This window comes from Oreochromis niloticus, unplaced genomic scaffold (genome assembly GCF_001858045.2).
Source record: "Oreochromis niloticus isolate F11D_XX unplaced genomic scaffold, O_niloticus_UMD_NMBU tig00007310_pilon, whole genome shotgun sequence".
NCBI lineage: Eukaryota > Metazoa > Chordata > Actinopteri > Cichliformes > Cichlidae > Oreochromis > Oreochromis niloticus.
In genome coordinates, this window is record NW_020328478.1 from 60,844 (window position 1) to 132,932 (window position 72,089).

The following is a 72,089-nucleotide window of genomic DNA, read 5'->3' on the forward strand; positions in this document are numbered from 1 at the left end:
ATAGCATACGATCTTCAGATATAATCCAATCAACCTTGCATTTAACCCGATTGAACATCCAGTTACCTCTGACTACTTCTAAGTTGCACATGTTAACGGTCTCATCATCACTCTGTGCTGCAGCGAACTGGATCTGTGGCACAGAATAGTTGATGGTTATGTTGTTCTCCTGCTTTGCAGCTTTCAGTCTGAATTGCGGCTTAAACGTGCAAAACTAAGCAGATCAATATTTTCTTCTTGTTGTTATTTAATGGTGGTTGGCAACCAGCGAAAGGAGCATTAACCACTCGAGCAATATTTTCTATCCCCATTGTTGTTTTGAAAGTGAATACCCGACGTGTGCGTCATACGTCACGTTGTACGTCAGGTGAAGGTGTGGTGTCGGCTATCGCACCTGTCGCATTAAAAAGCTTTAAAAACGTAACAATTGCTTTAAAAACACAACCCAACGCGCTAAACTGTGATAATGTGCAGAGCATATTATTAGGTTAGTTCACTGTAGTTAGGCAGAGGTGTCTTAAAAAGTACTGTGGTGGACCACTAGAGGGCTCCACTCACACCCAGTGTTGAGGAAGTGTGTTCTTCTGTTTTGTGGCGCGATATGTCCAGTTGATGTTGGAGACAAATAAAGAAGGAGTGTGAACTGAGAGCTCTGTGTCGTAATGCTTACCTCCACATTGGTGACCCCTGACTCGAGCATGCAACGGGCCGCAGATAACGCAGACTCCGCTTTGGAGGCATCGGCGGCCGCCGGACCTCCGCCTCCTGTTGCAGCTACGTTCGCTGTGGCGCTGAAACTGCCGGACTTTTGGCTCCATGACCCCCGTCATGGTTCGTGCACGTGGAGGCTCAGTTCGCCCTTCGCGGCATCTCGGCTGACGACACGAAGTATCACCATGTGGTGGCCTCACTCGACCCGCTGGCCACCCGCCGCGCGATGCCGCTCCTCCGGGACCCACCCGCCCAAGGGAAATACGCCGCCCTTAAAGAGCTGCTTCTTCGGCGCTATGCCCTCTCCGACGCTGAACGAGCCGAAAAGCTCCTCAACCTGTCAGGCTTGGGTGGCGGTACCGCGCTCGAGCTCATGGAGAACATGCTGTCGTTGCTCGGGCCGGATGACGGGGGATTCCTCTTCGCCCACCTCTTCCTCCGCCAGCTACCGGCCGCCGTGAGAGCCGTCCTCGCAAACTCCCCGCTTCTGCCTGCGAAGGATTATCGCTCCCTGGCTGAAGAAGCGGATCGCATTCTCCTGGCTAGCCGCACTTTCAACGTTCACGCCGTGGCTACGGACTCGCCGGCGACGCCTTCCACGCCGCCACCTGCCTCCCCCAGAGCATCCGCCCCTTGCTGACGGCAGGGATTGCTACACGCCGGCACGGCGGCAAGAACATCTGTTTCTACCATCAGCGATTTGGCGACAGAGCGCGTCGCTGCCTGCCGCCTTGCGCTTTCTCGGCCCAGGGAAATGGACCCGCCAGCGCGCCGTAGCAGCCGCGACCGCTGGCAATACAGAGAGGCTGCTCTTCATAGAGGACTCGCGCTCCGGGAGACGTTTTCTCGTGGACTCCGGCTCCCAGAAGAGCCTCCTTCCCCTACCGCTGCCGACGGACTAGCAGCGAACTGTGGGCCGCAGCTCATGGCAGCTAATGGCTCTCCCATCAAAACGTTTGGGGAAAGGTTGGTGACTGTTTGTTTTCATGGCCGGGATTTCCAGTGGAACTTTGTTGTTGCCGCTAGCTCTGTACCTATTTTAGGTGCTGATTTTCTGTGCGCTCACGGACTGCTTGTCGATGTTGCTAACAGATGTTTAATTGATGCTCTTTCGTTTTCTTCGCTGCCATGTTTTACACGGGCCGCCGAACCCCTACTTCGGGCTAATGTAGTGACCTCCGGGGATGCTTTTCAGCGTTTGCTTTCGGAGTTTCCATCGCTGTCTGTCCCTGATTTCTCTGGCGCGGTAACGAAGCATGGGGTTGAGCATTATATTCCCACGGTCGGGCCCCCGGTGTTCGCGCGCGCGCGCCGCCTCGACCCCGCGAAACTGTCCGTCGCTCGGGAAGAGTTTGCAGCCATGGAGCGCCTTGGCATTGTACAGCGTTCGAACAGTGCATGGGCCTCTCCGCTTCACATGGTGCCCAAATCAGACGGTCGGTGGCGGCCGTGCGGAGATTTTAAATTTCCGCCGTTTAAATAATGCCACGGAGAATGACCGTTACCCCATCCCCCACATTCAGGATTTTTCTGCCAACCTCGCCGGAATGTCGATTTTCTCTAAAATTGACTTGGTGCGGGGGTATCACCAGGTTCCCGTGCGCGCCGAAGACGTCCCTAAGACCGCTGTCATTACCCCCTTCGGCTTGTTCGAGTTTTTGCGCATGCCGTTTGGCCTGAAAGGTGCCGCCCAGACCTTTCAGCGGCTGATGGACTCAGTTTTGCGTGGGCTGCCGTTCGTTTTTGTTTATCTGGACGATATATTGGTGGCCAGCTGCTCAGCGAGCCAGCACGAGTCCCATCTGCGCCAGGTTTTCCAGCGTTTGGCAGCGCACGGCCTGATCATCAACCCTTCCAAGTGCCAGTTTGGGTTGCCTGTTCTGGATTTCCTCGGGCACCGCATTTCCGCTGAAGGTGTGGTTCCGTTGCCCGACAGAGTCCAGGCCGTTTCAGCTTTTCCACGCCCCACGTCGGTTAAAGCGTTGCAGGAGTTCTTGGGGATGATAAATTTTTACAACCGCTTTCTCCCCAGAGCTGCCCACCTGCTGCAGCCACTCTATGCTGCCTTAAAAGGTAAAACAGCCAAAGATCCGGTTGACTGGCTGCCGGAACGCATCCATGCGTTTTCCGCAGCCAAGTCTGCGCTGGCTGACGCCGCCCTGCTGGCACACCCGCTCCCGTCGGCGGAGATCGCGTTGACCACCGACGCGTCCGACGTGGCAGTGGGTGGGGTGTTGGAACAGCGGGTTTCAGGTCTCTGGCAACCGCTCGCCTTTTTCAGTCGTACGCTCCGGGATGCCGAACGCAAGTACAGTGTTTTTGACAGGGAGTTGCTAGCCCTGCACCTCGCGACACGGCATTTTCGTTTTTTCCTCGAGGGTCGCAACTTTACTGCGTACGTTGACCACAAACCTTTGACGTTTGCGATGTCCAAGGTCTCTGACCCATGGAGCGCACGCCAGCAGCGCCAGTTGGCGGCCATTTCGGAGTTTACCACAGACATTCAGCACGTGGCTGGTAAGTCCAATCACGTCGCTGACTGTCTGTCACGTGTGTTGGTTTCTCCAGTGTATGTCGGCGTCGACTACGCTGCCATGGCCGCCGAGCAGCATGCTGACCCGGACATCCTGGCGCTTCAGTCAATGAAAACGGGCCTCGTGCTGGAGGACACCCCGGTGTGGGACGGCGGTCCGCGCCTTCTTTGCGACGTTTCTACCGGCCGCCCCGCCCGGTGGTTCCCCTTTCGTGGCGTCGTCGTGTTTTTGACTCGGTGCATGCCCTCTCTCATCCCGGCGTCCGGGCCTCGGTCAAGCTGGTCAGCGCCAGGTTCGTTTGGCCGGGCCTTCGCAAGACGGTGAAAGAATGGGCGGCGGTTTGTGTCCCATGCCAACGCTCAAAAATCCACCGGCACACGCAGGCACCCCTCGAACCTTTCCGTATCCCCGGTCGGCGTTTCGATCACGTTCATGTGGACCTGGTTGGTCCCTTGCCGCAGTCACAGGGTTTCACGCACCTTTTGACTGTGGTGGACCGCACAACCAGGTGGCCGGAGGTGGTGCCACTGGCGTCCACGACAGCGGCGACGGTGGCCAGAGCGTTTTTGTCGACGTGGGTTTCCCGTTTCGGTCCCCCTGCTGACATTACCTCGGACAGGGGCCCACAGTTTGTTTCTGAGCTTTGGTCTGCTATGGCTGACGGCTTGGGGGTCAAGGTCCACCGCACCACAGCATACCACCCGCAAGCTAACGGGATGTGCGAAAGGTTTCACCGGTCTCTTAAGGCCACGCTCCGGGCTTCCTTAACAGGTGGCGACTGGGTCGACCGTCTTCCGTGGGTTTTGCTGGGATTACGTAGCGCGGTTAAAGAAGACCTCGGGGTTTCCCCGGCTGAACTGGTCCTCGGCCAGCCCCTCCGGGTCCCCGGGGAATTCTTGCCTGAGAGCCCTCCCCCATGTTTTGATCCCTCTTTGTTGCCTTTTCGCCCCCCGAAAGGCTCGTTTCCTGTTCCTGGTCCCGTGCACCACTGCCTGCCTGACACTTTTGTTCCGAGTTCGTTGGACTCTGCTCGTTTCGTTTTCGTCAGGCACGATGCCCATAGGACTCCGCTGCGTCCCCCATATGACGGGCCGTACAGGGTTCTTAAACCAGGCAACAAACATTTCATTTTGGACTTTGGCGGTCGGCAGGAGGTTGTCTCTGTTGACAGACTTAAGCCTGCACATGTTATGCAAGAGGATCAGGTGGTCCCGGCCCAGGCCCCTCGTCGCGGCCGCCCACCTGCCACCGGGCTGCTGGATTCTGTTTTTTCCCCAGGAGTGATCCACAATCACCGGAGTCCAAGTCGTCTGCAGCTTTTTCTGACCGCCAGTGCCAGCCTCGCTTCCGGGCTGGGTTGCCCTCTGTCAGTTCCCCACCCCCCGGTTCAGCCGTTCCGGCCGTTTGCTTAGGCCTCGGGTCCTGGACTAGTTCTGCTGGGTGTTCGGGGGGGCATGTGTGGTGGACCACTAGAGGGCTCCACTCACACCCAGTGTTGAGGAAGTGTGTTCTTCTGTTTTGTGGCGCGATATGTCCAGTTGATGTTGGAGACAAATAAAGAAGGAGTGTGAACTGAGAGCTCTGTGTCGTAATGCTTACCTCCACAGTACCACCTTATACAAAACAAATGAAGGTCCAGAAAGAATAAGAAGAGAAAAAAGGAACACCCTGCTAAATTAAGTCATTTTTAAACATTACTCTAAATGTAGCCATTAGTATTTGTTGCTGGCCATACAAAAAATAAGTATACTTCAATTATATTTCCCAAGTATACCTTACCTACGTATACTAATAATGCTTCTTGGGACTATATTGGCCCCGGTTTTAGTACATAACAGTATTCTTGAAATTAACTTTTAGATGTACTTTTTGTTCACCATAATTGTACTAGCATAATGTCATAATGTCTACAAGAGTATAATTAAAATATACGCGACTCTATCACAATACTAACCTTACAAGTATACTATTAATTAATAGTATTACTAATGTTTCACATTGTTTGACTTAACAAATACATTTATTAATATATGAGGTTCCATTCAGTTCAAGGAATTAAATTTTAATGTGGCTGCAACTTATTCCTTAAGTTAAAAATTATGCTGTAGTTTATATGTTATACTACTTTCACAGTGAATCACATTTTATGGTAATACACTCTGAATGAGGATTTAAGTAATTACTCTTAGATCTACAGTAGAAAACAACAGAAATCCGGATGGTGTAATAGTATAATCTCAGTAACATCACCAATTGTTACATTTGCTGTATTTTACAGCTGTTTCCATGAGTACGGTGAGTTACCGTAAAAATAATGTAATCTCATGGAATTTTCCCACAATTACATGCAAATTACAGTACTAAACTGCTAACATCCTTTAGAGTTTTTTACTGTTGATTTGGCACTACTAAGCTATGGAAATTACTGCAAAGGCTAACAGTGCACCATTTCCTATTGGTCGAAAAAAGTACCGTGTCGACCAATCAAAAAATGTTATGGCAACGTGGCATCTAGTTGTTAAGAAACGGGGGGAAGTTTTAGGAGTGACGGCGGTGTTCTGAGATGTGAGAGATTTGAGACGTTTAGCGCAAATCTTGTGTAGTTAGTGTGTAGTTAGTGTGTAGTTAGTGTGTAGTTAGTGTGTAGTTAGTGTGTAGTGTAGTCAATAGTTTTGTTGGTGTGTCAGAACATTGAGGCGGCTGCTGAATGTTACAGGTGTTACAGGAGTGATACATCTCCTGTTGTCAGGCCTGCAGGTATCAGGCTGTTGTTCTCCTTTATCTCATAGTGGACAGAAATTATTTTTTGGAGTGGCACAAATAATTTGTGTGGCATCAGATTTGATGCAGAACAGCTGATTGTTCTGTAAATAGTTTGAAATGTTTATTTAAAAAACGCCTTGGCTGTATTAAAAAAAATAAATAGCTGCAAAAAACTTTGTTGTTTGCCAAACTGAGTTACTTTTTGAAGTAGTAACTATATAATTAATTGCCCAGCATTGGTCAATACTGTATTTTGCAGACAGAGAGTTATAGGACTCTCCCAGACCACAGACTCAGACTCATAATACAAGTCAGAGCTTTATGAAGAAAGAAAAAGAAAAAGTTGTGTTTTCAAAATTGGAGTTCAAGTTATTTTTACTTCCAATAGTGTTAACATACTACACAGGTCATGAACAAGATTTTTTAAATTTTCATTGTAAGTGGGCTAAAGCAGTTAATTAAAAGTAGTCTAACATAAATGTAAATGCTGTAATTTGATTATTGTAATAAACCATGTAACTTGGATGGATTAGATGCTGGCGTGACCACAGTGCTCACGTCTGATGTCGCTCACAGTGGTCCAAGGGATCGCTCAGGGAGTTTGTGTGTTCGCTCAGACACATGAAAAATTAGAGGGAACATTGGTCTTCATATTTAATTTTCCCCTCAATTCATCCTCTGTACATTTCCTGGTACTGTGTCTGGCTTTGTACATAATTTTTGCAGTTTTATATTTTATAAAATCCATAAACTTCAGAATTGTTAATTTCAAGAACAATTCAAGAAAAGTTAGGAAGCAAAGAAAGACAGTCATCGTCTCCATTGTAAGTGGGCGGGGGAGGATGCTACAGTTTGTACAAGAAGCATCAGCTCTGATTTATTTTAACTTTAGGGCTTGACGAAGAAGCGCAAGAGAAAATCTTCACATGATACAGTTACATACAAATTACATACACATGTATAATGTTTAAAAATATAATCGAACATTAATGAATTATTGGGCAATTTCAGAAAAGCAAAAGACATTCTCTGTTTACCACAACATGTACCAAATTAATTTAATAAAGTTACATATGAATAACTTAATGGGGATATAAGTCAAACTTACTTCTACAGTCAGACTGAGTTGCAGTTCTCTTAGTGTGCACTGATATGACTCATACGCATTTGTTGTTTCCTACATGACCAAATTTGACTGATAACATGCAATAGAGATGAAACTGACTGACCCGCCTTCCTTCTGGCTGCTTTTGCTTTTTCTGATTTCCTAAGTTGTTCTAAGAAACTTGTCAGAATGTTTTTAAATTTACAAAAACAGGATGCGTCCGTTTAAACTCTGATATGCTTATAATGAGTTACATAGTGACTGTAGTTTTACATTTGCAAATAAATGTTTCATAGAAGTACCTTCAGCAACAGTTAATTCAGCAGTGACTTTGTTCTTACTTTCATCAGTGAATTTGTGACATAAACCAGGGACAGCAGAAAGATGAGGATTAAAACGTTGGTGTTTCTGACACCAGCCAGTCCTCTGCTCCTGAACGCTGCTGCTGCCATCACTGTGGAAATAAAAACAGCCTTTGAGCTTAAATGAAAGAAAATAAAAGAAATGAATAAATAAAGAATCTATTTTTAAATAGTGATGACAGGGACGGAGACTGGGAGGAAGAAGCAGCTGTTCCTGTGTGACTGATGCTGGAACATCAGAACGAAAATAAAACTAACCTATAGTGAATGAAATCCAGTGTGCGTGTCGGGTCCTTACCACAATCTACTTTACAGGAACAGAGGCCCACTTTAAACTGTCCAAGATCATCCCACATATTTAAGTTTTATCAAGAGCCATCGCAGCAGGTGGCAGAAAAAGCAGGTGAATGCCTTTAAGGACTGCAACATTAACGACGTTTAAAGACAAAGAACTCTTTTTTTAGGACACTGGAATAGAATATAGAAATGAAGCAGAAGCCAATCCAATGTTAGAGCCAGCAGCAAGTTTGTTAAACATGACACCAGTCCATAGTGCAGTTTTGTAATAATTCAAATTTTAGATTTTTCATTTAATATTCAGTTCAACTTTCTCAGATAATCAGTAGCATATCTTAACATAAAAATGGACATTACAGAGGACTGAGCAATATACGCATATAACTAATGTACTAATGGTAGCTAACTATGGAGATACAAGTGTTTATAATTTGATGCAAACACTGAAAACTAAAAGTATAAGAGGCCCTGGTCAGACCCTCTGAGACCTTAATTTACAGTCTTTTTTTTTGCATCAATTTTTTTTTGTTACTTAAACATGTGATCATTAAATAATGATTGTATGTTTGTGACGTACTCTACAATCCTTAAAATGCAAAGTTTTTTTTAATTTAATGTATCTACTGTAACTCTACAGTTTCGAGAACCTAACTGTTTGTAATAGTTTACAATTTACTTTGCTATTAGTACAAAAATGTAGAACATTGTGTTCCAACAGTGTCTCATTTGTTTATTAATACTTATCATCATTCATGTTTGCACATGGCCAATTCAGTAATGAGCCACAGCTGTCCTCTTTCTTTGTGAGTTTCACAATTTGTAAAACTAGGCAATTATAATAATTTGAATGTGTTTTGCTAATGCTACTTAACAAACAACACAGACATGTGCTTTAAGTTTACATAAAAATCACAGATTCAGACAAGAATAACCCTCTGCTTTTAGTCCAGCAGCACTGAAGGGAACTTAACTAGATAGCTCATTATCCTCATCACCTGGTATTGAGGTAAAACCAGAAAAAATAACCTGGCCCTTTTATTTAAAAAAAAAAATATCCAGCAGTTCAGGAGGCCGACCGCATGGCCAGCAATGCTCCACTGGGGAACGACGGAGGTGATGGGACACCTTGGGCGGCTTGGCAGGTGCCTGCTTAGCGCAGACTTCTGGCTCAGGTGGAGCAGGACTAGCAGTCTGCTCTGGATGCTGGTATTGGCGCTCATGTTGACGGCTGGCCATTCTCTCCCTCGCAGCAGGTATGGGTGCTGGGACTGACCAAATGCGAGGACTCGCAGGCTGGCTTGGAATATGAACAGTTTTATTATAGGAGCTAAGAGACCTGAACACAAATGGCTAAATTAAACAGGCGCACACACGAGGAGTTGACAGCAACGTGACCAGGAGCAGAGATAGAAAGGATAATGAGTGTAGAAAGGCCCCAAAGTTTATAGGACAAGTCTATTCTGTTCTTATACAGGTGTTTATAAGTTTCAGAACAAACCTCAAGCTTCTTCTTCTACACTCTGAGACAGTTTGGCTTTAATTGGTGTTGTGGCCGACACACCGGGGTGACCGCAGTGCTGAAGACTGAATCACATCAACAACCGTGTGATTAAAAATATTTCTCAGTCACCTTACAATCATGGGATCTCAGGCAATGGGCACTACCATTATATAAGTACCACTTCTATTCTCCAGAAAATATTCATGACATTCATGAAGGTAAAAAAAAAAGATCCATTCAACTATTTGGATTTATCTTTTTAAGTTAAATATTTCTGTTCTAATAGTTTTGTGGATACAAAATAATACGACAGGAGTTGAAGGAAAGTAACACATTTATTCTCATTTGGGGCGACTGAGGATGGATCAGATGAGTTTGCCACCTACCTTGTGTCCTCATACCTGGTGGTAATGGACAGCATGTTGCCTTATCAGCACTGGGGTCTTTTGTTTGATGGTTCCACAGTGCCTCCCTCTGGCCGTGATGAAGTACTACACCCCTCTGCTCTTTCTATTACAGGGAATGTCTAGAAAGCACAAACCTTTAATAATCACAGCTGAGATCATAAACTGTAGTTATCCTTCCTTCCTTTCCTTCTTCCTTCCTCTTAAGGACTTAAGGGTTGAAGGAGATGGTTTGAAGACTATCCCAGCTTTCACAAGGAAAAACTCAGGGTACACACTTTACAGTTCACCACTCATGATCACATTCCCAATAGATGATTGTAATTGCCAAAAGAATCACCAATTAAATGGCCTGTATTTGTATAGCGCTTTACTAGTCCCTAAGGACCCCAAAGCACTTTACACATCCAGTCATCCACCCATTGACACACTGATAATAGCAAGCTACATTGTAGCCACATGCAGCCACCCTGGGGCGCACTGAAAGAGGCGAGGCTGCCGGACACTGGCCACCACCAGTAGGCAACGGGTGAAGTGTCTTGCCCAAGGACACAACAACTGTCCGAGCCGCCGCTCGAACCGGCAACCTTCCCATTACAAGGCAAACTCCCAAGTCTTGAGCCACGATCGCCTTAACCTAAAGAGCGAGTTGTTGGAGTGTGAGAGGGAGCCGGAGCACCCTCAAACAACACAACATGCAAACAGCAGCCAGCAGATTCACATGCACGACCTTCTTGCTGTGAGGCAACAGTACCAACCACTGCACCACCGTGCTGACCTTAGAGTGCAGTTGTATGGTGGAAAATGTTACTGTGGATGCTTTAGATTATATTACATACAGAAAAAAGGACTGGTTTATTATTTTAGTGGGCAAAAGAGTCAAGATTGGATCTAAAGGATGTAAATGGACAAGCACAGTGCATTTCTACTCAGTCTGAACACTCGACACAGCCTCATTCACCCAACTGCACACACATGATTAGGGGAAACTCAACATTCAGTATCTTCATTTTTTCATCAAAAGACTTTCTCTGTATCTCTGCTCTGTTTGTTTTTGACTTGAAACACTAAATAAAAGTTTTACTCCACATCTGTCTCTATTATTTAATCAGCAGCTGTAATACTAAACTGTCCAAAATTTAAAAGTCTACATTTAGTAGATTTAGAGATATTTATTTCACCACTTTTAGTTAATGATACTTTATAAACCTATTCTGCTGTTTAACAAAGACAGTATCATCATGTTTAAAGCACTTTTCAATCTGACAGCAGCACTCAGTTCTCCTGCACATGTGTGATCTTGGAGTGAACTGAAGGTTCAGATGCATCTCTCAGGTCCTGTGTGGAGACTTTGCTGGACTTTGTCTGTCTGTTAAAGATGTGATTTTCAGATGCTATTCAGCTGGTGTAGATAGTGGGGGTTTAGGTCTAAAACATCTTCTTTTGTCCTCCATTCATCCAGTTTCATGAGATAAAGTTTTGGTACAAGGACTGGACTGAAAAAGACTGAAAAGAGAAACTTTGAAAGAGTTTTAGAAAGCCTGGAGGAAAAGCAGTGCTTGTTTAATCAAATGTAATAATACACATTGTTTAAATGTCCCAAAGTAAAGAGATCTCTCTGTGAACCTTTAATTCGTCACCCTCTTGTGGCAGCAGCTGGCTACTGTTACTTGCACATGTGCATTGTGGTTTTTTATTACGTTATAATTTAATACAAAACCCTTTAATTAAATTAGTGAGTTGAAGTAATATATGAAATATTAGTGTTAAGTAAGTCCCAGAGTTCAGTTTTTTATAAATACAGTGTATTGTATTTATTCTTATTCTTATTTTATTTTATTCTAATTTTTGCTTCATAACTTTTGCACTGTCCACTTCCTGCTGTGACAAAACAAATTTCCCACGTGTGGGACTAATAAAGGTTATCTTATCTTATCTTATTGGACATTAACTACATTTAATAAGAAGATATGAGATCCAAATATATGCTTATGTCAACACATGTTCATTTTGATGAAGTTTACTGAACAAATTTGAATCATCACAACAACCAAAATGTTAGCAACACATCATAAAGTTTATTATTCTAACTATGGTAACCATGTTGTCCAGAATCGTGACATCGCACCCATTTAGAATCTTACCACCACTTTGAGCCTTTGATCCTTAAACCCATAAATAGGGGTGAGAAGCAACAACTTTTAGTCTGTTATTTTCAGCATTTATGTTCGCAGCCTTCGACTGTTCGTGACACAGATTTAGAGTCTTACCACCAACGTGATCATTTGATCCTAAAACCGACAAATAATGGTGAAAAACAACGACATTTAGTCCATTACTGGCAGCATTTCTGTTTGCAGCCCTCAACTATTAGCCATTTAGAAACATTTGGATCCTGACTCCAGACTCCAACATGTCTCAAGGAGAAGAACCAAAAAGGCAAGAAGTTGACCCCGGCGCTCTTCCCTGGGATGAACCAGAAGACCCTTACCTCTCCTCTCTTCCCTGGGCTGAGCAAGTTGAATTAGAGGAGAAGCACTTGGCAGAAATGGAGAATGAAAATCTTCTTAACAGAGAGAAGATTGTCTTATTGATGGAGGAAAATGAGAGACAGAGCGCTCAATTAAAAAAAATGTCCTACCTGCTCCAAGAAAAGGAGAGTATTATTGATGTAAAACAGTGGGATATCAAAGACATGGAGGAAAGGAACCAAGAGCTCCAAGGAAAGCTGGATGAAGCTCAAGAAAAAGTTAAAGAAATCCTCCAGGAGAAGAAACAACAGGACATGAGAGAAAGACAGATGCATGATCAGCTTGAAAAGATGGAGATAAAATACAGAGTGGTAAAAGCAAGGGATGATAAAAATCAGGAAACAAATAAAGAGGTTCTTCAAGAGAAAAGGCAGCAGCAGATCAAACAAAAGCGAATGGGCCGCGAGCTTAAAGACATCAAGAAAGAAAATGACGAGCTGCAAATAAAGCTTGATGAAGCTCTGCAAATAAATGAAGCGATCCTCGAAGAGAAGAACCAAGAGGACATAAAGAAGCGAGACATGGAGAGCCAACTCCAACACATGGAGGGAAAAGACAGGATGCTGCAGGCAAGGCTTAAAGAAACAATGCACAAATATGACGAGTTGCTGCAAGAGAAAAAGCAACAGGAGATGAAACAAAAAGAATTAGATTGCAAGATTCAGAACATGGAGAAAAACAATGAATGCTTGCAAGTAAAGCTCGATGAAGCTTTGCTAAACAATACAAAAATCCTTGAAGTGAAACAACAACTGGTCATAAACCAGGGAGAAATGCAATGCCAGCTCCAAGGCATGGAAGGAAAATACAGAGCACTGCAGGCAATGCATTATGAAACACGGAACAAATATGAAGAGCTGTGTCAAGAAAAAGAACAACAGGACATAAAGCAGAACGAAGAAAAACTTCTTCTTGTCCAAGACTTTGAGAAGACAAAGCAAAAACTGCAAGAACTTGGCAACAAAATTAAGCACACAACAGCTGAACTGGAAGGAGAAAAGGAGAAAGTGCAAAAACAGGAGGCAACAGCTAAAGAACTCAAAGAAAGGCTCAAAGAAGAACAAGCCAAATCAGAAGAAGTGGAAAAAATATGCAACAAACTTAAGAAGCAAAATACAGAAACAGTGGACGAGTTGAGATCCCTCATACTAGAGAAGAAAGTGCTTGTGGAAAAGCAACTCAAGAAGAAGAAAAAGTGCTTCCGCTTCTTCCTCCGCAGGGCCACTCCTGCCTCATCTTCCTCCACCTCTGTTCCAGCTTAATTTTCCCTTCTCCTCTCCCTCCCGTCTCTCCCCAATAATTTCATAATAAACACAATTGGCTGCATTTTAAATGTGTCTGATCAGTGTCTTCATTCAAGAATGAATTGTCTTTGTCACAGAGTCATGTGTATTTTGTCTTTTCCTCGGGCTGGTGATCCTCGCGGTCGTTCAGCCCTGGAGTCCAGATTATTAGTGTTTTAATCACATTTAGTGTTACATTTTAGATCACCACAATAGGATATCCACAATTTAGGATTCAGGCATTTGTTTTAGTTTGATATCGTAATCATTCTATGATTGAGTCGTTAACAGAACCAGCAGTTAGCAGCAATAACTTCAAATCAATGACATTTGCAAGCATTCCTTTATACACAGCATTTCAGTCAGGTTGAGGTCTGGACTTCCATGATGTAGATTTGCTGCTGTGCTTGGGGTCATTATCCTGTTGCATGGCCTAATTTAGAAGAAGCTTTATCTGTCGGACAGACAGCCTCACATTTGACTCTAAAACACTTTGGCATACAGAGGAGTTCGTTGACTGCAAGGTGCTTTATTGCTTGTGTCTGCAGAAGAAGCTCAAATCACCACACTTGAACCAGCATATTTGACAGTGGGTTTGAGATGTTTAAGGGTTTGAGTGTCTGAAATACTGACATGTGAACGCCAGAATATAATGGTGAGATTTTAGTGCTGGTTAGATTGCATACACACTGCACATTATAAGGTTTTACAATTTTGCATCTGTGACCATTCAAACACCAGACAGTACTGAATGTTTCTTCTTTCTTTGTGCAACTTTACAATCATAATGTCCATTTTTGGGTTTTCGGGGTTTTTTAGGGAAAGAAGGGAAGTTTTATTTTTAATGATCAGTATCAGTGATTAATCACTACAGTGGGATAAATACATTTGTCATGTTTTCACAGATTTATTTTGATATTACATCATATTTGTAAGAGGAACATTCATTAGGTTTAAACAAAATCATACAAAAGAATTGTAACGCTTGCATATTGTTAACCTAGAAACACTTTTAGTCTTTGTTAAGTTTATCTAAAAAGAATTTGGCAAACACCCTTTTTTGAATGTCATGCTCTTGCAGGCTGCAGTAACATTTGAGTTTTGTAAGTGCAAAGGTCCATTCAAACAGGTGGTGACATTACAATCCTTGGTTTATGTACATTTTGGAGCTTGACAACATTCAGCATTTCCAAAAACAGAATAAAAATGTGAAAGCTTGAAGATATATTTACATGTACATTTATTTTCCTTCCTTTTGGTCATACAAATTCTGCCTCTGATGCTTCTGACTTCAGATGTTAGTAAAAAAAATATTGTTAATTGGGCAAAACTGTTTCTTTTAAACATATCAGGAGGTTTATTTTCCCTGACATCATCTAAACACAGCTCCTTTGCAATACTGATAAAGTTTCTCTGTACTTTGCCACATTATAACAATGACAAACCCTGGTTTACTCCTAAACTCAAAAAGCTGTGGCTGGAAAAGAGAAAGGCGTTCAGAAGCGGCGACAGGGACTGCTACAGAGAGGCCAAGTACAGGTTCACTAAAGAAGTGGACATTGCTAAACATCAGCACTCTGAGAAGATGCAGCAGCAGATCTCAGAGAATGACTCGGCCTCTGTGTGGAAAAGTTTTAGGAATATTACCAACTACAAGCCTCAAACCCCCCACTCCACTGATGACTTGCTCTTGGCCAACAGCCTTAACGACTTTTACTGCCGTTTTGACGAGCCATCAAGCAGCCTTCACACCTCCAACGGCCCCAACAATAGAGACACTTTGGACACTCATTCCCCACCTCTCCCCCTCCATAGAGCCATCACCACCATCAAACACTTCACCTACAACACCTCCCTCCACACCCCTCACCAAGGAGGATTTCACACCACCTTCTCCCACCACAACTCTTCATATTCATGAAGCAGATGTGAGGAAGCAGTTTAACACTAGAATTACTGAGCCTTTTTTCCCTGGTGCAAGTCCCTACTACTAGATTTACTGGCCTGCGCAGATTTGCGTAAATTCCCCCCGACCTTAACACCTCTTGGCACCCCGCTGAGATTTTCACAGGTCGTCAGCTCCATTGTTCTCCTGCTTTTGTTGTGCAAACACACCCTCCCCCAACCCCTAACCATGAGAGATTCAAGTTTTTCCTTCCCTGCAAGGCTACTTTCCTTCCTTACCTGCCTGCATGCCTGTCCATAAACATATATACACAGAGTTGTACATATATTTATATATTTATATAGCCACACCTTATATAATATGCATAAAGTCTAGTTATACACACAGACACATCTATATCATATATACACACACACACACATATATATATATATATATATATGTGTGTGTGTGTGTATATATGATATAGATGTGTCTGTGTGTATAACTATGCATGTGTGTGTATAACTATGTATATATATATATATATATATATATATATACACACACACACACACACACACACACACACACACACGTAGATAGATAGAAATGTGTGTGTGTGTATACATACACCAATATTTTTGAATACACGTGTCCATATTTATGTTTCCAGATTGTTTGTATAGTGCACTTTCTATACTGTGCTCTGTCCACTTTTTTGCAATGACAATGCAGATTTTCCACTTGTGGGACAAATAAATGCAGATTTGCTGTGTGTGTGTGTGTGTGTGTGTGTGTGTGTGTGTGTGTGTGTGTGTGTGTGTGTTTGTGCAACATTGGCATTTGTTTACTTAGATCCAAGGCAGGCCAAACCTCTGTGTTACAACCTACATACAAAAGACAGACATTCACAATATATGGGTACACAAGTCTGTTTTATTTCAAAGTCTTTCAAACTTTGAAACGAACCTTGGTAGGGAACAGCTGTTCACTACCAAGCATTTCTTGCAGCTGGCAACAACAGTCGTGCATTCAGTATAGTTGTGACTTCCGCAAAAAATGTGGTCAAAATCTCATGAGTAAGTTGAAGCATTTCTGTCAGGCATTTCTGAAAGTTGTAACACAGAGGTTTGGCCTGCCTTAGATCTGAGCAACTCTGAGTGAGCAAATGCAAATGTGCCAGGCCTCAAGGATAATGGGTGGTTTGCACAACAAAAGCTGTAGGAGAAACAAGCTGACGACCTGTGAAAATCTCAGCTGGGGTGCTTAACACCTCGGGACTTGCACCAGAAAATAAAAAAGCCAGTAATTCTAGGGGGTATTGGTTTTAGGGAAGTTACGCAAATTTGCGCAGGATAGTAAACCTAGTGTTAAGAGTCTGAATGCTCGAAAAGCTCCTGGCCCAGACGGTGTGTCTCCTGCCACCCTCAGACACTGTGCAAATGAGCTGGCCCCAGTGTTTTCTGGCATTTTCAACTCCTCACTGCAGGCATGTCATGTGCCTGCCTGCTTCAAGTCCTCTACCATAATCCCTGTCCCCAAGAAACCAAGGATCACTGGACTAAATGACTACAGACCTGTGGCTCTGACATCTGTGGTCATGAAGTCATTTGAGCGCCTGGTTCTCTCCTACCTCAAGACACTCACGGCCCCCCTCCTGGACCCCCTGCAGTTTGCATACAGAGCCAACAGGTCTGTAGACAATGCTATCAACATGGCTCTACACTTCATCCTGCAGCATCTGGACTCCCCAGGAACCTACGCCAGGATCCTGTTTGTGGACTTCAGCTCTGCCTTTAACACCATCCTTCCAGACCATCTCCAAGGCAAGCTTTCCCAGATGAATGTGCCTGATCCCATCTGCCGGTGGATCACTGACTTCCTGACGGACAGGAAGCAGCATGTGAGGCTGGGAAAGAATGTCTCGGACTCCCGGACCATCAGCACCGGCTCCCCTCAGGGCTGTGTTCTTTCTCCTCTGCTCTTCTCCCTGTACACCAACTGCTGCACCTCCACCCACCAGTCTGTCAAGCTAATCAAGTTTGCAGATGACACCACTGTTATTGGACTCACCTTGGATGGGGACGAGTCTGCCTACAGGAGGGAGGTTGAACGTCTGGTGTCCTGGTGCAGCCACAACAACCTGGTGCTGAATGCCCAGAAGACAGTGGAGATTATTGTGGACTTCAGGAAGCACACAGCCCCACTCCCCCCCATCATCAGCAATTCTACACTGCAATCATCGAGTCCATCCTCACCTCCTCCATCACTGTGTGGTACGCTGGAGCCACTATCAAGGACATGCAGAGACTGCAGCGTGTTGTGCGCTCTGCTGAGAAGGTGATTGGCTGCAGACTCCCATCTCTGCAGGACCTGTACACCTCAAGGACACTGGGGCGTGCAGCTCGGATCACAGCTGACCCTTCTCACCCTGGACACAGTCTGTTTGACCTGCTCCCCTCAGGCAGGAGGCTCCGGTCCATTCGCACCAGAACCTCTCGCCACAAGAACAGTTTCTTCCCCTCTGCTGTTGGACTCATGAACAATAACCATATGACTGTTCCCACCACTAACACATGACCCTACACTGTGTTCACTGCATCATTCCGTGTTTGGCACTGATCACCACCTGCACCCATGTATATATCTATCTACTTAGCACTTTTAATTCTTTAATTCTTATTTTTATGTCTATTGAAGCGTTATATGACAGTATGATTGCACTAAGTACCGCAGCAATTTCCTAATGTTGTAAACCTGCTCAACATTTGGCAATAAAACCCTTTCTGATTCTTCTGATTCTGATTCTGATTCTTCTGATTCTGATTATATTACAGCAGATCTAGAAGTTGTATCTAAATGGCGATTCTCCATTAATGAATTTGTATAAGGTCAAGTCCTGGATATTTTACTAACTGTAACAACAAACCACTGCTTCCTACTCTATGCATTATAATCTACAACATCTACAAAGACACCTTCCAACAAACGGCTACACTCTATGATCTCAGCTATGATAATTAAAGGTTTGTGCTTTCTAGACATTCCCTGTAATGGAAAGAGCCGAGGGGTGTGGTACTTCATCACGGCCAGAAAGAGGCACTGTGTAACCATCAAACAAAGACCCCAGTGTTGATAAGGCAAGGTACTGTACGTTACCACAGGGTATGAGGATACAGGTAGGTGGCAAAATCATTCAATCCATCATCAGTCACCGCAAATCAGAATAAATTTGTTACGTTCATTCAGGTCCTGATGTATTTTTATAGCTGCATAAAACTACTGAGAGAAAGATATTAAACAATAAAAGATAAATCCAGATAGATTCAATTAAATGTCTCTTTTTTAACCCATCATGAACTTCAGTGGTATTTTTAAGAGAATAGAAGTAGTTATGAAAGGGTAGTACTTCAGAAAGTCTGAGGATCCATGAGTGCAAGGCCATTCAGAAATAGTCACGATACATCTTGACCCAGCTCTAATTTGTGAGTGAAAACTATGAAGGTGTGGATATTTAACAGTTTATAAGGTCCTTTCTCTTTGAACCTGCTTTGGTCGTCATCAAACTTGTAAATGTGGGAACCACCAAACAGCTGAGCCACAATGACAAACACCTCATTTTCCATGATAACAGATTTGCACCCCACAATAGACTGACCTAAAGGGCAGAGAAACACATGAATCGCTTGAGAATAAAACTCAGCTCAAGCATTCTGGGAGTGTTTGTTAGCCTAATGTGTGATTTAGACTTCCTAACTTACAGTGTCACTGGAAACTCCCTTTAACCCTTCACCCAACCTTCCACGTAACCTGACATGCACCTCCTGAGAGATGTAACTACACGTTGGGTCGACACAGCCTGCGAGGACTTAAATGGTTAGAAGGTTGCGCTGCAGGATCAAGAGGGGTTTCCAGTTATGTAGTAAGTTAGGACACATTTCCTGCAGAAGTCGAAATCAAACTTTACCTGTGATGTTATCATAAGTCCTGAAGTTCATTTCTATGTGGTCCCACTGGAAAATCATACAGCTCTCTGTGCTGGGAGCAGAAATGGCCACGTAGACATCATTCTTATAGCTGAATGTGTCAACAAATGCAGTTGATTATGAAAAAGAGACATCATTAAATCATGTATAACAGATAACAGTTGTATTTTCAGTCACTGGAACATACAACTGAGTCAGGTCCCTGAGTCCTCTGAAGGCATATTTGGATGTAGTCTCTAGTTTGTTACTCTCAATGAATCTGTGGATCAACAAGAAGAAAAAGAAAAGTATATTTTTTGATCAATTTCAACATTTTGCCAGCTAGTAAACCAAATGGTAAATGGACTGGTTCTTGTACAGCACTTTTCTATTTTGCCTGAGCACTCGAAATCCTTGAAACCTGTCTAATTCAGATCAGGACCTCAAAGCACCAGCAGCCCAGATCAGCTGATCACAGCCTGTACACAAAGAAAATTTACTGAAGCTTTGAATAGAAATTGCGATTCTTAACCTCTTGTTGAGCCACTACAACCAATTTTAGAGTTCCCCCACCTGCTGAATCCCACTTTAACCCGTTCCTTACTCATTTTCTGTTTAGAGTCGCTCTCTACAATGTAGAGATATTTTAAAATCTTTCGTCTTTTTCTCTGCTCATGTTCTACCAAACTGATTCAAGCTGCGTATATTTATGAGAATTAAAATTTAAAGAAGTAAAGGTCATTTTCTTATGTATTAATGTTACTTTAATGATACATTAATATAGCACAAGGTTTAATTAGCTTTGCACAAAAATAGCTGGTAGAAAAATCCTCCAAAGAGCTACTTTTACTGGAGTGGTTTTGCCACTAATATCTGTACTTCTGATTAAGTACAGAATGTCTTTGCTTTTGCCATCTCACACTCTTCATGTTTAAATCCATCTTTAATGGGACCACAGAGGAAATATTTGCTGGAGCACACCTCGTGTCCCCCAGAATCCTTACTTTGTCCATGTGAATTTTAAACAATCAAATCTTGTGAAAATGGCCACAACTTGTATATTTAACACAGACATAATACTTCTCCCACAGGAGAAAGACTGTGTGCATCTTTGCTGTTGTAGATTAGATTTAAGTTCACTTCTTTGCAACAGTCAAAACTGGCACAAGGCAGACACTGAGAGGGGAAGCAGGTTCACAAGTTTTATTACACGAGAGAAGAGGTTTGAGCCAAAAGCAGACAGGTGAGGATCCACCAGTGAGTTCTTTCCTCACAGACAATTATTGTTTTCTTTGGTAAAACAAACAAACAAACAAACAGTGGTGGTGCTGCACTTGAAATGAAGTAATAACAGAAATTTAGTTTGAAATTACACTTGCATATGTACAAAACTATTTATTTATGTAAAAGGTGAATTAAAACTGTAAATAGCAGGTGGTTAGTTTGTAATATTACTCATTACTACGACCTTATTTCACTGCTTTTTTATTCGAGTTTGTGTCCCAGTGCCAGGTGAGTCACAATAATATTTCCAAATGTGCAGCACCTGTAGGTTCCTTTGCTTTCACTCTTGTGTCCAGTTCATCCCAAACCAGCTCGATGGGTTCAAGTCTGCAGACTGTGCTGGCTACTCCATGTTTTCAAGCTTACCATCTTGTTCTTTGTTCCTGAGGTAGTTTTGTCTTGCTTCAAAAACAGCACTTAGTTCTCCTGCAAACTGAATGTAAATTGATGATTTTGAAGGGAAGTCCTCTTTCTTTCTGTTATTTAAACCAGTTTACAGAAGGATGACAGGATCACATCATATATGCAGTAGCCACCCTTGCAGTGAGATCATTTCCGATTCAGTGAAAGTAGATGAATCAGCTGATGGTTCAGATGCATCTCTCAGGTCCTGTGTGGGGACTTTGCTGGACTTTTTCCTGTTTCTTAAAGACATGACTTTCAGATGCTATTGTATTGCTGGTGTAGATGGTGGGGGGTTTTTTTTTAGGCCTGAAACATCTTCTTTTGTCCTCCACTCAAACAGTTTCATGAACTTCTTTTACAGACACACTGCACCCCAGTCTGAGATATGCTGTCCTCCTATACTATAAATCAGAGCGAGAAGGTACGACCTCTCTCATGACCTTAGGATGTATGTGTATGCCAGACTGCTCTGGAATGCACACAGAGTCTCTGCAGATTACTAAGGATCAGAGATCTTATCAATATGCAATCGATTATATAACTCTAAGCACATATGAGTATATGTTTCTTAGCATAAACGACAATCCAACAATATAAACCTGACAGTGGTCTTCTACCTTTTGCATCAATAGTTTTACGGGATGTTTTGCAAATTAGCACATTTTGTTTGACATCCTCCTTGTGAAATCCAAACAACAGTGAGTCTCACTCCCCCGCTCATCTGAAACTCCCGCTGGGACCATATTTTCCCTATCTGGTAGTATATGAACACGCATGATCAGCACAGCGTACCAGTTAGAATTCAGTTTTCAGGGCCCTCTTCTGTGGAGTAAGCTTACAGTTTGGATTCAGGAGACAGTGTCACGGTCTGCGGTGGGCGGATCGTGTGTGGGAGTGTGAGGTTCCAGGTGCAGACATAGACGAGGAGACAGTACTGCACTTGAAACGAAAAGCGAGCCTTTATTTGGGCTGATTAACGTGGCAAACAACAGAACGCACAGAGCAAAACTAAACTAGAAGCTGAACTGGGAAAACTAAGAACTGACACTTACAGCAGGGAAAGCGAAGGCAGGGTGACGATGATGCATATGACGGAGACAACTATGAACAGGACTCTGTGCTGGAACAACAAAGAACTATGAAACGTATACACGTAAGCAACATGGACATGACCAGCACAGAGTCCTGAAACCTGGCATAACACGGGGGAAACTGAACAAACGACGCGGCGACGACCACAGGAAGCCTGAGGACTTAAATACACACATGAGGTGATCAGGGGAAGTGGAGACACATGAGAACACAGCTGACTAGAATGAAACATAATGACAATACAGGGGAGAGTAACACTAACTACAATGAACAAAGAACACCAGACTCTTCCAAAATAAAACAGGAAACACAAAGACATAGACATGGCACGAACTTGACAACAAGAGCCATACAGACATGAAACATGACAGGTAGACGCACGGACCAGGGAGAGATGACAAAAGGGACTAAGAAACCAAGGACTAAACTGCAAACTAGAAAACAACTAGATGCGTTACACTACAACATGGGGATACAAAAATATGCATTAGAACTCAAACACTGGGCCTAATGGCCCAGTACCGTGACAGACAGACACTATTGCTACTTTTAAGATTAGGCTTAAAACCTTCCCTTTTGGTAAAGCATATAGTTAGGGCTGGATCAGGTGACCCTGAATCCTCCCCTAGTTATGCTGCAATAGGTGTAGGCTGATGGGGGATTCCCATGGCAGGTATTTCATCTTCAGTCACCTTTCTCACTCACTATGTGTTAATAGACCTCTCTGCACTGAATCATACTTGTTATTAATCTCTCGTTCTCTTCCACAGCATGCCTTTTGTCCTCTCTTCCTTCTCTCACCCAACCGATCGCGGCAGATGGCCGCCTCTCTCTGACCCTAGTTCTGCTGGAGGTTTCTTCCCGTTAAAAGGGAGTTTTTCCTTCCCATAGTGGCCAGAGTGCTTGCTAATAGGGGGTCATATAATTGTTGGGTTCTTCTCTGTATGTATAATTGTAGGGTCTACCTTACAATACAAAGTGCCTTGAGGCGACTGTTGTTGTGATTTGGTGCAGCAGAATCCTTCTTCCAGAAAAGAGAAAAATACTTTTTCTTCTTTTTCAGGCTCAGTTCTGCAGCTGTTTGTTTTGTACTATGAGGTTTGTCATCTCACTGAAACATTCTTTCTGCTGAATCTCCATTTTCTGGCAGCCTTTCTCCGGTTCTTCTAATGCTTCTTGCTTCTCTAGGTCCTTTTCTTTCAGGTGTTTATATTTCTCTTGCGGCACTTTCTTTGTCTCAGCATGTTCTCATTTCTTAGTTGTAAGTTGTCTTGCATGGCTTCTAATTCCTGATGTCTCCTCTGCATTTCTTCAAATATGTCTTTTTGTGTTTTTTCTTTTTCTTCTTCTCTTCTTGCATTTCACCATTTGTCTTTTGGACTTTGTGATACATTCCATGCAAATGTGTATTTTTGTTCACAATTTCTTTGTTTCTGAGCTGCATTTCTGTACATTTTTTCTCCAGCTGTTGTTTCTCTTCCTCGAGTTCAATGTTTTTGTCCTTTGCTTCGTTATAAAACACTTGTAAGTCTGCATTTTTCTTCTTGAAGTTGTGGAGAACATCCTGCATCTCTCTTTGTGTCTCTTCCAGTTGTTCCTTCTCTTCCAACATTTCTGTGTTTCTCCTGAGTATTCATCAAACATTACTTTCAGCCCTTCATGGTTTTTCTCCATATCTTCAAGCTAGCATGTCCAACTGTTGGTGCATTGCGTCCTGCTGCTCCTTTTTTTGCACCATTTGTGTATTTCGTCCGATCACTTCATCCAACATGACTCGCAAGCCTTCACTATTTTGCTCTGTTACTTTGAGTTTGCAATGCAATTAAATTTTTATTCAAAAGATATACGAAACTGGCTAATTGCTAGAAAATGCTAATGCTCCCCACTCATATGCAAAGTGTTAAGGCCAATGTGTGACCCACCTGGCACTGGGCCAGAAATTGAACAAATAAGCAGTGAAATGAGTTCAGAGTAATGAATAATATCACAAACTAACCACCTGCTATTACCAGTTTTAATTCACTCTTTATATAAATAAATATATTTTATAAATTGAATTTCTGTTATTACTTCATCTGAACTGCATGGTGAACATGGGTCTTCAACAACACATATCCATATCTCTACAAAGTTGCTTTAAAATGTTTATATACTTCTGCTTCATCAGTACCCTGTGACACAGGGCTGATCTCAAAGAGAGGAAATGGCGTCGGCCCCCACATGCTACAAAATTCTCATCCTTAATAACGTGTGTAAACAATGATTTCTCCCCTCACATACAAGTGCATAAGCACTGGCATTGTCACAGCGCTTGTCTTTCCTAAACAAATGTTTTCATTTATGCTTCCTTACTGAAAAGATTTTTCTAACTTTTGAATTTAACATAATGTATTAGTCAGGTCATATTTTTGTTATAATCAGTTTATTTTGAATGTAAACACTTTTCGTCCAGTCTCTTTCATTTAGTTAACTCTTAAAACATTACAGCTTTTTACATAAACAGGACCAAAACGAATAAACCTAGCTTATTCTCTCAACCAGGGCTGTTGAGATTAAACTGAATCTTCCATGGTTGGTTGCATGTTTGAGATCTCAGGTTCAACTGTCAGCGGGACATTCAGGAGTACCATACCACAGAGAGCAGCGTCAGGTGTCAACGTCCATGTTATTGAGATGTTCGTTGCAGATGTGCCTGTATTATTGACTGCTTTGAATTTCTCATTGAAAACCTAAAGACCTGAAAGCGAGGTCAGAGACATACTCCCATTACAAACATTGTTATACAATGAAACATTCAACTGGTGTCACACCAGGGAGAGTTTCCTTTATATCAAAAGGTTGGGGTGGCAGAATATCCGACAAACACTTGATTGAACAAAGTGAGTTTTTTGGACTGCCTCAGCCCAGGTGATGTAAACGGCAGTGAGACAGAGCGAGCGATCGAGTGAGAGAGACAGAGAGCGAGTTTTGAGATGTTAGAGATTTGTGATGTTTAGCGTACAGTTGGTGTGTTGTGTTAACTTGTGTAGTTAGTGTGTCGTGTTGTGTAGTTGTTGTTTTGTTTTGTGTGTCAGTGAGGACACGAATGAACGTCACACAGGCAGAATGCAGTGTGAACACTGTCTCCAGGTGGAAAACAGAAGGAGTGATACACCTCCTGCTGTCAGGCCTGCAGGGTTTCTCCCTCTGATGTTCTTCTCTGTCTTGTGGTAAACAGTTTTTATTTTTTTTACTGTCACAAATAATTTGTGGGGCGTCTTATTGTGACAATTTATTGTTCTCTCATTTTAGTTAAGTAGTATTTTTAAATGGCTGTACAAAAAAAAAGAACACAAGATGCATTGGCTGCATTTTTAGATGAATAGTTGTATATAACTTTATTATTCACAAAAGTTTTACATAAGTTTTACAAATTTACAATTTATATTTGCATTTCAAGTTGTGAAAATAATTTACTAAACATGTCTGTGGTTTTTACACTAAAAGAAAACATAACATAACTATTACTAGGATTTTATGTGTTTGTATGATTCCAGATCAGTTGTGTTAATACAGTATGTCAATGAAAAAATAACTGTAAATTCGGACATGTGAGGTTGTGCTGAAAAGAATGATACCAAGCAAGACAAGGTAAAAAAACAAAACAAAATCAAAAGTAGCCAAAAATGGTCAATTATATTTTGGACCTCATGAAATTAGGTTTAAATTATTGTTTGTGACAGAGTAGATTTCTGACATTTTAGTAGTAGTAGTAAGGAACAATTTGATTTTCTGTCTAACAACAAACAGTGTGAAACTTAAGTTAGACTTAAGTTTGCCCAATGTTTTGTAGCTTTCTGGATTTTATACTTATTGGGTACATATTTATTTATTATACAGACTATACAGTACATAAAATAAAAATGTAATTTTTTTATGTAACTGAAATGTTTAATTATGTGGGTTATAGAAAATAATTAAGTTATAGACCATATTTATATGAAATGTGTATACTTACTGCATATTAATCATTTTAACCATATGTAACACCTGCATATGTGTTTAAAAAAAGGCTTTGATTCTGCCACCCCATTTGATTTCCATGCCACCCTAGGAAAATTTCTCTAGATCCACCCCTGGACCTGTCCTGGACCAGCAACACCAAATCAGTGACAAAAAGAGCTCAGCAGCGACTGCAATTCAAGAGACGACTGAAGAAGGTCCGCATCCCCAAACCCATCTTTAACACCTTCTACAGAGGTACCATACAGAGCATCCTAACCCGCTATTTACACCTCACGCTGCACTGGGAAAGCCACAAGCATCATAGCCGACCTGCATCACCTTTCCCACCAACTGTTTACCACCCCTTAATCCAGAAGATGACTCTGCGTCATCAGGAGCAGGTCGGCAAGATTGTGCAATAGGATTTTCCCCCAAAGCAGTCCGGCTCCTGAACACCATGCTGCGCTCCTCCACACTGAACTCTCTTCTCCACACACTTCTTGGACTACATAACACTCTCCTTTCACAACCAATTCTTACACTACCCTGTATTGTACTGATCGACTCTGTCTGTTGTATTTATTTATTCTCATTGTTTTCTATTCTTACTCTCTCTGTATTCAAGTACAATACTGTTGTACTTACTCTTAGATTATCTTATTTCTGTATAGTTGTAAGTATGTATGTATATTTGAATTTTCCCATTTTATTTTTACAGTTTGCACCTTTGATCCAGGACAATGATATTTCATCGCACTGTATACTTGAGTGCATGTTGTTGGGTTGACAATAAAACTCTGCTTGACTTGAATTAAACTTGTGCATTAGCGAATGAGGAAATGAGCCTCTACAGGCCTCAGACAGCATGTTAAATGTTAACGTTCATGACAGTTTAATTAGAAAAAGACCAAACAAGTATGGCTTGTTTGGAAGGGCCAGACCTCAACCTGACTGAAATGCTGTGTATAAAGGAATGCTTGCAAATGTCATTGAATTGAAGTGATTGCTGCTAACTGCTGGTTCTGTAAACGACTGAATCATAGAATGATTACGATATCAAACTAAAAGAAATGCCTGAATCCTAAATTGTGGATATCCTATTGTGGTGATCTAAAATGTAACACTAAATGTGATTAAAACACTAATAATCTGGACACAAAATACACATGACTCTGTGACAAAGACAATTCATTCTTGAATGAAGACACTGATCAGACATATTTAAAATGCAGCCAATTGTGTTTATTATTAAATTATTGGGGAAATAGAGGGGGGGGGGTGTCAAGGAAAGGGGTAGAAAGGAGGAAAGAGATAGAGGAGAGAAAACCCCAACAATGCCCTCTGAGCAAGCACTAGGCGACGGTGGATAGGAAAAACTCCCTTTAAAGGAAGAAACCTATGACAGAACCAGGCTCTAGAGGGGGCAGTCAACTGTCGGGACTGGTTGGGGGTGAGGGTGAAAAGAGAGAGAGGGGGGAGGGAGATGGGACAGGTGTTAGGAGTTCATGGGAGCTAGGGGAGGGAGAGGTGTCAAGGTGTCAGGATAGAGGGAGAGGGCAGGAGAGGGGAGGTCAAAATTACGATGGAACAGAGGTGGAGGAAGACGAGGTGACATCAGCAGTGGAAAAACCAGACAAAGCATGAGTGTCCTTCCTCCAGAAGAAGCGGAAGCGTTTCTTCTTCTTTTCCAGGAGCTTTTCCACGAGAACCTTTTTCTCTAGGATCAGGTTTCTCAGCTGATCGATTGTTTCTGTATTCTCCTTCTCAAGTCTCCTGCATGTTTTCTCCACTTCTTCTAATTCGGCTTGTTTGTCTTCGAGCCTTTCTTTCAACTCATTAGAAGTTGCCTCCTGCATTACCTTTGCCTCCTGCATCTCTGTATAACTCTCTTGTAATTTGTTGTGAGTGTCTTCTAACTGTTGACTTTTCCTCTCCATTTCTTCAAGTTTGCACTGCAGGTCTTCATTTGTTTTCTGGAGTTGCTGCTTTAGCACCTGCACCTCAGTGTTTTTGCACTTCAAGGTGTTTGAAAGTTCCTCGAGTTCTGTGTTTTTTGTCAGCATGTCATTGAGCTGACTCTGCATCGCTGAGCACTGTTTTCGCAGTTTCTCCTTCTCTCCTTCCATTTCAGTTGCTTTGTAGTTCATTTTCTTGTAAAGTTCTTGCAGCTTTTGGTTTTCCCTCTCAAAGCCCTGGAGTAAACGTTTGTCTTCTTTCTGCTTTATGTCCTGTTGTTCTTTCTCTTGAAGCAGCTCTTGATATTTCTGCTTGTGCACTGCAGTTTTATCAAGTTTTGCTTCCAGGACTCGGCATTTTTCCTCCATGCTTTGGAGTTGGCACCGCATGTCTCTCTGGTTTCTTTCCAGTTGTTCTTTTTCTTGAAGAGTCTGGTTATTTCTGTGCAGTGCTTTATCAAGCTTTGTTTTCAGCTCTCTGTAGTTTTCCTCCGAGTCTTCAAGCTTGCTTTCTTTCTGTTTGATCGGTTGTTGCTTTTTCTCTTGAAGCAATGCTTTGTATTTGATCCCCAAGCTTTGGAGTTCTATGTCCTGCCGTTTCTTCTCTTGGAGGATTTCTGTATTTTTTTGCAGAGCTTCATCAAGCTTTAATTGCAGCTCCCGATCCTTTTTGTCCTTGTCTTTCTCATTTTTCTTCTGCTGGAGGATTTCTTTGAGTTTTTCTATTGCTTTATCAAGCTTTGCTTTGAGCTCAAAGTTCCTTCCACGCATGTCGAGGAGTTCCATTTCTTTCTCCTTCTGAATATCTTCCTTTTCAAGAAGCTGGCTGAACAATTTATTGACTTCAGCGCTCTTTCTCTCATTTTCTTCTCTGAAGAAGATAATCTCCTCTTCCAAGCACATTTTCTGAACTTGAATATTGTCTTCTTGAGCCAGAAGAGGAGAGCTGGGCTTTACTTTTTCTTTTCTTGTGTGTTTTTTCAGAGACATGTTGGAATGTGTAAACAATCACTCTGAAAAGATCCAATTGTTTTGAAAGGCTTCTCTGTCAAACGTTTCAATGCTGCGAACATAAATGCTGCGAACAACGAACTAAAAGTTGTTGCTTCTCACTCCTATTTATGGGTTTTTAGGATCAAAGGCTCAAAGGATCAAAGTGGTGGTAAGATTCTAAATGGGCGTGATGTCACGATTCTGGAAGCCAAAGAGGTTGTCACATGACATTTCTGGGATTTTTTACCCCGCCCCCCGCAAAAAAACAACAGCAAACTAACAAAAACATGTTTATTCACCTGAACCACCACATATTGAGCAAATATACACATTTGCAAATCATTATTTTACTCTTTCAGCGGGGCCTTCTCCTCTTCAACACCCACAGTATCCTCCTTTGTTTTCTGATTCAAATAAATCAAACAGCATGTGATTAAATAAGAACTGTGTTGCACAAAAACACCAGTTTTTTAAAAAATATATTAAAAAACTTGACATATCAGGCTGTACCTTTCTCCTTCTTAGAGTCCAGCGAAACATGTTTGCACTGGTTGCTGTTTGAGCAAATAATCCCTCCGACTTGTAAAGTTTTTACAAAACACTTCTTCTCTCTGCAAATATCTGAAAGTGTGTGAACTTACAGTCCTCAGAATGTGACACCTATAGAACGTATTTGAGTTATCAGGTTACAAACATAAACATGATTACCATAGTTATAATAATAAACTTTATGATGTGTTGCTAACATTTTGGTTGTTGTGATGATTCAAATTTGTTCAGTAAACTTCATCAAAATGAACATGTGTTGACATAAGCATATATTTGGATCTCATATCTTCTTATTAAATGTAGCTAATGTCCAATAAACTGAACTCTGGGACTTACTTAACACTAATATTTCATATATTACTTCAACTCACTAATTTAATTAAAGGGCTTTGTATTAAATTATAACGTAATAAAAAACACAATGCACATGTGCAAGTAACAGTAGCCAGCTGCTGCCACAAGAGGGTGACGAATTAAAGGTTCACAGAGAGATCTCTTTACTTTGGGACATTTAAACAATGTGTTTTATTACATTTGATTAAACAAGCACTGCTTTTCCTCCAGGCTTCTAAAGCTCTTTCAAAGTTTCTCTTTTCAGTCTTTTTCAGTCCAGTCCTTGTACCAAACATTTATCTCATGAAACTGGATGAATGGAGGACAAAAGAAGATGTTTTAGACCTAAACCCCCACTATCTACACCAGCTGAATAGCATCTAAAAGTCACATCTTTAACAGACAGACAAACTCCAGCAAAGTCTCCACACAGGACCTGAGAGATGCATCTGAACCTTCAGTTCACTCCAAGATCACACATGTGCAGGAGAACTGAGTGCTGCTGTCAGATTTAAAAGTGCTTTAAACATGATGATACTGTCTTTGTTAAACAGCAGAATAGGTTTATAAAGTATCATTAACTAAAAGTGGTGAAATAAATATCTCTAAATCTACTAAATGTAGAATTTAAAATTTTGGACAGTTTAGTATTACAGCTGCTGATTAAACAATAGAGACAGATGTGCAGTAAAACTTTTATTTAGTGTTTCAAGTCAAAAACAAACAGAGCAGAGATACAGAGAAAGTCTTTTGATGAAAAAATGAAGATACTGAACGTTGAGTTTCCCCTAATCATGTGTGTGCAGCTGAGTGAATGAGGCTGTGTCGAGTGTTCAGACTGAGTAGAAATGCACTGTGCTTGTCCATTTACATCCTTTAGATCCAATCTTGACTCTTTTGCCCACTAAAATAATAAACCAGTACTTCTTTCTGTATGTAATATAATCTAAAGCATCCACAGTAACATTTTCCACCATACAACTGCGCTCTAAGGTCAGCACGGTGGTGCAGTGGTTGGTACTGTTGCCTCACAGCAAGAAAGTCGTGCATGTGAATCTGCTGGCTGCTGTTTGCATGTTGTGTTCTCTGAGGGTGCTCCGGCTCCCTCTCACAGTCCAACAACTTGCTTTTTTAGGTTAATTGGTGATTCTTTTGGGAATTACAATCATCTATTGGGAATGTGATCATGAGTGGTGAACTGTAAAGTGTGTACCCTGAGTTTTACCTTGTGAAAACTGGGATAGTCTTCAAGTCATCTCCAGCAACCCTTAAGTGCTTAAGAGGAAGGAAGAAGGAAAGGAAGGAAGGATAAGAAAGGAAGGAAGGATAACTACAGTTTATGATCTCAGCTGTGATTATTAAAGGTTTGTCCTTTCTAGACATTCCCAGTAATAGAAAGAGCAGAGGGGTGTAGTACTTCATCACGGCCAGAGGGAGGCACTGTGGAACCATCAAACAAAAGACCCCAGTGCTGATAAGGCAACATGCTGTCCATTACCACCAGGTATGAGGACACAAGGTAGGTGGCAAACTCATCTGATCCATCCTCAGTCGCCACAAATGAGAGTAAATGTGTTACTTTCCTTCAAGTCCTGTCATATTATTTTGTATCCACAAAACTATTAGAACAGAAATATTTAACTTAAAAAGATAAATCCAAATAGATTAAATCATATTTCACTTTTTTATCACTTTCATGAATGCCAGCCATATTTTCTGGAGAATTGAAGTAGTACTTATATAATGTGCCTGTTGCCTGAGATCCCATGATTGTAAGGTGACTGAGAAATATTTCTAATTTAAGAAAACTATGAAGGAGTTGATATTCAACAGTTCCTAAAGTCAAGAAGAAATAATTTCAATGGTGGTAACTGAATTGCCCCTCGGGGATAAATAAAGTCTTCTGAATCTGAATAAAAACTCTGTCAACTGATGTGAAAGAAACAGAAAAAAATGGGGAGGGGGGAAATCAGCATTATAATACAATATTAAAGAAAGTAATAATCCCCTTAAAATGTGACCAATACACTAAATCTGTATGAAATCTTACATGATAGATGTTAGAATTAATTATGAAACAAATACTGGAGAAGGTCTAATGGGCATAGATACAAATCTTCTTTTACAATGACGGCATAAAGGCCACGATCAGAAATGGAAGTCTTTAAAACTATAATTGTGAAAAAAAAAACAGATATTTTTTTTAACTTTTGTATTTGTTGAAGACGTCAACAAAATGTCTCTATTTCTGTTCCTCATACCCCCCCATATAATGTAGAATTAAACCTGAAGATTAACTGAATAAAAATATAATGTTGTACTACTGTAGAAAAAAAATTGAGTACAAATAAATGTAGCAATAAGCAACTACAACCACAAAAAAACAGAAAAACAAAAGCAGCGTAATTGTGTATAAATACAGTACACACCCTCGCAAAAATAAGAAAAATAAAATAATAGAGTAAAGAGACTCAAACAATTGTAATTCTAATCTATTTCTCTCAGACTTTTAAAAATCAATAGTTACTTTTTCAAAACATCAGGCACTTATTTCACACAAGTATAAATCATACATTGTGTCTAAAATTCATTTAGCTGGTTCAGTCTGAGGGTCTTGGTAGTGGCTCCATTAAGGAGCAGACCTAGCTTGAAGATACTGCAATGTTACTGCTGGTAAAATGGAGTGTTGTGTAAGGAAGGACAACTATGTGCTAACATGTGGATCACCACAGCAGATCAGTGTCTTCTGTGGTGATCCTTTGGGAAATAACAGAGCAGCAGGAGGTACACCTACATGACATCTCTGCTACTACTAGCAGTTATTATTTTATTTTTTATGGCTGCTGACAACTTTCACTTCACTGGGTTGAGACTCTTGAACAGGGACACCCAGGGACTCCTCCGCACTTTTAGATGGCATCATCAAAACTGTGCTAATATCCTCGCTGTCTTCTCTTTGAAACATTTCCCTCAACGGTGTCTCTGAATTCCAGCCTTGGTTCTTTGCAAATGTGTAAACACACCCAAAGAGATCAGGAAAGAATGCCAGAACATCAATTTGGGCTGCTTCCTTGGCACTGTGAACAAGGAGGTTTGATTACTGTATGGTAAATAAGACAAGCAAGGTTCTAGATCGATAGATAGATAGAGCCACTTTTCATTTAGTTTAACTTACTAATGCTCATGGAGATTGCGTATAAAGCGCAGTAATGCCAGCATGTTTTCAGGGTACGGCTTTCTGCCATCCATCGCCTGAACCAGCTCTTGTGGAAACTGCATCAAACACATTAGTCATGAAGTGGATTTTAGGAACATAGACATTTGATCTGTGATCTTGCAGTCACCTTATTTTTCCACTGTTTAAAGGATTCGTCCACAGCACATTTTTCTAGAGAAACAATCAGCTCCTGGTCAGCCTTAAGGTGGTTTGCAACCTCGCCCCTGTTACCGATCTTTCTCAGGTATTCAGTTTTCCTGGAAATTTCAAATTATGCTTTATAAATGAAAAAAGTACAAACGAAACATAAACAAAAGAAGAATTAATGAACATTTATAAATATAATAACAAAAGTGTAGGAAAAGGATTTAGCATTAGCAGAAAATGTTAGCATGCATGCTTAACTAGGTTCGTCCTGGATGATCAAGTGTGGCTCAGGTTTTTCCAACATTAACATCTCTATCGCTGTTTTACAGTGAAACCAGGAATCATACATCTTGTTCCAGTAATCAGGAAAAATTATTTATCAGTCATCGATCAGCATGACTTCCTTACTTTTCAGACGTCCAGAAGAAGGGATGGTTTAAGCATTCTTCTACTTTGGGTCTGTCCTTTGGCTCTTTGTTGATCATCCACTCGATGAGATCCTTTGCCACCACATCTTGAACATGATCCAAACTGTAGTTCCCTTTGTGAATGTTGAACTCACATTCAAAGGATTTGCCAAATGGATGGTTCCCTCCAGAGAGGATATAATAGATCAGCATGCCTGCCACCTTAATAATAACACATATTATCAGTTTAGGTACGTTTAGTCATTTTTCAGTTAATCAAGTTTGTGTTCAGACTTTACCTGGATGTCAGTGCTTGACTTGTATGATATGACAGATTCTTCTTCTGCTAAAGTCTCTCGGGCCATCCAGCATTTGGTTCCTGCACTGCGTGTACGTAAAGTTGTTTGGCCTTTGAGTAAGCGTCTGCTTATGCCAAAATCAGCTAATCTTGCCCTCCCAGTAACATCTGCAGGAGGAATCATGTGAAACAGAATCATATCTGGTAAATATGAATTAAAATGTGTTTTCTTCCCCCCTGAATTTCAAACATGTCTTACCAATCAAAACATTCTGGGGTTTGAGATCTCGGTGAAGAATTTTAGGATTTTGACAGTGAAGCACCTTTAGACTTTCAAGAACTTGTTTGACAAGTTTCTTTAACATCTGTGGGTCATGTTCTTTCTTGATATGTTCTTCCAAGGTGTATTCACAAAGTTGCAGACAAAGATATCCAAAGTTCTCGTCCTCTGCAGCATCAACATATCGTACGATATAAGGATGATCGAGTTCTGGATGTCGTAGAATTACTTCTTCGTTCTTCAGCTCTTCATAGTTGCTTTTAGACATTCTCTTGATGGCAACTTCTGTGCCGTCCTCTCTCAGCCCCAAGAAGACTTCAGTGCCATCGCTTCCCTTCGCTATTCTGAATTCTGCATCATTCACATAAATAATGCTTCTGATTCTGGATATTTTACTTTCGTCTGTGCCAGCAAGCATCTCCAGTTTCTCCTTCCACCTCTTGCTGACTGGAAGCCATTTTAGTTTTTCTGTTTTTTCATTGGTGTTGTGGTCACAAGGCTTTACATCTGAAGTTGATTCTACAACAGGAACTTTAGTTATTGGATCAGTTGCTGCTGTCGAAACATCATCGTTTGGGTTTTCTTGCTTTTCTGTCTTTTTCTTCTTCCTTTTCTTTTTCTTCTTGGCCACAGATGATGCTGTGTTTCCCTCACATTCAGAGTTTGGTTTGCTCAGATAAGTTTTCAGACTTCTCAGCACTTCTTTCAGCTTTTCATTCATTTTCATGTCAGCTGATGTCAGTATGTCCTCGGGTAAGGAGGTTATGCCCACTGATGTAAAAATATTAGCTGCCTGTTCAACTGACAGCAGGTTTCCAAGTATACCGTATGTGTACACCCTGATGTTAGTGGAGTGTTGCTCATTTACAAAAGGGGCAACTGTTTTGCATAAGTTCTCTAAAAAGTTGACGTGCCAGTCCTTTGTGCCTTTTGTTTTCTGTGTTATCACATACAGTGTTTGTAGCACTGATTCACAGATGTCAGGTCTCTCTTTTAAGGAAAGCAGTTTCAGTAGTTGTGGAATTATAGCTACTGCATGCTCATTTGATATTTCATCCATTGTGCAGAAAACTGCATTCAAACTTTCAACTGCCCTCCCTGCATGTGTCTTAGGAATATTTGAAAAGCGACTGGCTGCACCTGCAATGTAAATATTCACATTTCCAGTTTCCTTTAGCCATTTAATGCAAGCCTGGCAGTATTTATCTTTCCCTATCCCAGTTACAGTAAAGAGGATTTCAATCATGGTCAAATGAGACCTAGGATCCTCTGACAACATGTGACTGTCAAAATTTCTGAACACATCTTCAGGTGTTTTTTCAAAAACAGCAATTTCCATATCCAAAAAATGTCTGATTTGGGAACACACTCTATCTCCATCTGATGCAAGGCGATTAATCATCTGAGATATTTTTTTACTGTTAATAAGCCACTGAGGATCATTCCTGGGTGGCAGTGCCACCACTGCACCAGCAGAGATGAGCCTTTTCATGATATCCTCCCTGTCTTCAATGGCTGCAACTTGCAGTGGTGTGAATATCTGTTGCACTGGAGGAGGACTCCATCCATCTGGATTAGCTTTTGCCTCAAGCAATAGATCCGCAAAATAAAGAGGTGCTTTGGACATTGAGACATAATGCAAAGGTGTCCAGAGATGTTGAGAAGGCATATTTGGGTCTGCACCCTGACGCAAAAGGTAAGAACATATTTCTTTATTGTGATTTGCAACAGCAGCAATCAGTGGGGTTATATAATCACCCCACTCTCTACAGGGGTAAACTCTGTTAACATTATTGTCCTTCTGCAATTTCTTGACCTTCTTCAGGTCATTGTTAGTTATGGACTGGATTATAGGATGTGTTTCTGTTGGCTGAGAGACCTTTGGGCCTGTTGTCAGTTTGACCTGAGTAATAATATTCATTTCTTTGCTCCAGATTACCTGTGAAAGAGATAAAGCACTAACATTAGCCAAATGTATTTTCACACATTGCAGATATGTTGTATGTGTCAACCCTGATGTTAGTGGAGTGCTGCTTGTTTACTTAAAGTCAGCACTCCAAAGTTATGATAGGCTGTTATTCCTAAAGATTTTATTGCAATTTTAAGTTTTACTAGCACCACTGACAAACAGTGAGCTGTGAGGTCAGTTTTTCTCATCATTAATATGCAAATTGTCATGACCATTGGTCAACAACCACTGATCAGTGACCACTGATTAAAGACTATTGATAAATGGTCCTTCCCTTTTCACATAAACGTCCTCCTCGCTCAGACCAGTGTTCCTCTTTGTCCAGGATGTGTACTTCCTTATCCTTGAAAGAGACTGCAGGTCCTAGCCCAGGGGTGGGCAATCTCAGTCCACGAGGGCCGGTGTCCCTGCAGGTTTTAGATGTGTCCTCGAACCAACACAGCTGATTTAAATCGCTAAATTAGCTCCTCAACATGTCCTGAAGTTCTCCAGAGGCCTGGTAACGAACTAATGACTAAAACTAATGAACCATGTGATTCAGGTGTGTTGACCCAAGGTGAGATCTAAAACCTGCAGGGACACCGGCCCTCGTGGACTGAGATTGCCCACCCCTGTCCTAGCCTGACAAGTTAGCTCTTCTGTGTTGTCCCATCTGCGTAGCCAGAGGTTGTTTGGCTTCCCCAGGTCATTGGAGGTCTGGATTCACGAGTCAGTGGTGTGTTTTTTGAGGAACAGCTGTTACCTTGCACCGTATCGGGGTGGAGTTGGAAGTTCTCTCCCTGCCTCTGTCACGGCGAGTGAGATGAGCCGTGTGGAAGTAATAAAGGAGGATCCAAACGCAGGCACTTGTGAAGGTGTGAAGGTGGTTTATTAAACACAAAATAAAAATGGACAAATGGCAAACGGAGGAAGGAACAAACTATACTGGGAACAAACTAACTACTGAACACGAACCTGAACCTGAACATGAATGAGAGTCTTGTGTAACTTTAACATTCAGAGAGTCTCCCAGTCTTGTTCTCTAAAACCTAAAGAATATGAATTTGATCAACTGGTCCCTTAACGCAATTGACGCCCTTTTCTAAACAAGAAGCCTGGGTTCAGGAGAGCCCGATTCTCCTGGAGGAACGTTTCCTTTCTGATACACCATGGATGGGTGACAGCATTGGCACGCTGTGTGCCTGGTGGGACTGTCAATTGAGGACATAGAAGATTTATACCTAATCGGAACCACAATAACAGGGTTCTTGCTGATCAGAGCTGTCTTAGCTTATCAAAGATTAAAGAAGGCACCCACGCCTGTTGCTTGTCGTGTGTTTTCATGGTGTTATGGTGTGAAAGATTCATGTGCTTTATGTGCTGAGGAGTTTTTCTTTTCTTTTCTCATACTGATCCCGTAGCAGGAGCTCAGTCTGAGTAGAGTTCTCTTTTTTTATTCCTTGACTCGCCTATTGTGTTGTACATTTCACTGTTTTTCTTTAAGCTACTTGTTCTGACCTGTCTCCCCAATGTGATGTTTGTGCAATGTATGTATGGTTGGAAGGGGTCCAATTTCGCAGGACCATGCAGCGTGCTGGCCTCTGTTGGAGGAGGCCGAAGCGGACAGCACGGCGCCCTCGGGCGTGGCATGACCCCAGCGCACCTCGACCTCCGTCTCCAGCTTGGCAGGTCCCGCTGGAGCGCCAGCCTCCGGCTCACCCCGAGCCGCGCTGTCCACCCTTACAGTAATCACACGGTTGCTGTGACAGTACATTCAACGGCTGCAGCTCTCCTGCTGCCAGCCATACACATCAACACCAAAAACAACAACAGCACAAGCAGCGTACAGGTTTTAAGCAGGCGAGGCATGATTGTAGATGCCGTGATGGTGAGTCCATCTCACCTGCAGCGGCATCACAGACCACGACCCGCCACAATAATAAAGCATTTTTTAAATTTAATTCTAAATAAATTATTTATCTTAATTATGTCCTGGGTTTTAACTATTTAATAATAAAAAAGGAAACATCACAAACAACACTTAAGGTCATGAAAATTAATAGCGATTTAGCAATTCAATGAGGCATCCACCTTATTTATTGAAAAGTATCGGTATCGGCATTGGTATCGGCGATACTGGCCCGTATTTACTTGGTATCGGATCGATACCAAAATATGCAGTATTGCACAACACTAGTTCGGAGCCACGGACCTGTTTTATATACGTGTGGAATAGTTTTCTATACAAGATCGCTGCTAAAAGTGCAGCCTTACCCAATGTCCACCCTACTGTTACTCATTTTATATTAAGATTTAAAAATCTAGTTGGTATTGGTATGGCGAGTAGCCTTCAGTAATAGTAATAAATCACACAGCAATAGTACATTCATGTAGTTGTAAAAAGCATGATAATATATTAAGTAATCCAAAGTATTCAGAATACGTTACTCTCATTGAGTAACGTAAAGGAATATGATACAAAATACATTTTGGGGAATGTATTCTGTAATCTATTGTGGAATACATTTTAAAAGTATCCTTCCCAACACTGTATATAACTGTATTCAGTTATTTATTTGCTATTGTTATGGTTAATCTACCAAAAAGATTTGTATTATTTAATTTATGCAGACCAGTTTATTATGCTTTTACATGGAATGTGTACGTTGGATATTATCCTAGTGTCAACTAAGCCAGTGTTCAAGCAAGTCCATGTTCAAGGTAACTAAACTCTTTCTACCAGTGAGACACATTTATCAAAAAAACTACTTTGAGCCAAATATATAGACTGTGAGTCATTACACACCCTATATGTACCTGTAGCACTCATAACTCCAGTTGTCGTGCTCAGTCATGATATATTAGCTAATCATTAATTGCGGAAATATGCAGAAGTTAAACAATGAAAGTAGGAAATTCTCCTTACTGTTGCCATTCTAGTTAGACAAATCAAACAACTGTAAATGGATTAGCCTATAGTTCATGCACTGGCTGTTTTCTGTAGTAAAGGAGGCTAAAAATGAATGGTGAAGCTCTTTTCTTGAGTAAATCTGATCAGTTGAATTTATGGCTAACAAAAAGATACTCTGGCCAAATGTCGACAAAGCACCTGCCTGGTTGAATTTCAAAAGCAGGCAGAATATTTATTTCACAATAAAGTTTAAGTATAACTGGAGGATTGTAAAGAAATTTTACTTACAGTGTTGAAGGTGTGTGTCTGTTGTTCCGATTATAGGCCCACCCCTGTCAAGGTCTCAGGTTGTCGCACTGTTTATCAGTTTGCCACTCTGTCTCTTCCGGGTCCTCCCATTTATTGCCATAAATTTCAGATCCAAAGGTTAAGATGAGAGAAATTTATTGCTGGGAAGTGAGTTGAGTCCTTTTCAGGTTTGTATACATCCCCTGTAAGTTTGTTTTCTCAATTTATATTAAAAGCTTTTTTTAATGAAAAAAAAATCCTAGAATAATTTAAAGTAATATTATCACATTAAAAATTTGTAAGTGTAGAATTTGCTTTGTTTAATGATATCATTATTGTAGAAAAAACACAAAAAGTATCATTTGTATTATGGTGGGTAATGGGTAAAAATGAAGGTTTCAGAAAGAGTAAACAAAAAAATAAAAATGCTGAGCTTTCCTGGGTTGACCAGCTCAGTGAAACACCATTACAGGAAGACATGGCATAATAACCTCACACACATTATATCATCATACAGCTGACTAATGCTGGTTACTTTATCTGTTTAGTCCTTTTAGATTGCATGCTGGGTTGTTACACTGCCTACATCATATTTGCTTAGAGATTTTAGTCCATATTGACCCTATATTGATCTGTCATGTTCAAGAAATGAGTTTTAGATGTTCTGAGCTTTGTGACATGGCACTTTCTCCCGTTGGGAGCAGCCAGCAGAAGATGGGTACACTGAATTAGGAAATGGTCAACAACAACCAAGAAAATTGTCCCCATACTATTACAACATCACCAACAGCCTGAACTAGTAATACTTGCCATGAAAACCACACTGTCATGTTGCTTACACCAAATTCTGACACTGCCATCCAAATGTTGCAGCAGAAATCGAGGCTCATCAGACAAGGAAATGTTTTTTCCAATCTTGAGCCTCAGTTTCCTGTTCTTAGCTGACAGGAGTGGCACCCAATGTGGTTTTCTGGTGCTGTAGCCCACAAACTTCAAGATTTTATGTACTGACCATTCATAGATGCGCCTCTGCATAATTTGGTTATAACAAGCAGTTATTTGAGTTACTGTTGACTTCCTGTGAGCTCTGGCCATTTTTCTGACCTCTGACATCAGAATTAGAATTGTGCTTATTGGCCATTTATATGCGCAAACACATACAAGGAATTTGGTTCTGGTAGATTGTGACTATCAAGCACAGCAACGTAAATCACAACAATATGTAAACGACACAATACACACACACACACTCACAAGTACATACACATGTGTGTGTGTGTGTGTGTGTGTGTGTATATGTATGTATGTGTATGTGTATGTATATATATATATATACACATACACATACACATACACGTGCACATGCATATATGCACACATACAGTGGTATGCAAGTTTGGGCACCCCTGATAATTTCCATGATTTTTCTTCATAAATCATTGGTTGTTTGAATCAGCAATTTCATTCAAATATATCATATAGCAGACGAACACAATGATATTTGAGAAGTGAAATGAAGTTTATAGGATTTACAGAAAGTGTGCAATAGTGGTTCTACCAAACTGATTCAAGGTGAGTATATTTTTTTGAATTAAAATTTAAAGAAGTAAAGTTTATATTCTCATGTATTAATGCTACTTTAATAATACATTAATATAACACAAGGTTCAACCTTGTGTTAACCTTTTTCTACCAGCATAAAAATAGCTGGTAAAAATCCTCCAAGCCCCGCCCCCTGGAAAAGCCCCGCCTCGATAGGAAAGAGGTCCAAGCCCCCCCAGACACCCAGCACTTGCTGACAGCAAGTGCTTCAAAAACAGCACTTAGTTCTCCTGCAAACTGAATGTAAATTGATGATTTTGAAGGGAAGTCCTCTTTCTTTCTGTTATTTAAACCAGTTTACAGAAGGATGACAGGATCACATCATATATGCAGTACTGTGCAAAAGTCTTTAGCCAGGTGTAATTGATTTATTAAAACACAGAAATACAGCATATAATGAATGTTTGCAATTCTAAGGAGCTTCAAAGTCAATGATTAGCATGATCACCTTTACTGTTGACAGCCACCCTTGCAGTGAGATCATTTCTGATTCAGTGAAAAGTAGATGAATCAGCTGATGGTTCAGATGCATCTCTCAGGTCCTGTGTGGGGACTTTGCAAGACTTCTGTCTGTTTCTTAAAGACATGACTTTCAGATGCTATTCAGCTGGTGTAGATAGTGGGGTTTTAGGTCTGAAACAGCTTCTTTTGTACTCCATCCAGTTTCATGAGATAAATTTTTGGTACAAGGACTGAAAAGAAAAACTTTTACAGAGCTTCAGAAAGCCTGGAGGAAAAGCAGTGCTTGTTTAATCAAATGTAATAATACACATTGACCAAAATGTCCCAAAGTAAACCAATCTCTCTGCTTTCTTATCAAACAGCTTCTGTCATAAAGCTTTGCAGCCAACTTTTACTTCGCCGCCATCTTGTGGCAGCATCTGGCTACTGTTATTTGCACATGTGCATTGTGTTTTTCTGTTCAACTATATTTTAAAACAAACTCCTTGAATTGATTAGTGGATTGAAGTAGTATATGAAATATTAGTGTTAGGTACGTCCCCCATTTCAGTTTATTAAACTTTTATTTTGCTGACATGTCCTGGAGATTTACACTGACAGCAGGTCTGCATTCCATCATTATGTTGGAGAAGCTGATGGAGGTGTAAACTCCCTCCACTACGCTGTTTATTGGACATTAGCTGCATTTAAGCACAGTTTTCTCATTTGTCTGAATATTTGAGTTGAATCAGGTTTTACTGTGTAAGCTGTAGATTTGTTCCCTCTGTGGAGTCCACAGCTTCATGCAGTTTAGCTGACTTTCTTGTGGCGCTGAGGGCAGTTTGAGTGCATTACAGCAGACTGATCTCCTCTGTTATTGTTGTGTTTCCAGTGTGAGTGCATGGAAGGATCTCACAGATCAACATGTGGTCCACCCACCTCTGCTGCCCCAGCCTCACCTCCAGCTGAGACTCAGAAGAACAAAACAAAGAAGGCTTCGTGGTGGCGCATGAAGTCTGAGGATGTTCTGGAGAAGGACTCAGCAGGTCCGAAGCCTCCAGTCTCAGCTGTACCTGACAAAGAAGCCGTGGCAAGGTCAAAATGCAGACAGCTACACTGACCTGGTCCTTTCTTCCCTGAACACCCGCGTTCATCTGCTTAAATAGTCAATTCACCCTTGACTATTCCATTTGGTAGGAAAGGCAAACATTTCAATATTCCAACGTATACTGCTATCTTTCCTAGCAATAAAACTCTGCAGTGTATAGTCGATACATATTACAACAAATCAATTTCTCTATAAACACACTCTAAAATCAACTTTATTAAATTACAAAGATTCTCCCCCTTCTTGACCTGGTCTCTTCCTGTGACCTCAGATTAACCAGGAAGTTATAAATACAGGAAGTAAAACTACATTTCCTCTCTTTGTTCCTAGAACACAGTTAAGTAAGGTGAGTTCAAACTAAACCAATTAACAGTTGAAATAAATAACATGTTAACTTAACAAACTTGTCAGAATTGATTTAAACCAAGATGTTATGTTATAAAGTGCAAAACATAAACAAACCCGGGATAGTAGATGTTTGCCTGGTGCAGACTACATATGAGATGAGGCTAAATCAAAACAAGAACGTTAACTAAGGATATGGACAAGTGGTATTCTCACCCACTTTGTCACACTCTCCTCACACTGAGAGTCATTACTGAGGAGCTCTGCAGCCAGCTGCAGCTGTGGAGGTTTCACCCAGAGTGCCTGCACATCAGGTACAGCGCAGACACCGTCGCTCTTTGGTTTCTCCACCAATTTGCTGATCAATGTGAAACACAAACTAACTTTGTGTCTTCTTCACTTCTGCTGTTTGCAGTCAGTTTGTGGACATCAAATTGAGCCGCTTCAACAACGACAGCTGGCACAAAAGCTCTGTCCTGACTGCTTTTAAAGACACGGTCGCTGCGTCTCATCCAGAGTTTGACGACGATGATCAGAAAGTGAGCAGCTGTCTTTTTGCACTGCGCAGCACATTCATCTCTGCTATAGTTTGTACATTTGCACCTGAAACTGTTTTGTTTTGTGTGTGTCTGTGTGCAGGATGCCCACGAGTTCCTCGTCTGTGCTCTGGACGTGCTCCAGTGTGAGTTCTCTAAGCTGCAGGCAGAAGCAGCTGCCTTGGACAAACCTTCCATCTGTCCAGTTAGAGCTCACATTGGCTTCACGATGTTGAGAATACAGTTGTCTGTAATCCTGGAGTGGTGAGCTCGGACACTATGCTTGACATTTGCTCAGAGAGGACAAAACAACAATAAAGCACACCAGTCTGTGGTTGTGAATGCTTGCAATTAATTGTTAGGAGATGGACTAAGCCCAGATCAAGTATCATGTTTCACATACTTTATACTGTCACAAGGTTGTACAAACCTTTTTGCCAAGATTTAAAACAAATGTTATTATTTATACATCTACAATGTGCACATGACTGATGAGTGACGAAACGTTTCTCCCACTGAAAACGCTACGTCCAGATGAACAGAATCAACCTTTTGGGATTTACTATCCTGGATAACTGAGCATGCATCAAGACATATAATGTGCTTAAATTTTTAGATGTGGAAATTATATAGTGTATTTATTTTCATAATCACAATGATACTGACTGAAATACTGACCAGTATTCAGGTTTTTTAATTGTTGTTGTGTCCACACACTTCAGGAGCTGCCACTGGTGTCATTTTACTTGGGCCAGCACAGCTCAGTGTCCCTGACGTTCTGACCAAGAAGCCCTAATGTAGCTACACACACACAAAAACCAAACAACAACAAAAAACCTTATTGCTGATTTAGGTGATTATTTCTTGCACATAAACTTTCTCCACAGCGCTCCATTAAGTGTTAAATAAGTATCCGGATCATGCATCTTTCATGTATGGATATGTGCTGGTTTTCTTCAAGACTGGTAACCAAAGATATCCCGCTCAGGTGCACCTTATGGATGTGTAACATGGTAGACTAATGTGCCTGTGTTAATTCAGCTCCATATTATTGTGTGAAGTTGCACTGGGTTGGGAGTGGTTGTGTGTGTGTGTGTGTGTGTGTGTGTCACATTTTTGCTGAGCCAATGGCTGGAATGGGGTTGGACTAATTAGAGGCAGGTGTACTTGATTGCACTGATACACTGGTCTACTTATAGCCCACACTACAAACACTGCTGTGTCATTTTGTCTCTCTGTGCAGGCCAGGGCCTATTATATGCCACAGCCTAAAGGCAGCAGAGTTGCAGAGGCTGGAGTGACCACTGGCTATATGCTTGCAGGGTGGTGGGTCTCAGAGGACAACTGCTAACCCTGTTGAAGGCAACACGTGGAGTGCAACTGACAGTGTGGCATAGCTGGCTCTGGCCTTGGGACTGTGTGTTTTATTTGATTCATAAAGGGGACACTGGACTGTTTTATCTTTTATCTCTTGATTATTTGTCAATAAATTATCTTTTAGAATTTTATTGACTGTCATCTTTTTGCCCACGGCTGAGACGGTTGGTCAGACCAAGAATCTGTTTTTATTGGGTGTGTTACAACTTTTCTAAAGTTACATAATTAAAGTTGAAACAATTTCAATGTCAATTAACATACTCAATCGTTAAAGCAAAATATAATGTTTATCATTTTTAGTTTTTATTAAAATGAATGTATGTAGACAGACCCAGCACACACTGGAGAGATTATATCTCTCGGCTGGCCTGGGAACACTTTGGCGTTCCCAGAACTGGATATGTCTAACATATGGTCTTGGTGGCCTTTCTGGGGCTCTGGGTTAAAATTGGCCTCTTCCTTGATTATGCTTATCATGATTTTTGTTTGTTTGATCTTTTTCATGTGCTAATGATGCATTATCTTGAAAGGATACTTTCATTTCTGTTTATAGATTAGTTTCCACACAGAAACGGAAGAACTGAGGCAGCAAATGCAAAATAAAGTCTGTGCTTTCTGGAAGGCACTTCTATATGTGGAGCTGTATTTGAAATGGGTCTAGTTTGTTAACAGGAAATCCACCATTACATGGGCAGGAAATGCTATCAGACAAAGAAACAAGACACATAAGGGAAACAGAATTGCTGATAACATTACAGCTGCTACACATCATGCTAGTTTTCTCACAAGGAGAGAGGAACAGCCTCACTGACACAGTTATGTCTCTTACTGATATCTGCAATAAACAAAAATTTCAAATAAAACACTTTTTTCCAGAATATACTGCTGCTGCCTTTACAAACTGAAAACTGAGAAACACTACATCATAATCCCAGCAGGCTTTGGACAAACAAAGACTAACAAAGGCTTTGGACTTTGTTGTTTTGTTTTTGTTTGGGTTTTTTTGCCTGTATTTAATTCCTTTACAACTACAATCTGGGAATTTAATCATATTATTATTTTGTTGTATGTCAGGGTTGTGCCAGATAGGTGTACGTTTGCATGGAATTAATGAAGACTGTCATTTTTAGAAACTCCCACCATGCTGTCAAAGAGCTGATGCTGATGCTTTTAAAGCGTTCATTCAGTTTGATGTTTGAAGATGATAAATGGTAGATCTTAAATCTCTAGATTATTGCATAGTGCCTGTTCTAGACCTAGCCAGAGCTCATCTAAGAGGGTGTGTTTTAACCATCCAAAGAGGGAGAAAGGGTCTTTTGTCCCTCTTTGGGGGGGAAACTCCAAAGGGTCCTACAAAGGACCCTTTGTCCCTCTTTGGGGGGAAACTCCCACTGGGATTAAATCTGGGACTCTCCACCATTGACCCTTAGAACTGAAGAAGCTTCTTGGATGAGAGGTGAAACGTCTTCAAGCAACTCAAAGAAGTCCAGACGCTTTTCTTTCCATGACAGCACACTGTTGAAAAGAAATAGTCATTGATGTGACCGTCTGCTTGGTATCATATTTATTAAAGTAATTAGGAGGAACTGTGTGATTGCACAACAAGAATTTGTCACGCTACTCTTATCTGATTTTTTTTCTGTCTGTGAACAGATAAGTATGTTTAAAAACAAACAAAGATAACAAAATGAAAATGTACAAAACATAGTACTATTGTATTGTGCACATTAAATTGTGCATCTGATGTCAGTGATATACAGTTTTAATTTAGTTTTTTAGTTTTAGGTTTTAACAGCTTTAATGTCTTTATTCACATTAAAGTGTTTCCACACATAAATCAACAACTGTCAGATTTAATATGATTACTAAAGAGACAAAAATCTCAGTTTAGTGTTTTGTGTTTGCGTTAGACCTGATATAACAAAGACAATGAAAAAGTGTGACAAAAATTTTCTTGTCAAAGTTTATAAGTCAAGTGTACAGTTAGCTTTGATTTTGAGGCAGCACAGTATGAAAGAGAAGTTTTACAGATACAGAACATTTAATACCAGAGACAGACGCTGACTAACATGCTACAGTTCATCTTTATTCTTTTCTAGTTGTGTTAGTGTTGCCATCACACTGCGTAGTTTCTCTTCATTGTCATTGATTTCTGCAGCTGTTGTCTCAAAGTACTTATTCATGTATTCTATGCTGGCTCCCAAGAAAGTCTTTAGGTCATCCATTAAATCTAGCAATGGTGTAAGCAGTGATGTAGAAAGTTTCAATGACTTCATAACTTCAGTCAAAGCATCCATGAGATGTCCAAAATCATAAAAGATAGCTGGAACGTAGGCTCTGTCTAAATTATTTTCAGCCTGGAAGACAAAATTAACCATATTAATGTAACAAAATATACAAAAATATGTAACTATGTGCATAAAGACTTTAATAATGGGAAATTATGTTTGGTTTTAGTTGTTATAGCAATACATATTTTTCGGTTAGCACTCTATCAATATCCATGTCCACAACATGGTCACTGACAGACTCACCTTCCTTCTCGCTATTAACTTTTGTAATGTTTCAACTTTTTCCTTCAGGCCCTCCTGCAAAACCAGAAAGAACGTCAATAAACATGCGTGTGAAACATGTAACTGTGACAAAGTGAGCATTTTAAAAGTAAAGAGGAAAGCTTAACCATTAATCGGACTGCCATGATTTAATGGTAAAGATGCTTAATTAAAAGTTACATTCTTTATCAAAACAACAACAAAAAGAAAGTTAACAAACAGTTTACCAGTTCGTCCTTGTTTATCAGGGAACTTGAAAGATGGAGCAGACACAGCAGAGTCAAAATCATAACTAAGCCTTTGGTAGTTGTGACACCACTCATGGTCAACTGTGCTGCTGCCATCAAAGTTTCTGAAACACATTAAAAGTATCAATAAGGATTTGTAAAGAAATGTAGAAGTAGAGATGTTGCATGAAAATCTCCCTGCAATATTTTTTCATGGTACAATGTTGCTGTTCTTACCTGCCGGTGACAAAAGAACTGATGAATGCTGACATGAAGGACTGACACACACAAACTCACACACAGAGTGGCCCCTCCTCTATGACACGGCTCAGCTGTGGGTGGGTCAAAGTACTTCTTTCATTTCAATTCCAAAAAGTCCCGTTCTGCTGTGGGTTCATAGGTTCATACTAGCTGTCTGTCATCCTGGTAACAGGGTAAGGCTGGTCACTGTGAAACCTCAAACACCTAGTTAAAAATGTAATAAAGTAAAAATTTGTCAAATACAGACAGCTTTTATTTCATTATATACTGACACGTAAATGGTTTAAAGAAGCTCCATATTTTTAACATTTGTATCTGTGAGTGTATGTTCAGACATTCAGACTGAAGACATTTCTGCATGTCTTGATCACATTAAAAGATCTGCAAAGATCTGTCTTAAAAAGATTGTTGCACATACTTCATATCGTTTTAGGTAAAAACATCTTCAGCAAATACAGTTTGAATGCTCACTGATACTAATGAGCATTGAGAATCAGAGTAACGTGAAGATCAACAACTGCTTTTCACAGGGACAGTATCAGATATAAGGATAAGGATAACTCTTTTTTTTGTCATCACACAATTTGTACAATAGTACAGTGAAACTGGAAACTGTCCCACGTCAGCACTAAGCAACTAAACACAACACAACACAGGAGAGTATATATTGGATTTTTAAAAAGTGAGAAATGGTATGAGCACAAAAGGTATGACTTAATAAATTAAAGAGTGAATATTTATTGCACATTATCTCCCTCCCAAAAGAGTCCAGGGAGGTAGCCAATCAGGTCATCTGTTAGCATTGATTAGGGCTATTGCCCTGTTAAAAAATCTGTCCTTGAATCTGTTTGTCCACGACCTCAGCAGCCTGAATCTCCTGCCAGGCTACAGCAGCTTAAGCACCCGGTGTCCTGGGTGTGAGAAATCCTGTAGAACAGCGGTCCCCGACCCCCGGCCCGGTCCGTGAGTTGTTTGGTACCGGGCCACGAGAGTTGAGGCTCGTGAAATTTATGGTTTTCAGGGTTTTAATCGTTTTTTATCATTATTTTTAATCATTGACTCAGATTCCCTGGGTTTTTTCTGTGTGTTATAAATAAATCTTGGGGGTTTTTGGGAGGGGGGGTTGGTACTGTGAAAATATTGCTGGACATAAACCAGGCCGGTGGCACAACAAAGGTTGGGCTGCTGTAGGATGCTGCGTGCCCTATTGGGACAGCGAGACCTGTACAGGTCCTTCTGCAAATTTGTAAAATAATAAAATTATGCATCAGATTTAAGGTCATTTCAGGGACTACATTCAGAACTCATTTTCCTTCTTAACTGTGAAAATAAACAAATATTTAACTTCTTGGTGAAGCATGAAAGAAATAAAGTGATTCCTTACATTTTTGTCTGAAGCAGCTAATACTCATGTGACTTCACAAACACTAAATATGGGCAAATATGAATTTAAACTTCTAATATATAATTCTGGAGGTGACACATTCAAATAACTTGTATTTACAGACAGTTGTTTGAACGGATGCTCTCTGAATCTGCAGTTGTTTGGAAATTGGTCCAAGAGTTTCCCAACTTGTGTAAATCTATATCGTTACTACTTTTTGTGTTTGGTTTTCAGATGCTTAAAATTATTCTTGAATGGCACGTATACACGAATATACACCTAATATACACCTAAGTGTGCTCCTGTTGTCACAAAAACTCATCATAATGTAATGAGTTGTAGATATTTACTTTGTGCCATAAGTGTTCTGTAAGAACTTTTTTTTTTTTTAATTAAAATAAATCTTTAAAAAAAACTTGTGTAAATCTAAAATTCTCCTTCTTACATCCTTACTGGGTTTCTAGGACTCATAAGATTGTTGTAAGTATTGTCCAATCCAAATACTGTTGTCAAACAAACATTCTTTATGCCGGCAAGGAGAAACTACTACAAGAGCTCAATCATGATCATTAACAATAAATTATAAGACCTTGGCTTTGTCAAGTTAAACCCCATCACAGCATAATGGAATCTCAGCAGTGATTAGAATTTGGACAGGAACCCCCAGATGAAGGTGGAGGTTTGGATGGACTCTGTGATGATGACATAGTGTACTAAAAATTCTTTTCTTGAATTAAAACTGGGTTGTTTCACTTAAATCCATGACCTTCAGGATTTCTAATGAAAAGTCATTGTTATTGTTATTGTATCTTTATTTCAGACATATACAGCAAACCAATAGATACAAGTACATGTGCTTGCATTTACATGTACAAATACATATGTAAATACACACATGTATGTGCTCAGACAAAACAACAACAAAAAAGAAAATAAATAAAATAGAGTCTAAATGACATGAAATTACAATTATTAAGTCTGAAATGGAGTAGGAAGAAGTATGTACATACTTACTAATCCCTATCCCATGCACAACATTCTGTTAAATCCCACTATTCATTGTTTAATTGCTTTAAGAGTCTTTGGATTTAATTTTCACCTCAATTCATCCTCTGTACATTTCCTGGTAACATATTTTATCTGGCTTTGTACATATTTTTTTGCAGTTTTATATTTTATAGGATCCATAAACTTCAGAATTTTTAATTTCAAGAACAAATTCAAGAAAAGTTAGGAAGCAAAGAAAGACAGTCATCGTCTCCATTGTAAGTGGGCGGGGGAGGATGCTACAGTTTGTACAAGAAGCATCAGCTCTGATTTATTTTAACTTTAGGGCTTGACGAAGAAGCGCAAGAGAAAATCTTCACATGATACAGTTACATACAAACTACATACAAATATATAATGTTTAAAAATATAATCGAACATTAATGAATTATTGGTCAATATCAGAAAAGCAAAAGACATTCTCTGTTTACCACAACATGTACCAAATTAATTTAGTAAAGTTACATATGAATAACTTCATGGAGGACAAGCTCCGTGTCGCACCCAGCTCTCTATTTTTGCAGCAAACTCATCTTCTTGTTTATTATAGTTGTTAAATTCTTCATCATGTGCAAACAGATGTTAACGATTTCCTTCAGTGGTTTGGAATCAGGCAATAATCTCTTCACCATTTCCAGCCGATGAGCGTAGTTCTCCAACATTTCCTCAACACCTGATGTTGCTATTCTGTATATGAATTGTGCCTGAATGAGAAAAATAAAAGTTTTAGCAGAATCACAAAAACAGATCACTAATTATCAGATCAGTAAATGTATGCTGATGTTATTGGAGGTTTTTGTTACTTGTTTGTTTGTTACTGCTGTAATGAATTAAACACTTTCTCAGTCAACGTGTGAGTAACATGGAGAGTGACTGACCCACCTTTACCCTTTGTTCTTCTTTTATAGCTTTGTGCACGGTTTCCTTGAATAGGTTCTGAAAATGAAAGAAGCAGAGCATAGTGAGTGTGACAGCCGGTTGAAAACCACAGCAAAAGAGGAAAATTCTAACAAGAACATATTATTTATGTGAAACTAATTAACAAAGGTAAAGGAAACATTAGAATTTACCAGTGGCTTCTTGTTATTCAGTGAACTTGAGAGATCAAACAGTTTTGTGATTGTTTCCTTTCTATACTTGTTTTCTGCCTGACGGGGGGAACAAAAAAGGCACATTTAAATTTACTAGATTATTCTGCATCATGTACACTGCAGTTACTATACTTTCAGTTGATCACTATAGACAGTTCAATATAAAATGCACTCATTAAGTAAATACACACAGCAGATTTTAAAAACTAATTTGGAGCCTGAGTGACCCACCTTCCATCTTTCTGCGTCTTTTATCGCTGTTTTCATCTGCTCAAGCATCTATAGTCCATTGCAAATAAAGAAAAAAATAACAGCAGTTAATGAGCTTGTAACTGTACATGTACACAGAAACGTGTAATTGTTGTATCATAAAAGGGAATTCAGCAAGAATGAATTCACCAGTTGTTCTTCGGTATTCAGGGAAGTTGAGACTGAAATGAGGCACAGCAGAGAGAAGATGAGAAATAAGCCTCTGGCACTAGCTGGTCCCCTGGTTCTGGAAAAATCTGCTGCTGCCATCGCTTGTAAAAGTGGAACAAGTGCTCAGTTTGAGAAAAAGTTGATAAAAGAAAGAAATTTGGAACAATAGATTGTTAAAAATGTAATATATATATATATATTTACCTGCTGTATGAATCTAGGAAAAGCTGCAGTACCGTACAGGCAAAGACTGAAAACATAATGAGATAACATGCTGCAAATGCTTTATATACGATGTGACTTAACTCAACCCACGTCTCACGTGTGAGCAGTCCTTTCACTTTTGTTTTCAACAAAGCTTTTGTGTTTGTCTCGTCTGCTTTATAGGAATAGAAGCCCATCAGTTATTGTTAGAACATACCAGGACAAAACACGTTTTTCCACTGAGCTTTTAGGATGACACTTCATAATACTTATCATAAGTGGATTGTGAAATGTTTTATATATTTTTATTAGTGTTTAATAAGTACTAGAAAAGTTTGGATTATATTTACTTATTTGAGTCGTTTCCTTTAATTAAAAAATAAAAATCAGTGTAACTCTTAACTTGCTATACTAGTTACATACTTTTAATTCTTTCAGTTTGGGGGAAGAAATAAAGTAATATATACTATGTTTTTATAAAGCATAGAAGATGTAGAAAGAGTAAAAAAGAGTAAAAAAAAAGAAAAGCACACACAGAGCAGTCAGTGTGATATAATTTATTTAATATAGGACAAGTATTCAGGGCTAGCCTTCATTGTTGTTGTTGAGTATTCAAAGTTAAATAGAAGATCTATATTAACCAAAAAGACACAAATAAAAGGGAACACATTAAAATAACAATATGTGAACACAAGTTTCTTTTTTGTTTTTTATCAAAAGTTAGTAGAAACTACTTTTTTCTAAGTTTGAGTTTAATAAGACCGCGATTATCAGTCTATAATGCAAAATGCAATAAAAGCTGCTTCCCAGTGAGAACAGCATAAACAACATACAGCTGTCATTTCTCTTACAGAAAACCATCATATTTAATGATGAGATGTATCATTATTTTATGATTTATTTTGTATTATTATTTATTATATAGAAACTTTTAAAGTTTATTTGGTTGAGTTTTAGGATGATTTTCATGTTTTCCTCTTTTATTTCCCCATTTTCACCATTTTTCTTCTTCCTCTCTGTCTGATGGGATGATGGTTCTCTTGTAGAAGCGTCTCAAACTATTTACTAAGTCCATCATTGCAGGAAAATCCTCAAAAAATGACGATGTCCGTATTAGTTCTTCAAAAGATTGAAGAAACTGTAGTTTTTCATCAAGTTCACTTGCTTCTTTCTTCTCGTATTCTGCCTGAAGAAGAAAATAACATTTATTTTTAGCAAAAGTCAAATTTACTTCTACAGTCAGACTGAGTTGCAGTTCTCTTAGTGAGCACTGATATGACTCATACACAGCTGTTTTTTCCTGCATGACCAAATTTGACTGATAACATGCAATCAACATGAAACTGACTGATCCGCCTTCCTTCTGGCTGCTTTTGCTTTTTCTGATTTTCTAAATTGTTCTAAGAAACTTTTCAGAATTTTTTGAAATGTGCAAAACCAGGATGCGTCAGTTGCTTAAGCTCTACATATTAACAACTCTGCATAGAGAGAAAAACACCCAAACTGTGATACGCTTATAATGACTTACATAGTAACTGTAGTTTTAATTTGCAAATAAATGTTTCATAGAAGTACCTTCAGCAACAATTAATTCAGCAGTGACTTTGTTCTTACTTTCGTCAGTGAATTTGTGACATAAACCAGGGACAGCAGAAAGATGAGGATTAAAACGTTGCTGTTTCTGACACCAGCCAGTCCTCTGCTCCTGAACGCTGCTGCTGCCATCACTGTGGAAATAAAAACAGCCTTTGAGCTTGAGAGAAAATGAAATAAAAGAAAAGAAATGAATAAATAAAGAATCATGTTTCATGTTTCCTCCTGTTATGTTAATAATATATTTTTTGTTTTAAATCTTACATATAAACCATCCTATGGTGCAGTTTTGCTGATCTTACCTGCCTGGTGAAGGGACAAACAGCTGTTTCACAGACTGAAAACACAAGGGAATCACACGCTACAAATACTTAATGTTCTCCTGATGTGACTTCCCACTGATCTGTGAGCTGCTCTTTCACTTTTATCTCACAGTAGTGATATGATCTATGTGGCGGGGGTGTGGTCTCCGGCCTGCTGCAGCGGAGGGGTGTTACAGTGAGCTCTCGGGGTGGTGTGGCTGAGAGGGCGGGTGGGACTGCTTAAGGTGATCATCTTCTTCTCTGTATTTTTAAATAGTGATGACGGGGATGGAGACGGGAAGGAGGACGGAGACGGGAAGAACACAGTTGCTTTTATATACCAAGTTTATATGCTTTTTTTTTTTTTTAGCATTTAACCTTCTGTTAGTTTGAGCCAGCCCGCTGATATCATCCAATTAGTAAGGTGGGCAGTTTTAGTGTCGGATGAGCGGCAAGCTTCTTCTTCTATACTCTGGGACAATTTGGCCTTAAGTGGTGTTCTGGCCGACACACCGGGGTGACCGTAGTGCTAAAGAGTGAATCAGCGCCACAACCGTGTGTATTCCTGATATCTCCACTACAATGGGAGAATGAGAAAGAGGTGGAAACACAGCTGGAACAAATCTGATTAATTAAATGGGGCAAGCAAAACTAAACATAGCACACTACCAAAATAAAACAGGGAACAGAAACAGAAAAACTAAATGAAAAAAGTCCAAACTCAAAACCCTGGGACAGCAACCCTGGTACCAAGACAGTTATAGAATTTACATTTTTGGCAGTGAGCAAACACTGGACAACAATCAGCCAGCTGTTTACTTTCTTGTAAAGAAACTCCGTATTAACAGGAAGAAAAGAGGAAAATACAGTTATTGATTAAATTGCAAGTGATACAGCTTGGAGCATGAGAAACTGTTGTCTTTCTTGTTTCACTCTGAAAATGCTTTTTGATATGACATTTATAAGAACAAGGCTTTGTAAATTTGATGCTTCATGGCCGTTGTATTCATTTATTCCTGTGTAAATAAATCTGTAAAACGGCGACTATAGGACGGGTCCCTTCATGGTTTTTTGATGAATGTTAAATCTTTTCACCACAATACAAAGTAAGAAGTGAAGCCTAGTTTTTTTTTATTTTTTTGCACTTTAAAGGTCTGTGAACTAAAATATAAAAATTATACAAACTATAAAGTAAATTTTCAGTGTAATTCGATTTTAAATCAGCTCCTGTTTTTGTTTCATAATTAATTCTAAATTGTAACATGTTACATTTCATTCTAACAGACTTATGTAATTTGTCTCATTTTAACGGGATTATTACTTTCTTAAATATTGTATTTTATATGCTGATTGTTTTTTTGTTTGTTTCACATCTGTTGTCAGCTTTTTTATGTTACCACAACTGAAATTATTTCTTCTTCTCCACCCGTTTATTCAGCTCAGGATTTTCTTTCCACTTCTTGACTTTATCAACTTTCGAATATCAACTCCTTCATAGTTTTCTTAAATTAGAAATTTTTCTCAGTCACCTTACAGTCATGGGATCTCAGGCAACAGGCACATTATATAAGTACTACTTCTATTCTCCTGAAAATATTCATGAAGACAAAAACAGATCTATTAATCTATTTGGATTTATCTTTTTAAATTAAATATTTTTGTTCTAATAGTTTTGTGGATACAAAATAATATGACAGGACTTGAAGGAAAGTAACACATTTACTCTCATTTGGGGCGACTGAGGATGGATCAGATGAGTTTGCCACCTACCTTGTGTCCTCATACCTGGTGGTAATGGACAGCATGTTGCCTTATCAGCACTGGGGTCTTTTGTTTGATGGTTCCACAGTGCCTCCCTCTGGCCGTGATGAAGTATCACACCCCTCTGCTCTTTCTATTACAGGGAATGTCTAGAAAGCACAAACCTTTAATAATCACAGCTGAGATCATAAACTGTAGTTATCCTTCCTTCCTTTCCTTCTTCCTTCCTCTTAAGCACTTAAGGGTTGCTGGAGATGGCTTGAAGACTATCCCAGCTGTCACAAGGTAAAACTCAGGGTACACACTTTACAGTTCACCACTCATGATCACATTCCCAATAGATGATTGTAATTCCCAAAAGAATCACCAATTAACCTAAAAAAGCAAGTTGTTGGACTGTGAGAGGGAGCCGGAGCACCCTCAGAGAACACAACATGCAAACAGCAGCCAGCAGATTCACATGCAGGACCTTCTTGCTGTGAGGCAACAGTACCAACCACTGCACCACCGTGCTGACCTTAGAGCGCAGTCGTATGGTGGAAAATGTTACTGTGGATGCTTTAGATTATATTACATACAGAAAAAAGTACTGGTTTATTATTTTAGTGGGCAAAAGAGTCAAGATTGGATCTAAAGGATGTAAATGGACAAGCACAGTGCATTTCTACTCAGTCTGAACACTCGACACAGCCTCATTCACCCAACTGCACACACATGATTAGGGGAAACTCAACGTTCAGTATCTTCATTTTTTCATCAAAAGACTTTCTCTGTATCTCTGCTCTGTTTGTTTTTGACTTGAAACACTAAATAAAAGTTTTACTACACATCTGTCTCTATTGTTTAATCAGCAGCTGTAATACTAAACTGTCCACATTTAGTAGATTTAGAGATATTTATTTCACCACTTTTAGTTAATGATACTTTATAAACCTATTCTGCTGTTTAACAAAGACAGTATCATCATGTTTAAAGCACTTTTAAATCTGACAGCAGCACTCAGTTCTCCTGCACATGTGTGATCTTGGAGTGAACTGAAGGTTCAGATGCATCTCTCAGGTCCTGTGTGGAGACTTTGCTGGACTTTGTCTGTTTGTTAAAGATGTGATTTACAGATGCTATTCAGCTGGTGTAGATAGTGGGGGTTTAGGTCTGAAACATCTTCTTTTGTTTTTTTATCTCATTCATCCAGTTTCATGAGATAAATGTTTGGTACAAGGACTGGATAGAAAAAAAAACTGAAAAGAGAAACTTTGAAAGAGCTTTAGAAAGCCTGGAGGAAAAGCAGCACTTGTTTAATCAAATCTAATAAGACACATTGTTTAAATGTCCCAAAGTAAAGAGATCTCTCTGTGAACCTTTAATTCGTCACCCTCTTGTGGCAGCAGCTGGCTACTGTTACTTGCACATGTGCATTGTGGTTTTTTATTATGTTATAATTTAATACAAAACCCTTATTTAAATGAGTGAGTTGAAGTAATATATGAAATATTAGTCTTAGGTAAGTCCCAGAGTTCAGTTTATTGGACATTAGCTACATTTAATAAGAAGATATGAGATCCAAATATAAGCTTATGTCAACACATGTTCAATTTGATGAAGTTTACTGAACAAATTTGAATCATCACAACAACCAAAATGTTAGCAACACATCATAAAGTTTATTATTATAACTATGGTAATCATGTTGTCCAGAATCGTGACATCCACCCATTTAGAATCTTACCACCACTTTGAGCCTTTGATCCTTAAACCCATAAATAGGGGTGAGAAGCAACAACTTTTAGTTCGTTGTTCGCAGCATTTATGTTCGCAGCCTTCGACTGTTCGTGACACAGATTTAGAGTCTTACCACCAACGTGATCATTTGATCCTAAAACCGACAAATAACGGTGAAAAACAACGACTTTTAGTCCATTACTGGCAGCATTTCTGTTCGCAGCCCTCAACTGTTTGCCAGAGAAGCATCTGGACACATTTGGATCCTAACTACAGACTCCAACATGTCTCAAGGTGAAGAACCAAAAAGTCAAGAAGCTGACCCCAGCGCTCTTCACTGGGATGAACCAGAAGACCCTTACCTCTCCTCTCTTCCTTGGGATGAACAAGTTGAATTAGAGGAGAAGCGCTTGGCAGAAATGGAGAATGAAAATCTTCTTAACAGAGAGAAGATTGTCTTATTGATGGAGGAAAATGAGAGACAGAGCGCTCAATTAAACAAAATGTCCTACCTGCTCCAAGAAAAGGAGAGTATTATTGAGGAAAAACAGTGGGATATCAAAGACATGGAGGAAAGGAACCAAGAGCTCCAAGGAAAGCTGGATGAAGCTCTAGAAAAAATTAAAGAAATCCTCCAAGAGACAAAACAACAGGACATGAGAGAAAGACAGATGCACGATCAACTTGAAAAGATGGAGATCAAATACAGAGTGGTAAAAGCAAGGGATGATAAAAATCAGGAAACAAATAAAGAGGTTCTTCAAGAGAAAAGGCAGCAGCAGATCAAACAAAAGCGAATGGGCCGCGAGCTTAAGAACATCAAGAAACAAAATGACGAGCTGCAAGTAAAGCTTGATGAAGCTCTGCAAATAAATGAAGCGATCCTCGAAGAGAAAAACCAACAGGACATAAAGCAGCGAGACATGGAGAGCCAACTCCAACACATGGAGGGAAAAGACAGGATGCGAAAAACAATGCACAAATATGACGAGTTGCTGCAAGAGAAAAAGCAACAGGAGATGAAACAAAAAGAATTAGATTGCAAGCTTCAGAACATGGAGAAAAACAATGAAGGCTTGCGAGTAAAGCTCGATGAAGCTTTACAAAAAAATACAGAAATCCTTGAAGTGAAAGAACAACTGGTCATAAACCAGGGAGAAATGCAGTGCCAGCTCCAAGGCATGGAAGGAAAATACAGAGCACTGCAGGCAATGCATTATGAAACACAGAACAAATATCAAGAGCTGTGTCAAGAGAAAGAACAACAGGACATAAAGCAGAACGAAGAAAAACTTCTTCTTGTCCAGGACTTTGAGAAGACAAAGCAAAAACTGCAAGAACTTGGCAACAAAATTAAGCACACAACAGCTGAACTGGAAGGAGAAAAGGAGAAAGTGCAAAAACAGGAGGCAACAGCTAAAGAACTAAAAGAAAGGCTCAAAGAAGAACAAGCCAAATTAGAAGAAGTGGAAAAAATATGCAACAAACTTAAGAAGCAAAATACAGAAACAGTGGACGAGTTGAGATCCCTCATACTAGAGAAGAAAGTGCTTGTGGAAAAGCAACTCAAGAAGAAGAAAAAGTGCTTCCGCTTCTTCCTCCGCAGGGCCACTCCTGCCTCATCTTCCTCCACCTCTGTTCCAGCTTAACTTTCCCTTCTCCTCTCCCTCCCCTCTCTCCCCAATAATTTCATAATAAACACAATTGGCTCCTAACACCTGTCCCATCTCCCTCCCCCTCTCTCTCTTTTCACCCTCACCCCCAACCAGTCCCGACAGTTGACTGCCCCCTCTAGAGCCTGGTTCTGTCATAGGTTTCTTCCTTTAAAGGGAGTTTTTCCTATCCACTGTCGCCTAGTGCTTGCTCAGAGGGCATTGTTGGGGTTTTCTCTCCTCTATCTCTTTCCTCCTTTCTATCCCTTTCCTTGACACCCCCCCCTTTCTATTTCCCCAATAATTTCATAATAAATACAATTGGCTGCATTTTAAATATGTCTGATCAATGTCTTCATTCAAGAATGAATTGTCTTTGTCACAGAGTCATGTGTATTTTGTGTTTTCCTCGGGCTGGTGATCCTCGCGGTCGTTCAGCCCAGGAGTCCAGATTATTCGTGTTTTAATCACATTTAGTGTTACATTTTAGATCACCACAATAGGATATCCACAATTTAGGATTCAGGCATTTGTTTTAGTTCGATATTGTAATCATTCTGTGATTGAGTAGTTTACAGAACCAGCAGTTAGCAGCAATAACTTCAAATCAATGACATTTGCAAGCATTCCTTTATACACAGCATTTCAGTCAGGTTGAGGTCTGGACTTCCATGCTGTAGATTTGCTGCTGTGCTTGGGGTCATTATCCTGTTGCATGGCCTAATTTAGGAGAAGCTTTATCTGTCGGACAGACAGCCTCACATTTGACTCTAAAAAACTTTGGCATACAGAGGAGTTCGTTGACTGCAAGGTGCTTATTGCTTGTGTCTGCAGAAGAAGCTCAAATCACCACACTTGAACCAGCATATTTGACAGTGGGTTTGAGGTGTTTAAGTGTTTGAGTGTCTGAAATACTGACATGTGAACGCCAGAATATAATGGTGAGATTTTAATGCTGGTTAGATTGCATACACACTGCACATTATAAGGTTTTACAATTTTGCATCTGTGATCACTCAAACACCAGACAGTACTGAATGTTTCTTCTTTCTTTGTGCAACTTTACAATCATAATGTCCATTTTTGGGTTTGGGGGTTTTTTTAGGCAAAGAAGGGAAGTTTTATTTTTAATGATCAGTGTCAGTGATTAATCACTACAGTGGCATAAATAAATTTGTCATGTTTTCACAGATTTATTTTGATATTACATCATATTTGTAAGAGGAACATTCATTAGGTTTAAACAAAATCATACAAAAGAATTGTAACGCTTGCATATTGTTAACCTAGAAGCACTTTTAGTCTTTGTTAGGTTTATCTAAAAAGAATTTGGCAAACACCCTTTTTTGAATGTCATGCTCTTGCAGGCTGCAGTAACATTTGAGTTTTGTAAGTGCAAAGGTCCATTCAAACAGGTGGTGACATTACAATCCTTGGTTTATGTACATTTTGGAGCTTGTCAACATTCAGCATTTCCAAAAGCAGAATAAAAATTTGAAAAAAAAAATTCAGTAAGCTTGAAGATATATTTACATGTACATTTATTTTCCTTCCTTGTGGTCACACAAATTCTGCCTCTGATGCTTCTGACTTCAGATGTTAGTAAAAAAAATATTGTTAATTGGGCAAAACAGTTTTTCTTTTAAACATATCAGGAGGTTCATTTTCCCTGACATCATCTAAACACAGCTCCTTTGCAATACTGATAAAGTTTCTCTGTACTTTGCCACATTATATTACAGCAGATCTAGAAGTTGTATCTAAATGGTGATTCTCCGTTAATGAATTTGTATAAGGTCAAGTCCTGGATATTTTACTAACTGTAACAACAAACCACTGCTTCCTACTGTATGCATTATAATCTACAGCATCTACAAAGACACCTTCCAACAAACAGCTACACTCTATGATCTCAGCTATGATAATTAAAGGTTTGTGCTTTCTAGACATTCCCTGTAATGGAAAGAGCAGAGGGGTGTGGTACTTCATCACGGCCAGAAGGAGGCACTGTGTAACCATCAAACAAAAGACCCCAGTGTTTATAAGGCAAGGTACTGTACGTTACCACAGGGTATGAGGATACAGGTAGGTGGCAAAATCATTCAATCCATCATCAGTCACCGCAAATCAGAATAAATTTGTTACGTTCATTCAGGTCCTGATGTATTTTTATAGCTGCATAAAACTACTGAGAGAAAGATATTAAACAAAAAAAAAAGATTAATCCAAATAGATTCAATTAAATGTCTGTTTTTTTTAACCCGTCATGAACTTCAGTGGTATTTTTAAGAGAATAGTAGTAGTTATGAAAGGGTAGTACTTCAGAAAGTCTGAGGATCCATGAGTGCAAGGCCATTCAGAAATAGTCACGATACATCTTGACCCCGCTCTAATTTGTGAGTGAAAACTATGAAGGTGTGGATATTTGACAGTTTATAAGGTCCTTTCTCTTTTTTTTTTCCTTCTTGAATTTGTCTTTCAAGTGGAAGACATTTGATTTCAGACGGGACGATAAGGCACAGCCCCTCACAAGCTCAGGTCGATGATGATGTGCTCAAAGATCTGCGTGTTTCCCTTGAAGCTCGAGGAAAAAATAAAGTCCCTGCGGTCGGTAGATACCACGGTGAAAGAGCGTGGGGCTTGGATGTACACCTCCTTAAAGCGGTCAAAGATTTTGTTGTCCTCATCCCACAGGTAGATCTGTGAGAAGGTGTAGTCGCTTCCCAGAGCCAGATAGTAACGTTCCTTGAAAGAGAACGGCTGGAGAATCACGGAGCCTCGAGAGGGCAAAGCTTGGATCTCAGCAAACTGTTTGGTGCCCCAACGCAGAACTTTGGAATCACCGATATACCGCGTCATAGCCAGGTAGAGCTCCTCCTTGATCCGGAAGTGTTTCACAACCACTACATCCTCCATGTTGGGGATCTCACCCTGCAGGATGAACTTCTGGTTGCTCCGGCTCCACTGGTAGATCACTGGAACCTGTGAGCGGCTCGCTAGAATAAGGTGAGCTTTCCCATCCAAGTCGAGAAACTCTACATCCGTGTCGCGGTACCACTCGTGCAGTGACTGGTATGAATAAAAGCCATTATCATTCCACTTGTAGAGGGTGGAGAGGCCGGCTTTTGAGCTGTCAGCAATCACAAAGAACCAATCAGAGCCAATCTGGAAGGCCTCAATATCATTGGGCTTAGAGATCTTGGACACTTCGATATCCTGGAACTTATTGAACCTGCTTTGGTCGTCATCAAACTTGTAAATGTGGGAACCACCAAACAGCTGAGCCACAATGACAAACACCTCATATTTGATGATAACAGATTTGCACCCCACAATGGACTGACCTAAAGGGCAGAGAAACACATGAATCGCGTGAGAATGAAACTGGGAGCATTCTGGGAGTGTTTGTTAGCCTAATGTGTGATTTAGACTTCCTAACTTACACTGTAACTGGAAACTCCCTTTAACCCTCCACCTAACCTTCCACGTAACCTGACATGCACCTCCTGCCCACATAGCAAAATTGGTATGGCCCAGATCTGGCCCACACAATGTGCTTACACATGGCCCACATACCACAAAGACTGACGGCCCTTTGGTGGCCCAGATCAGGTTTGCCAGAGGAGGCCCAGACATGGGCCAGCACAAGGCCAGTTGCAGACACACTGGTGGTCCTGTGCTAGCCCATCTCTGGCACCAAAGGACCGTCATTCTTTGCAGTATGTGGACCATGTGTAAGTTGTGTGCAGCCATGGGCCAGTCGCAGACACACAGCTGACCCTGTGCTGGCCCAGATGTCAGCCAAATGTGTACCTTAATCAAGCCATGTAATAACAACATGTGCCGGAACATAAATAGTGCAAAAGTAACATTACAAACCTCTGTTCAGACAGTGAATGAACTGATTCTTTTACAGCGCATTTCCTTTCCCAAAGTCATACCTGAATTTGAAACGTTGGCTACCATAGCAGTATAGTATATCAACATGGCACTTGGGTCTTCCAACTAAAATAGGAAAATAGGAACATAAACAGTGCCATCATTGCCAGACCTGGCCCACATCTGGTTGACATATACCCTGCCATGACACCAGTCAGTCAGAAGTGCCAGCTTGATGCCGGATAAGGGGGAAACCTGTTCTCTATGAGCCTGGGCCACATGACCCAAACCACAATCGAGCAAGATATGGCATGCCATCACATAGACAGTGCCATCTATACCAGGCCTGGCCCATATCTGGATGGCATACGTCTTATCATGCCAGAAGTCAGCCAGCAGTGCCGGCTTGATACCAGATCTGGGCCAGACCTGCTTGCTATGTGGGTTAGAGATGTAACTACACGTTGGGTCGAAACAGCCTGCAAGGACTTAAATGGTTAGAAGGTTGCGCTGCAGGATCAAGAGGGGTTTCCAGTTATCTCGTAGGTTAGGACACATTTCCTGCAAAAGTCGAAATCAAAATTTACCTGTGATGTTATCATAAGTCCTGAAGTTCATTTCTATGTGGTCCCACTGGAAAATCATACAGCTCTCTGTGCTGGGAGCAGAAATGGCCACGTAGACATCATTCTTATAGCTGAATGTGTCAACAGACAAGGATTCTGAGGCAACAGACTGATGAAGGATGAAATCTGTGGAAAGGAACATCGGGAAATGTATTTTTCACAAACCAACAAAGCCACGTTAAATGAATAACCTCTACACATCTTAGAATGACTCTGCTGAGTTCTCTCATCCTGATCTCAGCTGGACATGAGAGAAGGGCAGCTGGCTCAGGTGTTTCTCACCTGTGGAGACACACTCATTCTGCAGGCTGGTCATATCATTGTGGCGCTTGCCCTTCATGTCCTCTGGTCCTGCACACACAACATCCGACACTGTGGCATTGGTGTTCTTTAACCACGTCATAAGCCACTTGGCTCTGCAGTCACGTTCAAAGGCATTGCCTCGCAGGTCCCTGCAGAAAGGGAATATTGTATTTCACGGCTGAACTGGGAGAAAGACAGACTGCAAGAATTACTCAGTACGCTATTTGCCTATTTAACTATGTACAAACTCACAGCTCTATAAGGGAGTCAAGGTCAATGAAGAGGTCCCTGGGCAAGGCTTTAATGTTATTGTTTGCCAAAGACCTGGAAACAAATGCAGTTGATTATGAAAAAGAGACATCATTAAATCATGTATAACAGATAACAGTTGTATTTTCAGTCACTGGAACATACAAGTGAGTCAGGTCCCTGAGTCCTCTGAAGGCATATTTGGATGTAGTCTCTAGTTTGTTACTCTCAATGAATCTGTGGATCAACAAGAAGAGAAAGAAAAGTATATTTTTTGATCAATTTCAACATTTTGCCAGCTAGTAAACCAAATGGTAAGTGGACTGGTTCTTGTACAGCACTTTTCTATTTTGCCTGAGCACTCGAAATCCTTGAAACCTGTCTAATTCAGATCAGGACCTCAAAGCACCAGCAGCCCAGATCAGCTGATCACAGCCTGTACACAAAGAAAATCTACTGAAGCTTTGAATAGAAATTGCGATTCTTAACCTCTTGTTGAGCCACTACAACCAATTTTAGAGTTCCCCCACCTGCTGAATCCCACTTTAACCCGTTCCTTACTCATTTTCTGTTTAGAGTCGCTCTCTACAATGTAGAGATATTTTAAAATCTTTCGTCTTTTTCTCTGCTCATGTTCTACCAAACTGATTCAAGCTGAGTATATTTATGAGAATTTAAATTTAAAGAAGTAAAGGTAATTTTCTTATGTATTAATGTTACTTTAATGATACATTAATATAGCACAAGGTTCAATTAGCTTTGCACAAAAATAGCTGGTAGAAAAATCCTCCAAAGAGCTACTTTTACTGGAGTAGTTTTACCTCTAATATCTGTACTTCTGATTAAGTACAGAATGTCTTTGCTTTTGCCATCTCACACTCTTTCATGTTTGAATCCATCTTTAATGGGACCACAGAGGAAATATTTGCTGGAGCACACCTCGTGTGCCCCAGAATCCTTACTTTGTCAATGTGAATTTTAAACAATCAAATCTTGTGAAAATGGCCACAACTTGTATATTTAACACAGACATAATACTTCTCCCACAGGAGAAAGGCTGTGTACATCTTTGCTGTTGTAGATTAGATTTAAGTTCACTTCTTTGCAACAGTCAAAACTGGCACAAGGCAGACACTGAGAGGGGAAGCAGGTTCACAAGTTTTATTACACGAGAGAAGAGGTTTGAGCCAAAAGCAGACAGGTGAGGATCCACCAGTGAGTTCTTTCCTCACAGACAATTATTGTTTTCTTTGGTAAAACAAACAAACAAACAAACAACAAACAAACAAACAAACAAACAGTGGTGGTGCTGCACTTGAAATGAAGTAATAACAGAAATTCAGTTTGAAATTACACTTGCATATGTACAAAACTATTTATTTATGTAAAAGGTGAATTAAAACTGGTAATAGCAGGTGGTTAGTTTGTAATATTACTCATTACTACGACCTTATTTCACTGCTTTTTTATTCAAGTTTGTGTCCCAGTGCCAGGTGAGTCACAATAATATTTCCAAATGTGCAGCACCTGTAGGTTCCTTTGTTTTCACTCTTGTGTCCAGTTCATCCCAAACCAGCTCGATGGGTTCAAGTCTGGAGACTGTGCTGGCTACTCCATGTTTTCAAGCTTACCATCTTGTTCTTTGTTCCTGAGGTAGTTTTGTCTTGCTTCAAAAACAGCACTTAGTTCTCCTGCAAACTGAATGTAAATTGATGATTTTGAAGGGAAGTCCTCTTTCTTTCTGTTATTTAAACCAGTTTATAGGATGACAGGATCACATCATATATGCAGTAGCCACCCTTGCAGTGAGATCATTTCCGATTCAGTGAAAGTAGATGAATCAGCTGATGGTTCAGATGCATCTCTCAGGTCCTGTGTGGGGACTTTGCTGGACTTTTTCCTGTTTCTTAAAGACATGACTTTCAGATGCTATTGTATTGCTGGTGTAGATGGTGGGTTTTTTTTAGGCCTGAAACATATTCTTTTGTCCTCCACTCAAACAGTTTCATGAACTTCTTTTACAGACACACTGCACCCCAGTCTGAGATATGCTGTCCTCCTATACTATAAATCAGAGCGAGAAGGTACGACCTCTCTCATGGCCTTAGGATGTATGTGTATGCCAGACTGCTCTGGAATGCACACAGAGTCTCTGCAGATTACTAAGGATCAGAGATCTTATCAATATGCAATCGATTATATAACTCTAAGCACATATGAGTATATGTTTCTTAGCATAAACGACAATCCAACAATATAAACCTGACAGTGGTCTTCTACCTTTTGCATCAATAGTTTTACGGGATGTTTTGCAAATTAGCACATTTTGTTTGACATCCTCCTTGTGAAATCCAAACAACAGTGAGTCTCACTCCCTCGCTCATCTGAAACTCCCGCTGGGACCATATTTTCCCTATCTGGTAGTATATGAACACGCATGATCAGCACAGCGCACCAGTTAGAATTCAGTTTTCAGGGCCCTCTTCTGTGGAGTAAGCTTACAGTTTGGATTCAGGAGACAGTGTCACGGTCTGCGGTGGGCGGATCGTGTGTGGGAGTGTGAGGTTCCAGGTGCAGACATAGACGAGGAGACAGTACTGAACTTGAAACGAAAAGCGAGCCTTTATTTGGGCTGATTAACGTGGCAAACAACAGAACGCACAGAGCAAAACTAAACTAGAAGCTGAACTGGGAAAACTAAGAACTGACACTTACAGCAGGGAAAGCGAAGGCAGGGTGACGATGATGCATATGACGGAGACAACTATGAACAGGACTCTGTGCTGGAACAACAAAGAACTATGAAACGTATACACGTAAGTAACATGGACATGACCAGCACAGAGTCCTGAAACCTGGCGTAACACGGGGGAAACTGAACAAACGACGCGGCGACGACCACAGGAAGCCTGAGGACTTAAATACACACATGAGGTGATCAGGGGAAGTGGAGACACATGAGAACACAGCTGACTAGAATGAAACATAATGACAATACAGGGGAGAGTAACACTAACTACAATGAACAAAGAACACCAGACTCTTCCAAAATAAAACAGGAAACACAAAGACATAGACATGGCACGAACTTGACAACAAGAGCCATACAGACATGAAACATGACAGGTAGACGCACGGACCAGGGAGAGATGACAAAAGGGACTAAGAAACCAAGGACTAAACTGCAAACTAGAAAACAGCTAGATGCGTTACACTACAACATGGGGATACAAAAATATGCATTAGAACTCAAACACTGGGCCTAATGGCCCAGTACCGTGACAGACAGACACTATTGCTACTTTTAAGATTAGGCTTAAAACCTTCCCTTTTGGTAAAGCATATAGTTAGGGCTGGATCAGGTGACCCTGAATCCTCCCCTAGTTATGCTGCAATAGGTGTAGGCTGATGGGGGATTCCCGTGGCAGGTATTTCATCTTCAGTCACCTTTCTCACTCACTATGTGTTAATAGACCTCTCTGCACTGAATCATACTTGTTATTAATCTCTCGTTCTCTTCCACAGCATGCCTTTTGTCCTCTCTTCCTTCTCTCACCCAACCGATGGCGGCAGATGGCCGCCTCTCTCTGACCCTAGTTCTGCTGGAGGTTTCTTCCCGTTAAAAGGGAGTTTTTCCTTCCCATAGTGGCCAGAGTGCTTGCTAATAGGGGGTCATATAATTGTTGGGTTCTTCTCTGTATGTATAATTGTAGGGTCTACCTTACAATACAAAGTGCCTTGAGGCGACTGTTGTTGTGATTTGGTGCAGCAGAATCCTTCTTCCAGAAAAGAGAAAAATACTTTTCCTTCTTTTTCAGGCTCAGATCTGCAGCTGTTTGTTTTGTACTATGAGGTTTGTCATCTCACTGAAACATTCTTTCTGCTGAATCTCCATTTTCTGGCAGCCTTTCTCCGGTTCTTCTAATGCTTCTTGCTTCTCTAGGTCCTTTTCTTTCAGGTGTTTATATTTCTCTTGCGGCACTTTCTTTGTCTCAGCATGTTCTCATTTCTTAGTTGTAAGTTGTCTTGCATGGCTTCTAATTCCTGATGTCTCCTCTGCATTTCTTCAAATATGTCTTTTTGTGTTGTTTCTTTTTCTTCTTCTCTTCTTGCATTTCACCATTTGTCTTTTGGACTTTGTGATACATTCCATGCAAATGTGTATTTTTGTTCACAATTTCTTTGTTTCTGAGCTGCATTTCTGTACATTTTTTCTCCAGCTGTTGTTTCTCTTCCTCGAGTTCAATGTTTTTGTCCTTTGCTTCGTTATAAAACACTTGTAAGTCTGCATTTTTCTTCTTGAAGTTGTGGAGAACATCCTGCATCTCTCTTTGTGTCTCTTCCAGTTGTTCCTTCTCTTCCAACATTTCTGTGTTTCTCCTGAGTATTCATCAAACATTACTTTCAGCCCTTCATGGTTTTTCTCCATATCTTCAAGCTAGCATGTCCAACTGTTGGTGCATTGCATCCTGCTGCTCCTTTTTTTGCACCATTTGTGTATTTCGTCCGATCACTTCATCCAACATGACTCGCAAGCCTTCACTATTTTGCTCTGCTACTTTGAGTTTTAAATTTTTATTCAAAAGATATACGAAACTGGCTAATTGCTAGAAAATGCTAATGCTCCCCACTCATATGCAAAGTGTTAAGGCCAATGTGTGACCCACCTGTCACTGGGCCAGAATTGAATAAATAAGCAGTGAAATGAGTTCAGAGTAATGAGTAATATCACAAACTAACCACCTGCTATTACCAGTTTTAATTCACTCTTTATATAAATAAATATATTTTATAAATTGAATTTCTGTTATTACTTCATCTGAACTGCATGGTGAACATGGGTCTTCAACAACACATATCCATATCTCTACAAAGTTGCTTTAAAATGTTTATATACTTCTGCTTCATCAGTACCCTGTGACACAGGGCTGATCTCAAAGAGAGGAAATGGCGTCGGCCCCCACATGCTACAAAATTCTCATCCTTAATAACGTGTGTAAACAATGGTTTCTCCCCTCACATACAAGTGCATAAGCACTGGCATTGTCACAGCGCTTGTCTTTCCTAAACAAATGTTTTCATTTATGCTTCCTTACTGAAAAGATTTTTCTAACTTTTGAATTTAACATAATGTATTAGTCAGGTCATATTTTTGTTATAATCAGTTTATTTTGAATGTAAACACTTTTCGTCCAGTCTCTTTCATTTAGTTAACTCTTAACACATAACAGCTTTTTACATAAACAGGACCAAAACGAATAAACCTAGCTTATTCTCTCAACCAGGGCTGTTGAGATTAAACTGAATCTTCCATGGTTGGTTGCATGTTTGAGATCTCAGGTTCAACTACCAGCAGGACATTCAGGAGTACCATACCACAGAGAGCAGCGTCAGGTGTCAACGTCCATGTTATTGAGATGTTTGTTGCAGATGTGCCTGTATTATTGACTGCTTTGAATTTCTCATTGAAAACCTAAAGATGTGAAAGCGAGGTCAGAGACATACTCCCATTACAAACATTGTTATACAATGAAACATTCAACTGGTGTCACACCAGGGAGAGTTTCCTTTATATCAAAAGGTTGGGTGGCAGAATATCCGACAAACACTTGATTGAACAAAGTGAGTTTTTTGGACTGCCTCAGCCCAGGTGATGTAAACGGCAGCGAGACAGAGCGAGCGATCGAGTGAGAGAGACAGAGAGCGAGTTTTGAGATGTTAGAGATTTGTGATGTTTAGCGTACAGTTGGTGTGTTGTGTTAACTTGTGTAGTTAGTGTGTTGTGGTGTGTAGTTGTTGTTTTGTTTTGTGTGTCAGTGAGGACACGAATGAACGTCACACAGGCAGAATGCAGTGTGAACACTGTCTCCAGGTGGAAATCAGAAGGAGTGATACACCTCCTGCTGTCAGGCCTGCAGGGTTTCTCCCTCTGATGTTCTTCTCTGTCTTGTGGTAAACAATTTTAATTTTTTTTTACTGTCACAAATAATTTGTGGGGCATCTTATTGTGACACCTCATTGTTCTCTCATTTTAGTTAAGTAGTATTTTTAAATGGCTGTACAAAAAAAAAGAACACAAGATGCATCGGCTGCATTTTTAGATGAATAGTTGTATATAACTTTATTATTCACAAAAGTTTTACATAAGTTTTACAAATTTACAATTTATATTTGCATTTCAAGTTATGAAAATAATTTACTAAACATGTCTGTGGTTTTTACACTAAAAGAAAACATAACTATTACTAGGATTTTATGTGTTTGTATGATTGCAGACCAATTGTGTTAATACAGTATGTCAATGAAAAAATAACTGTAAATTCGGACATGTGAGGTTGTGCTGAAAAGAATGATACCAAGCAAGACAAGATAAAAAAAAAACAAAATCAAAAGTAGCCAAAAATGGTCAATTATATTTTGGATCTCAGGAAATTAGGTTTAAATTATTGTTTGTGACAGAGTAGATTTCTGACATTTTAGTAGTAGTAGTAAGGAACAATTTGATTTTCTGTCTAACAACAAACAGTGTGAAACTTAAGTTAGACTTAAGTTTGCCTAATGTTTTGTTGCTTTCTGGATTTTATACTTATTGGGTACATATTTATTTATTATACAGACTATACAGTACATAAAATAAAAATGTAATTTTTTTATGTAACTGAAATGTTTAATTATATGGGTTATAGAAAATAATTAAGTTATAGACCATATTTATATGAAACGTGTATACTTACTGCATATTAATCATTTTAACCATATGTAACACCTGCATATGTGTTTTAAAAAAGGCTTTGATTCTGCCACCCCATTTGATTTCCATGCCACCCTAGGAAAATTTCTCTAGATCCGCCCCTGGACCTGTCCTGGACCAGCAACACCAAATCAGTGACAAAAAGAGCTCAGCAGCGACTGCAATTCAAGAGACGACTGAAGAAGGTGCACATCCCCAAACCCATCTTTAACACCTTCTACAGAGGTACCATACAGAGCATCCTAACCCGCTATTTACACCTCATGCTGCTCTGGGAAAGCCACAAGCATCATGGCTGACCCGCATCACCTTTCCCACCAACTGTTTACCACCCCTTAATCCAGAAGATGACTCTGCGTCATCAGGAGCAGGTCGGCAAGATTGTGCAATAGGATTTTCCCCCAAAGCAGTCCGGCTCCTGAACACCATGCTGCGCTCCTCCACACTGAACTCTCTTCTCCACACACTTCTTGGACTACATAACACTCTCCTTTCACAACCAATTCTTACACTACCCTGTATTGTACTGATCGACTCTGTCTATTGTATTTATTTATTCTCATTGTTTTCTATTCTTACTCTCTCTGTATTCAAGTACAATACTGTTGCATTTACTCTTAGATTATCTTATTTCTGTATAGTTGTAAGTATGTATGTATATTTGAATTTTCCCATTTTATTTTTAAAGTTTGCACCTTTGATCCAGGACAATGATATTTCATCGCACTGTATACTTGAGTGCATGTTGTTGGGTTGACAATAAAACTCTGCTTGACTTGAATTAAACTTGTGCATTAGCGAATGAGGAAATGAGCCTCTACAGGCCTCAGACAGCATGTTAAATGTTAACGTTCATGACAGTTTAATTAGAAAAAGACCAAACAAGTATGGCTTGTTTGGAAGGGCCAGACCTCAACCTGACTGAAATGCTGTGTATGTTAATGAATTGAAGGTATTGCTGCTAATCTGGTCCTTGGCTGAATGACCGCGAGGATCACCAGCCCGAGGAAAACACAAAATACACATGACTCTGTGACAAAGACAATTCATTCTTGAATGAAGACACTGATCAGACACATTTAAAATGCAGAAAATAGAAAGGGGGGTGGGGGGTCAAAGAAAGGGATGGAAAGGAGGAAAGAGATAGAGGAGAGAAAACCCCAACAATCCCCTCTGAGCAAGCACTAGGCGACGGTGGATAGGAAAAACTCCCTTTAAAGGAAG

General features: G+C 40.3%; 4 protein-coding genes and 2 long non-coding RNA genes across 7 annotated transcripts; 1 reads left to right on the forward strand and 5 right to left on the reverse strand.

Annotated features, from left to right (window-relative positions):
• Nucleotides 1–6,826: 6,826 nt before the first annotated feature.
• On the reverse strand, nucleotides 6,827–20,420 carry LOC112845410 (uncharacterized). The gene is made up of 2 exons (XR_003218216.1): nucleotides 19,347–20,420; nucleotides 6,827–7,567 (listed from the first exon to the last, which is right to left on the reverse strand). It is a non-coding gene; the product is annotated as an uncharacterized LOC112845410 (long non-coding RNA).
• On the forward strand, nucleotides 12,044–13,510 carry LOC109200306 (golgin subfamily A member 6-like protein 22). Its single transcript, XM_019355820.2, has one exon. It carries the CDS (start codon nucleotides 12,091–12,093, stop codon nucleotides 13,468–13,470), a length of 1,380 nt encoding a protein of 459 aa, XP_019211365.1. The 5' UTR covers nucleotides 12,044–12,090; the 3' UTR covers nucleotides 13,471–13,510.
• Nucleotides 20,421–27,627: 7,207 nt separating the features above from the next.
• Nucleotides 27,628–29,069, reverse strand: LOC112845411 (trichohyalin-like). Its single transcript, XM_025904823.1, has one exon. It carries the CDS (start codon nucleotides 29,052–29,054, stop codon nucleotides 27,687–27,689), a length of 1,368 nt encoding a protein of 455 aa, XP_025760608.1. The 5' UTR covers nucleotides 29,055–29,069; the 3' UTR covers nucleotides 27,628–27,686.
• Nucleotides 29,070–31,357: 2,288 nt separating this feature from the next.
• LOC109200307 (uncharacterized) lies at nucleotides 31,358–39,536 on the reverse strand. 2 transcript variants are annotated; one of them, XR_003218217.1, is made up of 7 exons: nucleotides 39,436–39,536; nucleotides 34,268–36,227; nucleotides 34,010–34,176; nucleotides 33,712–33,932; nucleotides 33,284–33,432; nucleotides 33,115–33,212; nucleotides 31,358–33,016 (listed from the first exon to the last, which is right to left on the reverse strand). XR_003218217.1 is itself a non-coding variant. In XM_019355821.2 (7 exons), exons 2-7 carry the CDS (start codon nucleotides 36,207–36,209, stop codon nucleotides 32,767–32,769), a joined length of 2,808 nt encoding a protein of 935 aa, XP_019211366.1. In that variant the 5' UTR covers nucleotides 36,210–36,227; nucleotides 39,436–39,536; the 3' UTR covers nucleotides 31,358–32,766. The 2 variants fall into 2 exon arrangements, 1 of the variants encoding a protein (XP_019211366.1); XM_019355821.2 differs by having other exon boundaries at nucleotides 33,284–33,413.
• A 13,035-nt stretch (nucleotides 39,537–52,571) lies between these two features.
• Nucleotides 52,572–54,121, reverse strand: LOC109200310 (uncharacterized). Its single transcript, XR_002060489.2, has 3 exons — nucleotides 53,926–54,121; nucleotides 53,645–53,757; nucleotides 52,572–53,216 (listed from the first exon to the last, which is right to left on the reverse strand). It is a non-coding gene; the product is annotated as an uncharacterized LOC109200310 (long non-coding RNA).
• A 7,194-nt stretch (nucleotides 54,122–61,315) lies between these two features.
• Nucleotides 61,316–64,365, reverse strand: LOC109200309 (leucine-rich repeat LGI family member 2-like; the record flags this gene model as incomplete). The annotated part of the gene is made up of 5 exons (XM_019355825.2): nucleotides 61,316–62,401; nucleotides 63,524–63,688; nucleotides 63,845–64,014; nucleotides 64,118–64,189; nucleotides 64,280–64,365. Coding segments are annotated over 5 exons (1,311 nt in total), but the record flags the coding sequence as incomplete, so codon positions are not given.
• Between the last annotated feature and the right edge of the window lie 7,724 nt (nucleotides 64,366–72,089).

Excerpts from the sequence above, each read along its gene's own strand:
- LOC109200307 (XM_019355821.2), bottom strand. The coding sequence starts at position 36,209 with ATGAATATTATTACTCAGGTCAAACTGACAACAGGCCCAAAGGTCTCT. Across the intron at positions 34,177-34,267 it reads ACCCCAGAATGTTTTGATTG|ATGTTACTGGGAGGGCAAGA; the intron begins GTAAGACATGTT and ends TTCCTCCTGCAG. Across the intron at positions 33,933-34,009 it reads AGTCAAGCACTGACATCCAG|GTGGCAGGCATGCTGATCTA; the intron begins GTAAAGTCTGAA and ends GTTATTATTAAG.
- LOC112845411 (XM_025904823.1), bottom strand. The coding sequence starts at position 29,054 with ATGTCTCTGAAAAAACACACAAGAAAAGAAAAAGTAAAGCCCAGCTCT.
- LOC109200306 (XM_019355820.2), top strand. The coding sequence starts at position 12,091 with ATGTCTCAAGGAGAAGAACCAAAAAGGCAAGAAGTTGACCCCGGCGCT.